The sequence below is a fragment of the Erigeron canadensis genome, chromosome 7 (assembly GCF_010389155.1).
Source record: "Erigeron canadensis isolate Cc75 chromosome 7, C_canadensis_v1, whole genome shotgun sequence".
Classification (NCBI taxonomy): Eukaryota; Viridiplantae; Streptophyta; class Magnoliopsida; order Asterales; family Asteraceae; genus Erigeron; species Erigeron canadensis.
Window position 1 is genome coordinate 557,476 of NC_057767.1, and position 56,082 is coordinate 613,557.

The window sequence follows — 56,082 nt, forward strand, 5'->3', positions numbered from 1 at the left end:
ACAGGGTACCTTGCCTTATACAGTATTTTAAAACGAGAAAATGATTCTCAATTCCGAGTTTATAATTAGATTGTCTGTAAGTACACGTCTATGTCAATAGCAGTCTAGATTGTTTGGGCTTATATTGTAATATGTCTTTGTCATTGTAATTGTCATTAATGAACTTCATATTATGCATAAAATACTAGATTAAGTTTGAGTATTGAATGTGTAATTAATCTGCTAAGTAAGAAATGCGACCTCGCAATTGCAGGGTCAATTGCAAAGTGACTTATAGGATTACGACTCCGTAATTGTTGGGTCAATTACGAGCCAATCAAGAATTACGACCTCGTAATTATGACGGGCTGGACTTGGATTTACGACCTCGAGTCGCTGAAGCCTTTGGGAGGTTTCCCTATAAATACCAGAACCCTAACAGAAATTAGGGTCGAAAATTTGTCGAATTATCAAGCATATTTGTGCAGGTTAATAGGTCAAAGGTCGTTCCGCTAGCCCGAAGAAGATCTGCGAGACAGCAAGTGATCTAGGGGCTTTCGTTGTGAATCACCACGTTATAGAGAGAGATTCCGCACCTCTGGATAACGGGATCAAACTATTAACGATCCGCGTCAAAGGGACTTACATTGTCATGATCCAATGGATATGGATTATTGATAAACCCCAAAAGAAAAAACTCTAACCTTAGAGACATACAAAGTACGATTACAACTATAGACAAGAAACTCCACGAGGACTTGAACACTTGAACCTCCCTCACACAAAGAAGGTGTAAACTATAAGGGTTGTCACCATTTTTTGTTTAAACTAACTACAACCCAACCCGTAAAATCTCACTTTCAACAGGTGAGTTGTTTTTTCATTAAAACTTTAAAAACTTTTGAATTACAATAACAAACCTTACTATGTGGATAATTTTTTTTATTTTTTAAACAACGAGTTAGTAGTTAGTAGTTAGCATTCGAGACACTACAGTGACATCCAATTGACAGTATGAGGTGTTCGAACCACGCATGTCTAGGATGAAACCCATGACTCTCGAAAACCCCCTAATAATCCACTTCTACAAATGTAGAATGTAAGATTCGAACCCTGGTAGATTTCCTCCTTACCAATGAAAATCTAAATTTAATAATCAATTTGTGGATGGTCAAAATGAAAATTGTAATATCTTTATTTTTGCATATGTGGATAATTGAATAATCAAGATTTGATTGTGCATAAAACTTAATAGAAAAGTGCCCACGTAATTCAACGGCGGTAACAGTGTGGTTATTAATGTAAAGCTAATTGATGTAAATGAGGACAATGTAGTTATATCAAAGGTTGAACGATGTATATTGTAAATAATTTCATTAAACGTATTATAATATAAGGTGAAAATAGTTAAATCTTTAATATATATTAAACTAAAACCCTTAATTCAAAATTGAAAAAATAAGAGTCATTGATTGAGTTTTAACTTTTAATTTCCACCATTAGATTATTTTGATGACATCATCATTGACTAAAGAATTAGTCAATAACATTTTTAGTCCTTATACTCTACTTTTATACAAACAAGTCATTTTAATAACATTATTAACATTTTTTTCTTAACAATGAATATGATATTTGTAATTTTGGTTCAAAAGTTTGTAGTATTTTTTTAGATGTTAATAGTTTTCCGATATTAAAATAATTTTAATGCAAAAAAATGTACAAATTCCGCGTGTTACGTGGGTAATAAGCTAGTTAATAAATAAATAAAGACATATAGTAGTTTGGGTAGATAAGGGTTAAAAAATATTTTAGGAGTATTTTAGGTAGATGTAATGTATAGATTGAAAATGGGTTAAAAGTTATTTTGGTTTTTTTTAACAATAGAAAGTTAAAAAGAAGGAAGAGGTAATTCCTTATAAACAAATGAAAGTTAAGGGTATTTTAAAAATATGCTTAATTATTTAAAAATGAGGTTCAATTTGCATTATAAAGAAGTATAAAAGTATAGATATATTGTGGTATAAATGTGACATATTATATGAAGTTTATCTTTACTACTATATGTATTATATTTATTTACTATAAAGTACAACTCTTATCTATACTATTTTATAATAGTTATTATACACTTTCTCATAAAAGTGTTATATGCAAAATTACTATTTTATCTTTAATAAATTAATTTATATTATCAATTTTTATTTTCTAAATTATTCCCACTATCCATCTACATTAATTACTTATATAGTTAAACCTATCACCACCACCACCACAACATACGTTAATACCAAATTGTAGTCGCATCGCGCGAGTACAATATTAATAATAAATTATACAGTACCATTTATTAAAAGTGTGTGGTAAATGTGTTGAATATTTAGAGATAGAGAAGTTTTAAGATTTTTTCATTCGAATACTTGTAACAGTCCATAATCAACATTTAATTTACTAAGATTAATGCAAAGATTCACATTTATATGGTACGGGTTGATTAAAAAAAATTAAATGTGTGGAATATACTTGTGTACAAATAACACTTACCTAAATATAAAGGTCTACTAAGTTTCAAAAGGGAAATCTGAATTGTGCGTTAAAGTGAGGCTACATTTCTATATTATCATCTCCTCCCTCAGACCAAACCCTTAAACTTCGGATCATGTCTTCCAAGCAAGGTATACACCACTCATCTTCTTCATATAACACGCTTCTGTTTTTTTTCTTTTTCTTTTAGCTTTTTAAAATAAATATCTTTTTTTTTTTTTGTAGGAGGAAAAGCAAAGCCATTGAAAGCCCCAAAAGCTGAGAAGAAAGAATACGATGAGGTATAATTCTCTACTATGTATTTAAAAAAAATCATTTGTGTTTATGTGTTTTTAGATCTTAAGTTTTTTGCTTTTTGTGTCAATAAAACATTCGTTTAACTGTAATGTGAATGTGAACTTAATAATGTAATTTTGTTTTATTGTTATGAGATTTAGACTATAGTCTATATATCTTTGATTTTGGTTATATGGAGCTACTGTACTTATGTTTAGGAAATTAAAAAGCATGACATATAAAGTTACTTTTTTATTTGTTTTATGCAAACCATTTTCTATTGTATCTTGTATGTGATATTCTTGGATTTCTAAAGATTGTTTTTTGATCTAATTTTTGAGTTATTATAGATTGTTTAAGCAATGGTTTGTAATTCGGTCAAATCTTTAAAATTGAAAATGGTTCACATGGGTGACTTTTATAACATATGTAGGCTAAGTAGATTAGGATAGAAGTTTCTGTGTTTCGGTCAAGGACCGGTATACGAAATATCGGAATTTCGGTGGTATGTCGGTTCTTTTCTGGTTCCGCAGGTTTGGTTGACTTGCACTTGCTATTGTTTAGGCCTTTAGGGTTGCAAAGTCAGTGGCTAAATGAGATGTAATAACTTGAAATATTGGATCGGAAAACAATCCTTGAGAATTACAGGAGTAACACGCAGTAGAACAGAGGGAAGATGGTTTTATTTGGAAGTTTTAATAAGTGTATATATAATGCATAAAACTTTTGCATCATTGACTTATATAGTATTTATGAGTAATCATATCTTAATTTTATTAGCAAACTTACTGAAGATGAGTTACCAACTTACCATAAGCTTTGGCCCATGTGGCAACATAAGAATAAAAAAGATATTGAGAGCAGAATGAGTTTTGTTATCGGGTTTCAAAGTAACCAACATATGCATCAGTACCTTTGTTTTGAAAGGATCTTTGTCTCAAAGGATTGATGGTGGGATACCATTTTGTTATAAGTTCAATAGGAAAATCAGACAGTCTGCTTACTTTTTTCAAGCTATCTTCTGTCTATCACTCTTTCTGGTCTTCTTTAAAGTCAGCTCGGTAATTGTTTTGTGAGGGGGGCAGGGGGCTAACTATTATGTTGAGTATGGATACATGCAGCGTGTGTATACGCTGATGTACAAGTCTTTGTAATAATTTGGTATGGGGCTATGGGCTATAGTATTTACCTGAGAACTGGTGGTTTCATCTTTGATTCCATTGACATTTGCTTGTAATGTTGAAGCCTCAACTGCACTCACTCACCCATTGTATACTCTCCTTTAGCCATCCACTTCATTCTATTATGGGCATAATGCAGATTGGTTCATGCCATAAGGAAGTCGACTTTCTCAGTCTCTATACAGTCTTTGCTCTACCCTTTGAAGTGTCATCAGTTCTTTCCAGAATCAGTCAATCAACTTACAAAATCTTATCTTTGTACGATACAGTACACTTTAGAAATCCATGTAGCTCTAATTTTTCTGTAAGTGACGTTGAATTATGCTGGTTTCTTTGAAGAGGTAAATTAGTTTTACAAAGTGAGCACTTTTACGAAGCATGTCTATAACTACTTAAATAACCTCCTTGCCATTATATCTGCTAAAATATTACAATCCTTTACTATCTTTGGCCGATAAAGCGATCTAGCAGCTTGATAAATTGTAGCTTGTATGCTTTACAGATATCACAGTGGGGAATTATGCAACCAGTGTAGTAAAAGTTGCTTTAACCGTCACTGTAATTTCATTGTTTTACTTCTTTCTATACTTTTGACACCTCACTGATATGTACGACAAGTAGACGGGTCTCAATAGTGTATAGTTCATTTTATCACACCCTGGAGTTGTAAGCTAATTATGCCACAACTACCTAGAGGCATTAGGTGAACATCAACTGTAATAGTGAGTAATGACATTGTTCATCGACATCCCTGAATAGCAGTGTCACTATATATCCAATATCCTCCATCAACAACTTTAACATTTGTATGTGGTTCTAAACAGAATAGCAATCTAACTTCTTAGCTAGCCTTCTCGTGGGGGCATGACTGGTAGCATGGAAATGGGATCAGTATATGCTTGCTTTGTCACTTCAATTCTGATTGACAAATTCTTACAAGTGGTTATGTATTTTGGCCTTTTCAGGTAGACAAGGCCAATATTCAAAAGAAGAAAGATGAAGAGAAGGTGAGTTTTTTTTTTTTATCTGTTTTGTTTTTTAATGGGAAGGGCATAAGGGACGGTAGCTGTGGATGTGCATTTGCTTGGGATGGTAAAAGTGCACTCTCTTTTGTCTATGTTACTGTTTCAAACAGTCTACACCCCTTTGGTCATAGGCACTTGTTTGTTATGTTTATAAAAGTCCAAACACGTCGAATTTAGTTGTATCTTTTGGCTGTAAATTCTGTATAGTTGGTTAAAAAGTTGAGCATGTTGGTCATTTTGATGTGAAGATGAATTTTTTTAAGTATACTAGCATTTTACCCGTGCAATGCGGCGGTGGTGATGGTAGCGGCAGTGTGGTGTTGGTGGCGGTGGTTGGTAGTGGTGGTATCGTGACGGGTGGTGGCGGTGTGGTTATTATTGTAAAAATATATAATGTAAAAAGGATAGTGTAGTTATTTTAGGAGTTGATGAGTTTAGGTTGTAAATTATTTCATTAAGGGTATTATAGTTATTTTGAGTAGGGATGTATAAATTAATAAATAAATGAGAGAATTAATTAATTCATTAAGGGTTGGATAGTCATTTTGTATGGGGAGAGTGTGATAACTTTTATAAAGTAGTAAGAGATGAATGCGTGGTTTGTTAGTGTGAAATCAGGTAGAAGACCTGTGCACAGCCAGCAGTTTGTACTTTGTGCCAAGTGCTTTCTTGGTCATTTTAAGAGTTGTGGAGCAAATGGTTGGGTCATGTATGTTTGTTTCACGATAAATACGCATAATTACAAGTATAGCGAATCGATTTTAAGAAATAAAAAAATAATAAGAGAAATTATCACAAATCGTCCTTGTGGTTTGCTCGATTCGCATTTTCGTCCCTGAACTTTTTTTTTATCACTAAGTGCCCCTGGGCTTTTCCATTTCATCGTTAGACGTCCCTTCTACAAACGGCCGTCCCTTTTTAGCGTTAAACCCCTCATGTGCTTGTCACGTGAGAGTAAAATCTTCCAACTACACTAAAACAAACCACAAGAACTATTTCTTCTAACCACAACCTACTATCCAACCCAGTTCTTGTTCTAAACATAAATTTTGATCAACATCCCACATCAAATCCACCAATAATCCATCCATAAAAATAGTTTGATTCCCTCTAAAATTCCATTGTAATCTCTTGACCTGAATCACGGACCGTTTATCTATATACACAACTAAAACCGGATACTTCAACCCATCATCCTCTCCGGTACACTGGATCAAATTATCATGAAATTTTCCGGTATCGGAAACTTTAGCCTTGGTGGCGTAAAGGGTATTGCCGGAAAAATGTTCTTTCCGGGAAAGCACCGATCTGTTTATGGGTTCTCATTTTCTTGAAGTGGGTTTCTTCCGGCAAGTCTCCGAACAACAAACCAACCTCAAAATCAACCATTACCAAAACATAGTACTACCCATTTGTTGGTTCAGCGCCGACGCCGTACACAGCTAAAGAAAGATCATAAAACACTTCAAATTTTGAGTCATTTATGTCAAATAATTTAGTCCCTTTTTTCTTGTGAAAAAGTCTTCAATCTGTGTTTAGCCGGAAAGCGGTGGTGGGGGGACTGCGGTCATCATCGGAGTTTTTGGTGTATAATTTGAACATGAAAATGATGAAGAGGATGTGGTTTCAGAAACTTGTAAAGAATATGGATTGTAACATGAAATTAAATCCATCATTCTTGTGTACGAGACAATTGATCACCGATTGGTGGTTTTGATGGTGAGAATCTTTTAGGGGGAAAAAGAGGCAGAGAGATGAGGATGAATTAGATCCAGAAGTTTATTTGGGAGTTATAGATTTAGATCTAATATGTATAAATGTATAGTTATTGATCGAATATAATAATGGAAATGGGAAGGTAAATGTAATTTATGAGGAAGGAGAAATAGTCCCTGTTGTTTGTGTTTATAAAAGCTGGACGATTTTACCTTCACGTGGCAAGCATGTGAGGGGCTTAACGGCTAAAAAGGGACGGCCGTTTATAGAAGGGACGTCTGGCAATGAATTGGAAAAGTCCAGAGACACTTAGTGTTAAAAAAAATTTAGGGACGAAAATGCGAATCGAGTAAAGCACAGGGACGATTTGTGATAATTTCTCAAATAATAATTTGGTGTATTTAGTTTTAACGTGTCGTAATTTAGCTGTAGGCAAGTAAATGTTGCTAATATTAGAATGTGCACTGTCGGCAGGCACTCAAGGAGCTTAGAGCAAAAGCTCAAAAGGGAGCTCTGGGAGGTGCTGGTCTGAAGAAAAGTGGGAAGAAATGAGGCTTGCTTGCAGAACTGAAGCTGCTGCACTTATTATGTTGTGATTATTGAATGTTGCCCTTAATATATCTGGTTTCATGTTCCCTAAATTGAGTAACTAGATGTTATACAGTTTGTTACATTGTATCTCCTGTAATAATTATTCTCTGATATTTGGTCTTAATGATGCTTCCTCTATGCTGATTTAGTTTTTGTGTTGTGCGTCTTTAGTTCCATCAATATGTAGAATGGGTGATTTATGTTTGGCGTTTTGGATGTGCGCCTTAAGTGTTATTGGACCTAGATGATTGCCATTATGATTTTGGCATTAGTCATAGCCTCATGGGCTTGTGGCTAACTAATTTCATTTAGTTCGATGAACTTATAAGAAATTGCTGTAGGTAAATAATTTTAGACATGAGTTGGAAAATGTTTGGCCAAACCATAGCCTAGTTCAAGTTCAAAGCCAGTTTAAGAGTACCTTAAAGGACAAGAATATTAGTTGTATGATAACACAACAATTGAAGAACAATAGCTTATCTGACACATGTTAGAAACACAATCCTTGGGCATGCAAGTTTCTTACCACTTGGCACTTGCTATTCAATAGGTGCCTGATCAATGACAAGTTGTCGACTAATCCTAATCGAGTAATCTACATGTTAAACCGCATACTTGACAGATCAAATAACTGCCAGTGATCATCAATGACGGATCCTTGAACCATTGCCTTGGCCGAGTTAGCATCCATCTTGACTGATTACTGTTTCCTTCTTTGGCTGGTTTTCATCACAAGTCATAACCCATTTCCTATTTGCACGGACAGGCTTTTATTTAGGAAACCACTATCCTGTTTTATTTTTATGTTACCGAAATTAAAGCAACCAAATGTCTCCAAAAATCATTTTCTTCTTTCATGTTTCATTGCATGTTTTGTTCCTTTCAACAAAAAAATCTGTCTCATTCTTGGTATTTTAATTTCTGTTATTCCTTAGACATGATAACAACTAAATCATAATTTCAAGGACTTGAAAAAACACATCAACACGAACGTTCACCATCTGCATTTATACACCCAGAAAAGGACAGAGCTAAAACGGTCTCTTCATTGCATATTCATCCCCCTTTTGTTATATGATGTAATATGAAAAGTTTGAGTATCTATTTGATACATATAGATATATAACGGATGGATTTCTGGCCGGAGTTTCTTGCAAGCAGTTGGGGAAGAGAATTTATCGCAGGAGGATTTGGAGAAATAGCAGGAATTATCGCAGGTCACCCACTTGATACCGTTAGAATCAAGCAACAAAGTGGCGGAGGTGGTTCTGCATACCACATTTTCAAGAATATCGCATCTAAAGAAGGACCACTTTCTCTGTATAGAGGCATGGGTACCCCTCTTGCCTCTGTTGCCTTTCAGGTTATAATCTCCTTTTTTTTCATTTTAGTCAAATTCTTTTATTTATCGCCATAAAAAGATCATATGATACCAATTTGTTAAGATGTTTAAAAGTTGAAGAAATTATAGGATGCTGACTATGACCTTGTTGAATGAAAATCTTTGGTTGCAGAACGCGTTAGTTTTTCAATGCAACGCCTCATTATCACGAGCATTTGACCCATACATTCCTGCCACAATACCTCCATCGTACGAAAGTGTTGCTCTAAGTGGCACCTTGACTGGTGCCGTACAAAGTCTCATGGTTACACCAATCGAACTTGTAAAGATTCGGCTACAATTGCAAAACCAAACTACACAAGAACAAACCAAAAAAGGCCCATCAGATGTCACAAAACAAATAATAAAAACCGAAGGTTTGAAAGGCATGTTTCGAGGGTTAACCATAACTACAATAAGAGATGCACCATCATACGGTGTCTACTTCTGGACATACGAATATGCTCGAGAGAAGCTTCACCCTGGCTGTCGTAAAGATGACCAAGAAAGCTTCACCACAATGCTCGTGGCCGGAGGACTCACTGGAGTCGCGAGTTGGGTTTGTTGTTATCCTGTGGATGTGGTCAAAACAAGACTTCAAGCTCAAACACCGAACTCAACGGTGAAGTATAATGGAATCTTGGATTGTTTCCGAAAGAGCATTACAAATGACGGTGCTAGTACGCTATTTCGGGGTCTAGGAAGTACAGTTTTTCGAGCTTTCATCGTGAATGGTGCCGTTTTTATGGCTTACGAATCGACTTTACGATGTTTTTTCAGTAACAATAGCTATTCCAGAAAAACCTAACTTTAAGTTTGAAAAAAGAAAAATTGTACATATTGTGTAACATAATTCGTAGAAAAGTGATAAATATGACTATAAACATGTCTAAAATACGTATTATATGTATCATCACTATTTTTTTCCTCTGTATGGTAGGTTTAGCGAATTACTTCTGATTATATATAGATTAGAGTATTGTAACCAATTTTAAGTTGAGGTAATACTTGTTATTTAACTTAATGGATGCAAGTGTTGTTAGATGAGAAAATTTTGAGCAATTTGGACAATTTGCCAAAAAAAAGAAAACTTCATCTTGTATTTATGTGTGAAATGTTAGAAAATGGTAAAGTTGTCGATATGTCCGAGTGGTTAAGGAGACAGACTCGAAATCTGTTGGGCTTTGCCTGCGCAGGTTCGAATCCTGCTGTCGACGATTTTATTATTTTACTAGTTGGATTTAAGTTTGATTAGTCATTATCTTTTGTCCAATTTTTTATTTCTTATTAATAACTTTTTGACTGTAACTAAAAGAATATCCATAGAAAATAACTTGATCATCTAATTTTTTTTGAAAGATGTTTCATTTTAACTAAAATTTCTTGAAATTTAATAAAATAACCAACATGGATACATTAACATGATGTATTTTGATTTAGTTTGCAATAAGTAGTTTTCAATTTATGTAATTTTATTAGATATAAATAGATTTTATGTTCTTAAATATTAAGGGCGCGTTGAGTTCAAGAAAATGTTTTTAAGTTTTCCATTTCTAGTTTTTTAGAAAATGAAAAGGTTTTCCATTTCTAAAAAACCCTTGAAAATTTTGAAAACGCGTTCAAAATAAAAGATGGAGTTTTCATTTTTCCATTTTAGAAAACTAGAAAACATGTTCAAATTCACTTGTTTTCTAATTTTAGGTTTATAAAAGGTTTGGAAAATAGAATAGTAAAAACAAAAACTGAAGAAAACAGTTTTCTAATTTTAGTGCAAAAGTTGGAAAATGAAATTTTCATTTTCTAGGAAAACTTTTCTAGAAAAATACAATTTGAATACGTTTCTTGTTTTCCATGTTTTCTTGGAAAATAAAAATAGAAAACAAGAGAGTTTTCTTGAACTAAATGCACCCAAATTTTAGAAAATAAGTCATATGTTGAATTCTATACGTCTCATTTCTATAATTCTATTGACCACATACATATTTGTATCAAAATAATCGTCTAGATTTACTTAATTATAATCATTTACTTTCTGGTGATTTTGTAAGTTAATTATCTCAAGAAGCAAGATCAAATTGAAATATGAGAAAACAAGGAGAATTGGTTGAATGATTATTTTTCATTAACCTTGAAAGTGATCCATAAAGTGACTTAAATACAAAAGATAATTAACTAACTATATTATTATCCTCTAACTATCAGCTAAGTACAAAATAAACCTTTAACAAATAATAACAAACATATACATATCTCTACACCCCCCTCCCCCTCAAGATGGAGGATGGGATTTTGACATCCCCAGGTTGGATAACAATTGTTGAAACTGATTTGAAGGCAGAATCTTAGTAAGAACATCAGCCAGTTGATTTTGTGTTGGTAGGTAGCTGAGCTCGATTAAATTCTTCCATGACTTTTTCTCTTGTAAAGTGACAATCAAGCTCAATGTGTTTCGTACGCTCATGAAAAACAGGATTCTTTGCAATATGAAGAGCGGACTGGTTATCACAATGAAGAGTGTCTGGTTTTAAATTGTTGACACCCAACTCTTCCAATAAATGAACCAACCATGTAAGTTCAATAGCAGCAACATTGGCCATGGCACGATATTCAGCCTCTGAAGAAGAACGAGAAATGGTAGACTATTTCTTGGACTTCCAACTAATTGGAGAACCTTCGAATAAAATATCATAGCCTGTGACGGAACGACGAGAAACGAGACATGACGCCCAATCGGAATCTGAGTAAGCATGAAGACTCAGGTTTGTTGAACCGTTGAGTAAAATACCTTGACCGCTGGTGCCTTTTAAGTATCTTAACAAATGATGAACACCGTCCAGGTGAATCTGTTGTGGATTTTGCATGAATTGACTTAAAGTCTGAACCGCAAAAGTCAAGTCTGGACGTGTGTGAGTCAAAAAATTAAGCTTACCTATCAATGATTGATAGGTAGACTGATCTTTTAGATAAGGGCTACAAGGATCAGAAAACTTCATATTTTGAGGGAGTGGAGTGACAACATGTTTAGCATCTAAGAAACCTGTTTCAGCGAGCAATTCTTGAGTAAACTTCCTTTGAGTCAGAATGATCCCATCATTAGGATAATGAACCTCCAACCCCGAAAAATAATTAAGAAAACCCAAGTCTTTAATAGTGAACTGCTGATGTAAAAAAGTCTTGAGTTGAGAAATAGAATTAGGATCTGAACCAGTAACCAAGATGTCATCAACATAAACTGCGACAATAGTCATTTGACCATCAACGGTCTTGAGAAAAAGACTATAATCATTTTTGGACTGTCTGAAACCTTGATCTTGAAGTGCAGCGGAAAGTTTCTGAAACCATTGTCGACTCGCTTGTTTGAGACCATAAAGAGACTTTCGAAGTCGACACACCTTGTTTTCAGGATTAGGAATACCAAGAGGCATCTTCATATAAACCTCTTCAGAAAAATCACCATGGAGAAAAACATTATTGACATCCATCTGATGTATTTTCCAATGCTTAGAAGCAGCAATAGCAAGAATACTACAAACAGTTGCCATTTTGACGACGGGAGAAAAAGTATCAAAATAATCAACACCCTCTCGTTGATGATTACCCTGAACAACCAATCTACCTTTGAAACGTTCCAATGAACCATCAGATTTAAGCTTAACCTTGTAAACCCAACGATTACCTAAAGCTTTCTTTCTGGGAGGAAGATCACACACTTCCCAAGTGCCATTAGCTTGAAGAGCATCAATTTCTTTATTCATTGCTTGTACCCAATCAGGGTTTTTGGAAGCCTCATTATAAGATCTAGGTTTAGTAAAAGTGCTAGCACGAACTGAAAAAGCTTGATGTGAAACTGTCAAACTGGAGAAAGAAACCAGATTACACCAGTGCTTGGGAGTTGTAGATTTGGGACAAACAAATTCTTTCAGATGAGCATGTTGCTTGGGAATTCGCTTAGAGCGACGAACAGGATCTGGCTCAGCATTAGTTTGGTTGATTGGTGCAGAAGTAACAGGTGCTGAAGCATTTGTGGAATCTGAAGTATTTGGAGCTAGAACATTTGGAAGCACAGGTGGAGAAGGTTCATTGTGTAAAGGAGTATCATTGGGAATCTGTGGTGAAACTGGTTCAAAAGGTGAAGTAGTGGTAGTATTTTTAGGGATAAATTTGTGAGAGGGGTCCTCAAGTGGTAAGGGAAATACGATTGTATCAGGATACTTTGGCAAATAGTGAAAAGGAAAATGTTGTTCATGAAAAACAACATCACAGCTATAAATGATTTGACGGGTCTGAAGGTTAAGACATTTATAGGCTTTCTTACCAAAAGAATATCCCAAGAATACACATGGTACAGAACGAGGCTCAAATTTTAGCCTGCCATGTTGAAGGGTAGAAACATAACATAGACAATCGAACAAACGAATATGATCGTATGAAGGAGCTTCATTGGTCAACATTTCATAAGGTGTCTTATTTTGAGGTATTGACAATGGAAATCTGTTTATCAAATATGAAGCAGTAAGAATGCAATCTCCCCAATATGAAATGGGAATATTAGCTTGAAAGGAAAGAGCTCGGGCAGTTTCGAGAAGGTGTTTATGCTTGCGCTCAACAACACCATTCTGTTGGGGTGTAGCATTGCAAGAAGTCTGATGGATGATGCCCTTCTGCGAATAGAATTCATTTGCTTTCGTATCTTTGAATTCAAATCCATTATCTGTGCGAATTATTTTAACAGTGATCTTAAAATGGTTCTCAATATAAGCAATGAAACCAATAAGAGTTTGAAAAGCAGCACTCTTAGTTGCAAGCATATGAGTCCAAGTGGACCGAGAAAAATCATCAACGATGGTTAGGAAATACCTAAATCCATTATGAGTAGGTCTAAAGTAAGGTCCCCATATATCAACATGAAGTAATTCAAATATTGCAGAGGCCTTGATAGAACTCGAAGGGAATGAAAGCCTAGTCATTCATGCTTTGGGGAAAGTGGTACAGATATCTGAAGGCATAGAAGAACACCGCAATGAATCAATACACTTGATTCGATCGAAAGGCAAATGCCCAAGAAGACAATGCCAAAGTTGTGCTGAACACTTGGTATTGGAAGCAGTAAGAGAAAGCACTGAAATGGAAGTGACATTTTTAGAGGGTGCAACAAAGTGTAATCCATGTTAAACATTTCCTAGAACAAGAGGTTGTTCCATTCTAGGAATATTGAGAACACAACAAGCAATAGTAAAAGTGATGGAAGCATTGTACTGATGCAAGACTTTGTACACAGACAAAAGATTAAACTGGAAATCCGGAACATGAAACACATTCTTGAGAATGACATGTTCATTTAGACGAACAGAACCAATGTGATGAACTCTTGCCTTTTGACCATTAGGCATCTCAATATAACATGGTTTAGCAAGAACAGTGTAGTCAAGAAACATGTGAAGATCCGGTGTCATATGATCTGTAGCACCACTATCAACAACCCAACTCTTTTCAAAACAAGATGAAACAAAACAGAATCGCTTACCAGCTATATCAGCAGCAGACAAATCTACTCCCGTGCCAGCTTGAGGAGTCAAGTTATGTTGTGACAACATATCAGTTAATTGACGCATTTGTTGTTGAGTAAATACTGAAGTAGCGGAAGGAACAATAGCAGTGGCAACTGGTGCAATAGCCTTAGAAATGAAAGCACATGATGTAAATTTCTTTTCATGATCATTAGTACGAGCTTTGAAACATCTATCTATGTTGTGTCCCCATATACAACAGTTTGTACAGAAAAACTTTGATCTCTTCCCATTAGGATCTATTACAAATACGACCCCTTCATTATTAACCAGAACTTTGTACCAATTATGAAGCCAATGTGCATTATCTGACATATTTGAAAGAAAGAAATCTTAACCCAAATGAAAGCTTTCAGAAAAATTGTAATGGAAATTGATATCACTAAATCGAATATTTGAATGACAGCAAACAACTGATAGAGAAGAATGGCAGAGGCATATAAAAGAATAATACGAAATCAGTCTGAACTATAGTCACGTATAGGAAGCCTCCTACAGGAAAAAGTGTTAAGCAAATAAGGTCGTATAGGAACCCTCGTACAAGAAATTAGCCACGTATAGGAACAGTAGTCACGTGTAGGAAGAAGCTCGTAAAGGAATTGTCGTGTATGGAAGGTCTGTTTAGTAGCTACAGATTTGACCACGCATACAAACTTAGGGTCTGTTTGGCAAGGGGTTTTAGGGGCTTTTAAGGGCTTAAAAGTCCTTAGTTTTTAAAAATAAGCTCCTTTGAAAATTATAGCCCTGTTTGGTAAAACATAAGAAATCAAAAGCCCCGGCTTCGAAAAACTCCTAAAACCCCAAAAGGTCTTTAAAATAAAAGCTCGTAGGAAGAGAGTTGAAAAAAAAGCCCCAGCCCCTAGCCCCAACCTTAAACTCCAGCCCCAAGCGCTTAACCATAGCCCCAGCTCCAAGCTTTTGTGCCAAACATATCCTTAGTCGTATATAGGGTTTCTTATTAGTGAATGGTTTTGTACGTAGCGGCGGAAGTCGATCGGAATGGATGGATATAATTTTTTGGAATAATAAAGATCTTAGATATTGAAAGAATGAATTCAAAAAAGCAATGGAATTATATCCTGATAGCAACCGACCAATAATTTGCTAATGAATTAATTAAGATCTTAGAAATTCACCGACCCGAAATCATTAGAAAAAAAAAAAGAAGCGGCATGCGAACAATATATCACTGAACGAATAATTGATGAACTAACGAAAATGAAGCTATTGATTGGATTGTGATTGAAATTGAAGTGAGTAGTATGACGAATAGACCAAAAATGGATCATGAAAATGATTGAAATTGGCTCTGATTCCATGAGAAAATAAGGAGAATTGGTTGAATGATTATTTTTCATTAGTGAATCATAAAGTGACTTAAATACAAATGATAATTAATTAACTACATTATTATCTTCTAACTATCAGCTAAATACAAAATAAATCTTTAACAAATAATAACAAACATATATGTAATTACTTATAATTTAAGTTATATTTGTTTTTTCAAAGTATATCAACTAACATTTAGTAACATTTCATTGATATATGTAATTACTCGTTTAGTTTATTAAAATAATCTATAATTTATAAAACAATTTTGATTTTAAAAATCTCAAAGATATCTACTAAAAAACAATAAAATCATAATTTAATGTACACATAAAGTAACATCTACATTGATTTTTTTGTTCTTTCTAAAAAATAATGTAGCAAATTATATATGTTATCTTCTATGCTATTAAACTACCTTCAAAAATCATTATAAAATATCGTGGAATGTTGCCTATAAAATTAATTTATTACCGCTGTATTGCATAGATTCTATGTTATCTTGGGTCAAAAATAATAGTATATATTTTCCTTTTTAATCATCTAACTTTCCATTTAAATTTTGATATCATCTTTTTTAAGTATGTTACTAACATGCACCCCACGTTCCCTCTTCTAACAAACATTTTTTCCCCATCTTTCCAAAAACACACAAAAACATCATCAATCTCTGTCTGTTTCACCATTTCTGTTATTTTTCCTAATTTTTTACATTCATTTCTCTTGCGTCATTTTTTTTATAAAAAAAGTCGAATTCATAATTTATTCAAGCACTTGAGCATTGAGATACCAATAAAATGGAGGACGACGATAAATCAGAGTTGGACCCTGAACTAGAAGCCATATACGCAGGTGGTTACATATTTACAATGTGCTGTTTTAATATTTCGACACGTTAAAATGTTGCATTTGTTGTATGTATGCATGGGTTTGATTTTGGTGTGATGGACCTTTTTTTTTATAGATATGGAAATGATGAAGGAGCGATTTGCCAAGTTGTTGTTAGGTGAAGATATGTCCGGTGGAGGAAAAGGTGTATCGTCTGCTTTGGCATTGTCGAATGCAATCACAAATCTTGCAGGTAATAGGTTAGATATTTGTGTTTGATCGTTTAGTTTCGTGTTTATCGTGTTTTGATAGTGGAAAAAGGTTTTTTTTTTCTGGCATGAATTACCAACGTACTTTTTTATTTGTATTGTAACGGTCATTGTACGTTTATTTTGGATAAAGATTATCTCAAGTTCTTCCAATTTGACTAGTCAAGGTATACACGTCAGAAGATGACCCTGTGAACGATTTGGGTTAGTTTGCAGCCGGTAATTCTAACGTTTCTATGTAAACACTTACCAATTTATAAAAAAATTTAAAATATTATTTTTGATAACAGGCTGATTTTCCTGATTACAAAATGACTAAAAAGGTCTAAAAACGGTACAGAAATCTATCTTTTGATGACAAGGGTGTAAAAGATTGTACAATGACTAATAAGGCGCGAACAAAAAAGTATGTTGGTATATTATAACCAAAAAGGCAAAAATCATCCATGGTGGAAATCGGGCGAAACAATGTTTTTTAAATGTGGAATAGTTGATTTACAGCTTCTGTGTTCGGAGAAATATCGCGATTGGAACCTATGCCACCGGATAGTAAAGCAAGGTGGCGAAAAGAAATCGATTGGATGTTATCTGTTACTGATCACATTGTTGAGTTTGTGCCCTCAAAGCAAAATACTAATGGAGTAACAATGGAGGTATCTATATAAATTTTTGTTTAGTTTTTGACATATTGATTAAAGGTGTTAACTTGTATACTTTGCGCTCAGATAATGGTAACAAGGCAACGAAGCGATGTTCATGTGAATATACCTGCCCTGAGGAAGCTTGATGGTATGCTCATGGTACGAAATGAGCTTTTTCCTTGTAGTATGCCTTTGTTAGAATCGATGATCACACATAGTAAAAGTTGCAGAAAATGATACTGCAGTTATGGAACACATAGTAGTCATGTATTGACCCTTGATAGGATCTTAGATATAAATATGTGAGTTCAAAATTAGTACATGTGTTGGATAATATTAGAAACTGGTTTCTGACCATAAATGATATAATTTGCATACAAAACTGGATCTGCAAATTCACGGACTAATTTGAAGTCCAAGACAAATCATATACCAGCGTTGGCAATACTTGAAGCGACCTGAAACAGAAACAGAAATAAACTGAGTTACTTTGTAAAATCCTGACTTGTCAACCACATTATATTCATGGCCGAATTACAGTTGTTATCTGGGTAAACAGGTTGACCCGCGATCCAATCTTGTTAAATTTTTTATTTTGTTAAATGTAAGCCCATTTGACCTGAAATCAACAGGTTTGTCCAAATCAACCCATCAGCCTGCTAACCCAGTTGACATGTAGCCAACCCGCCAACATACCAACCCATTTGACCTGAAACCGATCTGTTTGACTAGAAAATCAAACTGCCAACAGCCAACCTTTTTGACCCGTTTGTTGAATCAGTTCGCAGCTCGTGTCCAGGATAGCATGTCATGGGGGCTGAAATTTTCAACCAGAACATTTTCAAGGTTTATGTTCGGGTTGGGTAATATTGACTTGCCAACCCAAACCCAACCAGAGTACATGAGTGCTCCCCTAGTAATGGAGATATTAACTTGACATGGTTTGTCTTTCGTTTGAATCTAGGATTGTTTAGAAAATTTTAAGGACCAGAATGAATTCACGTACTTGTCTAAAGATGATGCTGAAGGTAACAAATCAAAGAAGAAAAGGGAAGAGGATAAATGGTGGTTACCGACTCCAAAAGTTCCTCCGAATGGTTTATCTGATATTACAAGAAAATGGTTGCTGTTCCAGAAAGACTCGGTGAACCAAGTACTAAAAGCAGCAATGGCTATGAACGCTCACATCCTTACAGAAATGGAAATCCCGGAAAGTTACATTGAAGGCCTCCCTAAGGTAAGCATATCAAATATTCATTATAAAGGTTATCTTATAGAATTGGTCATGATTGATGAATTTTGTGGCAGAATGGGCGGGCAAGCCTAGGAGACGCGATATATAAAAATATTACAGTTGATCATTTTGATCCAGATTATTTTCTTTCGGCTATGGACTTGTCTTCAGAGCATAAAATTCTTGATCTCAAGAATAGAATTGAGGCTTCTATCGTGATATGGAGGAGGAAGATGACAAATAAGGATGGAAAATCTGGATGGGGTTCAGGTGTGAGTATAGAGAAGAGAGAACAGTTTGAAGATAGAGCAGAGACGATATTACTTATATTGAAACATCGTTACCCTGGTACTTCTCAATCTGCACTAGACATCAGCAAAATCCAATACAATCGAGTAAGAAAATCTCACACCCCTATTCCTTAGCATTCTACTTGCTTTGTGTCAATAACAAATGAGTAAATAAAACAACTGCTAAAGTTATGACGGATTGAAAGTCGCCCAAAGCCATAAATGCATAAAAAAAACTACCTAAATTGCTTATTTACAGATTTTATATTACTCATGTAACAAGAATATAAGATTTTTCTATAATCAAGTTAGCCATTAGCATGTTACCTATCTATAAGTTTAGACCATGGACAAAATATCTTTGCGGGTCGAATGAACCAATCCAACCTGGTTGACCTCCATTTGAAAACTACCCAATATACCCGAACACGTTTGACATGCTACCCAAACTGACCACTCTACCCATTTTACCACCTCATAAAAGTGGAACCAATACCCTTTGACCTATACTGTAGTTGTCCGTTTGACCCGTTTCATAACTCCACCTGACTATTTGCTGCCTCTAGACAAGATCATCTAAATTGATACTTTCTTGATATTTCAGGATATAGGACATGCCATTCTTGAGAGCTATTCAAGAATACTAGAAAGTTTGGCGCATAAAGTAATGTCACGAATTGAAGATGTAATGCATGCAGATAATCTTGTCCAATGTCCATCGGGAGATCTGAAAAGAAACTCTCTTAAAGATTCAGCATCAAGGGCATCCGGGAAATTCCCCAACGCAAAAGAAGAGATGGAAAAGATAAATTTTTCTGATGCTCCAACTTCAATGACATTATCCGATTTCATAGGTTGGACTTCAGAACATGAAAAAGAATCAAAAGAAGAATTGTCAAATGGAAATGAACCCGGACCATTATCAAAACAACCCTCAGCTACAAACAGCAAGAAACTTTCATATCTAGAAAAGCTCGAAGCGTTAGGGGGGAGAAGTCCATCGGCACGCCAGTAATGGAAATTCAAGTTAGTATAGAATGAAGTTTCATGTGTAAATATTCAGACCTACATAGAGTCTGTAATTCCTTTATGTGTAGATATAGGTATGCCAAAGCACTTTACCAAGTGCTAATCTTGTGCAACATACTATATTAACTTTCACATTGGTAAACAAGTATTTGTAACCCTAAACATTCCTTTCAACTTTCATCTGAAAACGACTCAAACACAGGTAGCAAATTGGGCAGGTTGAATACCCAACAAAAATGGGTCGTTTCTGTGTTGACCCAAAATATGATATTCTACTCAAACTAAATCATAGATAAATATGAGCTAAAGAAGTATCCAAGTCAAAAAAATAAGAACAGATCAATTGAAATATAAATAGTTCTTGGAGCAGCATACATACTTACAAGTTGTAACACAAGTACATTTAAACCATATACTAACAAGAATAGAAGTCATTGATCAAACTAGATCTTGCCACGTGGACCAAGCTTCGTTTTTTGTTGTGGGCCCTTCACTATTGGTAGGACATCCCCAGTGGCAGTGGCGCTGAAATAAGCAAGAGTCGAACCACCTCCCAATATCAAGAATTTGAGCAACAATCCTCTCTTGGTAAAAGGCGCCACAAATGTTTCAAAGAACTTGCTCTAAAATCAAGACACATTTAAGTTAGACGCGGTCACTTATGTATTAGAGCCCATCACAGCGTTATATTTCAAACGGTTAAAAATATCTTAGCTAAAAAGAAAACGGGTCAAATGGGTTGAAATTATCTGGAGGGGATTGTAAGGTGATGGAGCATCAGAGCCATACACATCCCATTCACCAGTGGTATTACCCAAATCTTCCAAATCAAAATACACACTTTTGTCACCATATTTAGCTACCACAATCCCAGCTCTGCATGTCCAATAACATTCCCCACAATATTATCAAGTAATTTAAGAAATAATAGTAAATTTTCATCTACACATTTCAGTGACATTTCCATACAAGTTAAAATTGTACAATTCATATTTCATAATCACTTAATATTGTTGAGTTGTAACACTCTCAAGTTCCATATCTTTTCAAATTGGCACAAAGTATTTAGGGGGCATTAAGATTTTATTTTATTTTTTTATTGGAAAATAAAAGTAGTTGATCAGCTTCTAGAACTATTAGTTATGGCACATAAACTACTAGGATGGCTTTCCAGTGAGAACACTCAAAAACTCTATTTTGATACGTTATAAGTCCATAAAAGTAACATAATATGTGTAGATACAGAAGATACACAATAAAAGTACCTTTGAGAAGTGGGTCTGAAACTAAGTCTAGATGGCTTGAGAGTAAGTTTAGTGCCAGCTATAGAACTGCCACCAAGGCCCCTAACTGTGGTGGCTGCAGGTGCATATGCCATTATTTTCTTCACACAAAACAAATTAACCTCACAGCTTTGTTGTCTTAAAAGTCGTTACTCTGTATTATTGTCAAACACAGAGATGGCTCAACAGTACTATTGAACTAGGCGGTCGCTTTAGGCCCCCAAATTTTCGAGGCCTCAATATTTTGTATATTTGACTTAATGTTTGGATTTTGGACTAACTACGATATATAATTTGCATTATAGTAACGCCCTTATTGGTTTTGGTATCAATATCCATATCTTTTTTATTACTGGTAGTTTATGATAAAAATCAAGTTACTTTTTTTTTGCTTTTCTCTTTTACTTTAATTCATATGGTAATGAACTAGGCTTCAAAAATTGATATCGTTTGAGGCTTCAAAAAATTTTAAGCCGCCACTAGTCAAACACATATATGGATAATTATGGATAGTGTACAAACAATTACAGATGAAATATAGATATATCATGTGGCTTTTGATATATTTTTGCATAGATCTTGGGATGCCATGTGGCATATGTTTTTGGAAGGAGAAAGATATGGTGGTTTAAACAATCAGAAGTTGTCATATGGGATGGACTTGGATTGGCCTATCTCATATATGTAGTTTTTTTGTATATCAGATATATCTACAAAATATTGTTAAAGTTAATTACTTATTTGATTATTATTACTGTATTCGGATTCTTTAAAATTTAAATGAACTTTATAGGTAAAGTTACAGAATTTTAATTATTGTATTAAAATCAATTAATGGTCTAACATTAAAAAATCATCTTTAAATCTTAACCCTTGATTTTAATCCAAAGGTTAAGATTTCATTATCTTTACCTATAAAGTTACTTTAACTTTAATACCTAGGAAATTACATGATAATGTAGTGTATTGCTATTGCTATTTGCTATAATATGAAATATAGTGTTGAATTTCTATGGCTTTTATTTCTTTTTTATTTGTAACTTAAAAAAATGAAGATAATTTGTTTGCAAGTAGAATATTTCTAGAGTAGAGCACTTTAATTAGGCATAAATACTCACTGTACGACTAGTGCATTTACACTTATCGTATGGTGGGTGTTTAAACACCCACGAGAAGTATACATCGATACTTCCCGTATGGTATTTTGAATTTTCTAGTTAAAACGAGTATACTTATCGTATAAGAGCATACTCGCGTATAGTGGGTGTTTATGACGAATTGGTGAGTGGGTGTATAGACATTCCTTATTTCTATTTAGTTGATAAACCAGGGAAAAATTTATGTTGATTCCATTGAACAAGTTATGTTGATACCTTTACCTAAAAATGAAAATTATCTCTATATGTCAAAATATGCAAAATTGGGAGCAGATATAGGAGATGCGATTGTCTTGTTTGCAAGTTTTATGTCAAATTCAAGGGTGCTTCCCAAGTCCAAGATCAAGTTGTAAAAGATCTAGTGATTTAAGTTTCAAGTTGCAAAAAAAAAAAAAGTTTGAAATCATATCAAATACAATATTTATTTTGGACATGTAATAAGAAGTTAAGTTATTCACTTTAAGCAGAATTCAAAAACAAATGAAATGGAGATGCGGGGGATCGAACCCCGTGCCTCTCGCATGCAAAGCGAGCGCTCTACCATTTGAGCTACATCCCCTATCTTGCTTAACACTTTGATTAGTATATTCTTTATCATACTTAATCCAATAATAATGTAAGCCCATTTTTTTTTTAATATTTCATTCATGCATGGAATGATGCCTTATTTGCAGGGATGTTCATTATTCGGATTAACCAAATAATCCGTCCAATCCATCTGACATATGTACTATTTGGATTGGGTTAATCGGATTTGGTTTGGTGTTTGGGTGAAACTGAATAAGGAAGTCGTTAAATGGTTTGGTTTTGGTTTAGAAAATTTTCAATTGGGACCCAACCGAAACCCGATTAAACATTTAGTGTTTAGTAATAACTATAATAACCTAATTTAAATGGCATAAATACAATTCTAGTTATTTAAATACGTTAATCCTAAAAGTCTAAATGTACGTAGTTAATTGAATAACCTCAAATGAATAAATAAATTAGTGTAGATTGACATTCGGATTGCTTGATCATTCATATATACTAAATTAAAATTTGCCAAGCGGCTTTTATTTGGATAATTCAAAACCCGACCAAATAAACCGAACTTTAATTGGGTGGTTTGGATTGGGTGGTCACATATATGGATTGGGTATTAGGTGGTTTACTAATTGTTAAAAAACAGATTAATCCAAACCGAATAACTCTATTCCCCCAAAACCCGACCGAATGAACACCCCTACTAATTTGATCTCCCCTAAGATAAACCGTTTACCATTTTTGATGTGCGTAATAAATTTCCTGTTTTTCAAAAAAATTTAGGGTGATAATTAATCAGGTTTTATTGATAATTAAGTATTTTATTAAATAATTGGTTTTCTTGTTGACTCATGTAAACACATAGAGATTGTAACTAGGGGATATCTGAGCATAGAAAATAATCGATATGTCTATAATGTAGGCGTAAATTTATGTTTAATAAGGAAAAATTGACACATGGTAAAATAAATGATAAAGATTGAGAATTAAAAAAAAATATGAAATCAATGTGTTAAAATTTGAATGAATTAGACATATTTGTAAGCATATTTGTTTGGGAAAATCAATCATTACTCTATGATGGTTTATGATGGTTGAAACGTGAAAGAAATGATAAATGTCTTGATTATCCTCCCTTTTGTTTTTGCTTTGATAGTTTGATTTCAAGAAAATGTGATATCTCATTGATAAGGTATTTAATTTGACAATGAAAAGACCGATCTATGTTTGAGTTACATTTTTCATATTTGCATATGTGGATTAATTGGAGATTTTTTCGAATCATAGGTTTTATCCAAAACATTCGTGTAATTTAAATCAGATAATATGTCGTTTAAAAAAAAAAGTTTGATTGTAAGAATATCAATAAGTCAATATCTTAGGCAATGCGTTAATGATCTAAGGTTTTAAAAAACACTAGTATTAAACTTATCACATTGTAAAGTTATATTGTGAAGCATTATGGTCACAATTGAATTGTAATTTATTAGGCTCATCCATATAGCTATTTGACTCCGTATGTCTTTTCATTGACTTCATTACATTCATTATTAATTTGTTTTATTTTTTTGGTTTTTTTCGGTCCGCTTTATGTTGAAAAATAATTTTAATCCTCAATTTTGGCTTTGGTTATAATAGGAAGTATTCAATATTTAAAGTATATAACTAAGTCGAAAAATTTAAATGCTCGTAATGGGTTCATGGTTAACACGATACTTGGGCTTTCTTCTTAGTAGGCTGTTACTATGAGCTTGCTGTGATATATTGGGCTTAAGTGAAATCAGATATAACGCTCTTTCTATCTTAGAAGTATGAGGCTACAAATAAAAAATAAAGAAGAAAAAAGCGTGAGAAAAATAAAAAAGAACACCATTATGTAGCCGTTGTTTGTCTTCCTCAAATTCTTAATTCAATCTTATTATTATGAGTTTTCTATATTTGTTTACTTTAGGATTTATTTCACTTTTGGGTATTGAATCATGTATTGTTTATAACTTCTTTTTATCATCTATCTTAATCAAATTTAACTGGTTTGTTGTTAATTATTATATATCTTTTTATAGTTCTATATCTATTATCTGTATCTATTTCTCATATTTTATCACTTTAAATCATTTCCTTATACTCCAGTATTCTAAAGTATGTTTCTCCTTTTGTAGTTTTTCAAGTGCATTATTAATTGAGTTGGAAGGGAATGTGTCTTTCCCAATCGTTACCATGACTTGTCCTATCATCTCAAAGATTAAGATTCCCCTCTTGATCTTTTTTAGGGAGAAGTTGGAGAACTAATTTTGAAAGGTTCTTCACTTTTCTTGTTATTCAACTTTTTTAACTTGAGTTCGCGACCTTCACATATCATCAACAACTACTTATGATGGGCCCAAGGTAGATATGTATCATGTTGCAACCTGCAAATGGTCAGAAATAATAAAAGTTTTGGAATATCTATAACCTCTTATAATACATATTGACCTCTCTTATTTTAGAAATTCAACACTTTTTATATCCAAAATACCTTCATTTCTTAATCATAATTCCCCTATATACCTAATTTATAATTTTATACTATCTAATAAATATAACAACCATCTCTTTAAAAGTTATGGAAGAATTATCTAAAATACAATGATTAAATTAGAATATCAGTTATTTATCCAAAATATCTCCATTAACCTTTTACATCAATTACATTTACATCAATTATTTCCACCTGCCGTCGATGCCTCCACCACCAACAGTTGTCCCCACCACCACACAGTTGCCGCCTTAACCACCACCACATTGCGCTGGTACCGTACAAGTTATTTTATAAACGTTTCTAATTAACATGTCTTATTAGCTTTCCATATATGTTTACATTGTAGGTAGAAAAGAAATACATTGTGTTTGTTGAATATTTCTTCAAGAAAGAATGAAAGGTATTCTACAAACTTTGCTGAACCATTTTCAATAGTTTAAAATTTTGAGCCATAGTTTTCTTATTCAATATTTGATAATTCGATACTAACAAAATAAAAATGGATTAAGTGGTGAAAAATGGAGATGCGGGGGATCGAACCCCGTGCCTCTCGCATGCAAAGCGAGCGCTCTACCATTTGAGCTACATCCCCGTTTTTATCATTTCTTCTTTAAATAACATCTTTATTTTGGAACTATCTTTATCAAAATTCATGTATTTTCTGTTTAGGCTGATAATTTATGTGGTGATAAATCAATCTCCAATATTTGTTCACATCACTTCCCTCCCTCCTTTTTAATAATCTTTCTACTCTAAAATTTCATCAATCTGCACTTGATTTATATCTATAGTTTTCAAGATAGATATATACATATAATAAAAATAAGTAAAATGGCTAATTTGGTTTCAAGTTTGCCTTTTTCTCCTCTGTTTGCTTGTGAAAACAGACCCTTTTGCACACCAGTTCAGATACACACTGTTTTTTCACCCACTGGAGGTACATTATTTTAGTTTTATTTAATATCAGTCATTTACATTACATATTGTGGCTTTTTAATTTTTATTTCATAAGTTATCTAAAAGTTGCTATTTTCATTCCACTTAATTAATTTATATACTTTATTTTTAAAAGTAACTCCCAATGGTCTTTTACGGGTTTTGGGTCTCAATACCGTCTTTGATATTGTATTGGGGAGATTGAGAATTGAGATGTAGACATTCTTACCCTACCAAAGATAGAGTGGTTGCTTACGAGTTCTACAAAAGGTAGAAAAGGACCTCCGGCCTTGCTCGGCATGAGGATCGAACCCTTGACCGCTGTCTCCAGAGGAAAGGGCTCCAACCACTGATCCAACTCAGTCGACTTTAATATTTTTAGGTATAATAGATATGTTTCATTTTGTCTGTAACGAGTCATATGCCCGCGCGGTGACGATGGTGATAGTGGCGATGGTGATAGTGGCGTGGGGTGACGGGTGGCAATGGCGGTGGAGACAGGAGGTGGTGATGACGGGTGGTAGGGCGACAATGGTAGTGAATGCAAAAGTAATTGATGTTAAAGGAGGTAGTATAGTTATTTTATACACTTGGGGATTTATGTTGTAAATTATTTCATTAAGGGTATTATAAGTAAGTTCAGGTGGAGATGTTTAAATTAATGAATAAAGGAAAGGGTATTTTATGTAGTTCAATTCCTTATTTGAAGTTTTTGGGGGGTGGGTTCCCATTTTATAAGGTACTATAGATGTGGTTTTTCCACAGAGATTAATGGTGTATAAGTTTACTGCTTTTCCAAAAAAAAAAAACGAAACATCTAAAAACTACTGTTTTGTCAAACCTTATGATTCCATTACTGCAGGACGACAAGGTCGTGTTGCCGTAATTGCAAAGGCTAGCAGTGGAAGCTCTGAGTCCTCTACCTCCTTAGACATTGTTCAGTCTGTCCGAAGTTTTGTAAGTCTTCCACGAATGTGCGTCTTGTGCGTACAGGTTGCAAAGTGGGTGGGTTGGATAATGGGTCAAATGGGTACCCTTTGGCGATGGTCGAACGAAAACACTAATTATTCAAATTCTGATTTTATATAGACATATAAGTTAACTATGGTCAATGGTCGAACAAAAACACTAATTATTCAAATTCTGATTTTATATAGACATGTAAGTTAACTATGGTACAAAATGTTAAATTATTTCAATTATAATGTAATTGTTAAGAAAGAAAGATTCAGCAGGTCTTGTCATTTTTATATTACACAAAACAGTATCTGCAAATTTTGACCTGTGAAAGCTGCCAAACCACTTTCACCGGTTCCCTTTTTAGCTGAACTTTTTGAGTACGCATTTGACCTGTATGAGATAAAACATAATGAACTCCAAACTGATTCTAAGTAATAGGTCGAAATAACGACCTGGCTTTACTTGCGCTTGATAAAACTGATGCTTTTCCTGTATTTGGTTGGCAGTTTGTGTGTTCCCACGACAGGATTCTTTAATTCTTTAGAATCTTAATTCTTAAATGCTTGTCTATGTGTTTTGTGCAAACAGTGGGATACACCTGAAGATCGACTTGCTCTTTTTGGACTAGGATTTGCATCTGTTGTCGCTTTATGGGCTTCATTAACTGTAGTCACGGTAAACGCTGATTCTTTGTATTTTAATGAACTTTAATGATAACAATGAGATGTTGTGTCCGGAAAGGCTTTCCAAGTCGCTTTTGAGAGATAATAGATGTTGAGGGAAATTAACTTCTGACAACTTTTGTTCCCAAATTAGTCAGGGTGGAGAGAGGTGGCAATTTCAACAAATTTGTATGGAAACAAGATATATAAGGTTATATTAATGATAGGGGGTCTAATGTAGGATATTAGTCATATATGAGACATGTCAAACGGCCTGATTGGGTTAAATTGGACAGCAACAGGCCAATTAGCATAATGCTCCATATGTATTAAGATGCTTAAAATGTCGCAAGTCGTTTTCTATCAAAAAATTTTCTTAGGACTAAAAGTAAGTAGTTTTTGTCATCATATCTAACTCATTAGCTATTTACGAGATAGTCTTCCAATATGGCTGGTCTCTCAAGACATGGTTTTGACAGAGGTTTTAAAATTCTTACTTTGGTCGAGGTGTTCAAGCTTTCGATATAAATTAATACATTCATTAGCTTTTCCTTAAAAAAGAAAGAGTTAAACTCAGTTTTTATGATTCCGAGATAAACACACCACCCTTATGAACCCATTTTGTTGAAGTGCATTAATGTGTATATATATTCACAACTCAACATACCAATCTTGGCAGCCAATGAGATCTCATCTGTTGAGTGTTGATTCGGATCCTTAGTAGTCAAAAATCCTACTATGCGTGTATTTGAGCTGACCCAAACCAAAGCCTCAGCTTGTGAAATTGGTAAGGCCAGGCTTGGCTTGTGGCTTGAAAGCTAGAACAAATCGGCTCAAGCTCTTTTTGCAAATAATTTTGAGATTTTTTTTTCCTATGATCTCATTTAGGTTCTTATAAGCCAACTTGTCCATATGTTTGATTCGTTTGGGTTATATAAGTATGCATAACATCAACGTTATGAGCAAGTATATTACCATCACCAGTATTATCATCAAACTCACTTTTTTTTAGAGAATGTGTCCTGTGACACGCTTTATGTCATAACAACCTGCTTTTTAATATTAGATTATGAGTTTTATACCCACTTTAACAAAAATGATACTCTGAAAATAAAAATTTAACTAAACCCTCCTTTTAATCTGATTTGATGCACTTTAAATATCAATAAGGCCTTTCATTATTTCTTAAAAATGTGCTTATTGGTCATATTATCTTTTACTCCGTAATTCTTTAAACAATCTATATGTATATGCACCAGTTCACATTAATGAATATTCTAACTCTGTATCTCTCATGTAAGTAGGCTATCGACAAACTTCCTGTTGTCCCTAGCGTATTTGAACTCATTGGCATTTTGTTCACGACAGTAAGTAAACTTATGCAGCGCTAAGTTCATATTAGGATGTTATTGTTCTCAATGTTGATTACCATTTTCTTGACTTTCAGTGGTTCACATATCGCTATCTCTTATTCAAACCGGACAGGTAACAAATTCTATTTGTGAAGAAAAGATTTTGCCATGCAATATAGACATACTTTTTTGATTTTCTTGAATTGTACTATCTACTCATTTACGAGTTCGATAATTTTACATACATTTGAAATTATCATTTACAAATAATCTTTTTCAGAAACAAATGCTTATAAATGTAAGCATAAATTTTTGAAAAGAACTGAAAAGGATGATATAAAATAATAATAAAAATAGTCGTTTATTAGTGCTGGTTAGGACAATCTGACTTATGTATGTTGTATGAAGTAAAGGATCAGGCTTAACCCCATCCGGGCCTTGTCTACATCCACACATTGATTGTACACCTTTAACTTTCTTAGAGAAATATCAGTCCGCATAACTGTATGTTAATGTTTTACAGGAAAGAGCTGTTTCAGATCATTAACAAGTCGTTGGCTGATGTTCTCGGTAAATAATTTGCAATGAACGGAAATAAGAGCTAATACAGCAAATGTTGTAGTTTTGTACCATGGTTTTGTCTTGGATTCTGTTATGTTGTTGTGGTGATGGACCTTGGACATGAGAAATCTGTAAATTTATCAAGTTCAACTATAGGACATGATCTGTTTTAATTTGTAACAACAATAAATGCTTTGTGTTTAATGTGAATAAGTTTTAAGTTGTTTCTTACTAGTTTAGATTTTTTTTAACGACAAATTTAAGCTCAGTGGCATTCTCTCCGCATACCCAAGCCTTCAACTCGCAGCCTTTTGAGTTTGTGGTTACTGTATATAACTTAAAGTTATACTATATGTAAATACAGGTGATACATAGCCCTTTTAAAAGTGGTCTAAAAGGGTGTAATGTACGGACCTTCAAAAGCTTGATAGGAGCCTGGCAACCGAAGACTTGTCCGGTCTTCGTAGGCCCGATCTTTCTAGGCTGGACGACTTTGTCTAATTGATTTTCATATACATCTTATTACACATTTTTGTAACAAATATCTGATACATTTTTGTGAAGATATATAGGTAAACTATGGTTTAATAGAAGTCTATTATGTACAAAAGTCTTTGGTTTATGTCACATCAAGTTTTTTTTCTCACCAAAACATATTAGCAAATTATATCAAATTTACACTTCTAGTATGTTATTAACAAAATTGAAATGATGCTAATCCGAATTCAATATACATCAAGATTCAAGAAATATCATTTTTCACCAAATTATAGATACAAATGTGGATATATGTATCACTCACACACTCAAAAAACAGCCCATTTGACCAATCTTTCACACTTACAATACCGATCAATCCTTAAAACCTTCACTGCTCGGAGAGCCATACAACCCGGCAAGCAGCTTCATGCCCATTTGGCCGTTACCGGGTTAGCCCATGACACCATTTTAGCTACAAAACTTGTGGACTTGTATTGCTCATGTAACTTTTTGACCCTCGCACACCAACTGTTTGATAAAATTCCTAAGCAAAATGTTTTCCTTTGGAACGTTTTGATTCGTGGGTATGCTTGGAATGGACCGTATGAAGTCGCGCTTGAGTTGTTTTATCGAATGGTTGATCATGGGGTTGTGCCGGATAAATTTACGTTTCCTTTTGTGCTGAAAGCGTGTTCTAGTTTGAGTGCGGAGAGTGTGGGGCTAGACGTGCATGAGCATGTGTTGAGGACCGGGTGGGAGAAGGACGTGTTTATAGGGGCCGCGTTGGTTGATATGTATGCCAAGTGTGGAAATACGAGTAGGGCGAGAAATGTGTTTGATAAAATACCTGACAGGGATGTTGTGTTATGGAATTCTATGCTTGCGGGGTATGGTCAAAATGGATTTCCCGAGGAGTGTTTGGTTTTGTGCGGTGAGATGGCGTTGAATGGTGTGCGACCTACTGTCTCGACACTTGTAACTGCAATTTCGTCTGCTGCTGACATGTCGGCTCTTCCCCGAGGGAGAGAGCTTCATGGATATAGTTGGAGACTAGGGTTTAATATTCAAGATAAAGTGAAAACCGCACTTGTTGATATGTATGCTAAAAGTGGTCTGCTTAAAGTAGCTAGAACTGTTTTCAATAGCTTAATGGAAAAACCGGTTGTTTCTTGGAACGCTATGATAACCGGGTATGCAATGCACGGACATGCTATGGAAGCACTAGATTTATTTGAGAAAATGACCCGTGATACACGCCCTGATCATATAACGTTTGTGGGCGTTCTCTCTGCTTGTAATCATGGAGGTTTGTTAAACAAAGGTCGTGAGTTTTTCGATTTAATGATACACGAATATAAAATATGTCCCACTGTTCAACATTATTCGTCTATGATTGATCTAGTTGGTCATTATGGCCGTTTAGATGAGGCTTACGGTATGATCAATAAGATGCCTGTTACACCAGATTCTGGCGTTTGGGGTGCACTGCTAAATTCGTGCAAAATTCATGGTAATGTCGAGTTAGCTGAACTAGCATTAGAGAAGCTAATCGAGCTTGATCCAGAAGAACCAGGAAAATACGTGATCATGTCAAATATATACGCACAAGCAGGGAACTACAAAGGAGTTGAAAAAATTCGCAAATGGATGACCCATAAGGATATAAAAAAAGACGACGCGTATAGTTGGATAGAAGTGAATAATAAAATTCACTCATTTCTTACTAATGACACGTCTCATCCAATGTGCGATGAGATAAACGCAGAGTTAGAAAGGGTCGAGAAATTGATGTTAGAAGCCGGATATGTACCAAACACGACACCGGTGTTTCATGATGTAGATGATGATGAAAAGAGAACAAGTTTGTGTAGACATAGTGAAAGATTGGCAATTGCATTTGGGTTGATTAGTACACCTCCTAAGACCAAGCTTTTGATTAAGAAAAACCTTAATGTTTGTGAGGATTGCCATGTTGCAATCAAGTTTATGTCCAAGATTACTGAAAGAGAGATTGTGTTTAGAGATGTTAATCGATTTCATACTTTTAAAGATGGTGTGTGTTCTTGTGGGGATTATTGGTGAGTGTAATGGAGTTTGTTTTTGCTAGTATTCTGATTATTTTGAAATTAACCAGAATAGTACTAATTTTTATTGTTTGTATAAAGATATCATAGATAATTTTTGTTTTTAGAATTGTAATTCATACGAGTACACTGTCATAATTGATTGGTAATATTAGATTTAGAGTATGGAACAATGCATGATAGACTTCTCAATATTAAGGAGATAATACATGATGTCCGCATAATGCAGCGGCGGTAGCAGCAATGCTGTGGTAATGGGTGGCGGCGGTGATTGGTGGTGGTAACGACGAGTTGTGTAGACAATTGATGCATATGCAACTGATATAATGGTTTGTATATAGTTATTTTAAAAGTTGAGAGACTAATAGTGTATTTATTTTATTTTAAGGTGAGGTGTATTGTATTTAGAGTTTGTTGTTTTAATAGAGGTTATTTTTGACATTTTTCCCTTATAACTTGTGTTATATTTATAAGTTTTTAAGAAGAGTTTTAAATTAATATTTAAAAGAATTAATTAATTATATTCAAGAAAAAAAAAAGCTGGAAAAACCAGTAAAATAAAACTTATGCTTCATTCTTGAGTTTTCTTTGTAAGGGATAAGAAAGAAATGAGGAAGAAAATATATGTTTTGACATTTTTGAGTTTTTTTACTAGAAGAAAGGAAAGTGATAGAAAGGAAAAAAGAGAGATTTTGGAGCCAAATTCTTTCTTTCCATTTTTGGCTAAAAATGGAAGGATTTGTGTGAGAAAGTCTAATCTACCTTTTAAAAATACATAATGGGTTCTAATAATTATAAGAGTATAAATGTAAAATTATATGTTTTTATTCTTTCTTTTATTCTCTGTTAACTCAAAAATACATTCAAAATTATTTTATTTATTTTCCTTTTCTTTAATGATAAAACTCAAAAATAAATTTTTTAATATAACTTTTTATCCTTTCTTATCTTATCTAATTTATAATATGAAAAGTGAAATGATTCTAAAGTAACAATGGGAGGTAAAGAAAGATAACGGAGGATTTTTAAGGTATTTTTTTAAGAAAATCAATCATTTTCCATATAATTAAAAACGGTAAGCTGTACTTGTTACTTTTAACACAAAAGCTCAAAACCCATCTCAATTCGTTGAAATCATTTTAACGGATTTATAACTTAGCTGTAACACCTCAAAATTCCAAATTATAGATTCACCGCCTACTATAATCAAAGGTACATACATATACGTATCCATATGTATATATAGATTTTTATTTACAGTTCTCTGTTTATATGTATATATAGATACATATACAGCTTGCTATATTTATATGTATATATATAGATAGATCTATTTATATGGTTGTCTTTTAATATTAATTCTTCAATTGAATTCTAATTATGTTTTTTAGCTCTAGGTTTTCTGATTAAATTGCCTGATGCCCAAAATTAAGCTTAATAATTATGTAATTAAATGTTGAATTTGCTAATTGCTATGGACAAATTTGAGGTTAATTATGATAATTTTGCAATTCAATGTTATAATCCTCTTAAGTTATATAGGTTTTCGACTTTTCGTTTGAGTGTTAATTTGATTCGAACGGTGTAGTGCCTAAAGTCGAGTTTAGTACTTGTTGTGTCTGAAATCTAGGTTAGTAGCACAGCTGAATGCTAGTCGTATTATAGTTGCGTCGTTGATACGTCTAGTGCGTGTTGTGGCCTAATGCGTAAAGCGGAGTTTAGTTGTTGCAGTTGAATGCTCGTCGTGTTGAATTAGCGCCGTAACTTTGCTGATGTAATGGATTGAGTGTACTTTCTTGGACCTTATGTGCAATCGAATGTTGATATTTTTCAAAAAATTTATGCTTTCTGATGAGATTTAACCATGTAGCGTATACATTGCTTGCTGTGAAATAAAGTGCCATATAAATATGTTGATTTAGTGTTTGTGATTGAATGTTTAATCGTGTTGATATCTGTTTTGAATCTGTAGGTTTTTTGATGAGACTGATACGTGTATTCCGAGGGAGCTGAATATATTTGAAGATGGCTATGTTTAGTAGCAAGGTTTCGTTAGGGAACTTTCCGAATTTAGCCGGTGACACTACTACTTTCACTACAGAAGGTGCTTAGCTTAACCTTACTTTTGCTTAAAACTGTGTTTTATTTTCCATTTCTCAATTTAGTTCCGATTCCACAAAAACATCTACATTAGCATTATACAGTAAAACGCATGAAATGTGACTGTTGGGGCTTATATGTTTCTGAGAATGCACTGGACTAAGACAAGACTATCTGATATGATGATTGTATGGTCTGTGATTATTGGTCCGTGCTTATTTATATTGGTCGTGTGTTCCTCAAAATGGCCTTATATAACTTTGAACTAGTTTTTGGAATGTCCCGATTGCCCTTTGTTGAAATAAATCTCTAACGGAAGTTAGTTGACAACGTCCTTGTTGATGTCAGTTGAAAGCATTATACGAGATCTGTAATACCTGAGTTAAAACGATAAGTTGAGTTCTTAATGTTAGAAACATTTAATGTTCAGTATGGCGCTAACCTGGAAACAAATGCTGCAATTTCAGAGGATGCTGAGAATGGGCAGTTAAAGAAATCTGAATTAATAAAAGACGAGCCGACATATTTATCAGACCAAGTTATGTTTACCTCTGAGCTATATGATGTGGATGTGGATGGACTAAAGATACGATCAGAAAATACTTTGAGTGCAGATTCTGCAGCTGGAGTGGTGAAACCCTCATATCATGGTCAAGGTATAAAAGAGATGAGGCTAAATGGTACTCAGTCTCTCACACTTAAGGCAGCTAGAACTACCGAAGAAAGTCAGAGGCACTTATTACAAAGTTCAGATAACATCTCTATGATGTTTCATGATGTAGGTTCTAAGGAAGAAAATGCTAAGGCGGAAGTTCATATACTGAACCAGCTGGCTAGTGATAATCAAAGTGATATCAAGGAAGAACGATCAAGTTCAGAAAGCAATTCATCTGACAATACAGATTCAACTCCTGAACTCGAGATGAACATGATGGAGACCGTGATTTTAGGGGCTAAACCACTAACTCAAATTTGTCAACAACAATTTTCGAGTCATTTTCCACAACTACCACAACTACAATATCAACCACTACAATTTTCTCAATCACCACAACATTCTCAATCACCACAAAATGAACAAAGAAAGAAATCGACAAAGAAAATCCCTTGGAATAACGATGAAGAAATGCATTTGGCTGAATGTTGGCTTGCAGTTTCCGAGGATCCTAAAGTCGGCAAAGCCCAAACAATCAACTCTTTTTGGTATCGGGTATTGGACATATACAATGATGGTGTGACAATAAAACGGACAAAGGATCAATGCTCTTCAAAATGGAGAGATATGCATCTTCGCACCAAAAAATTCAATGAAATCTACTCCAGCTTGGTAGAGAAGCACAGTTCAGGTTTATCCGACTATGACATTTTGATTCGTGCGCATGAATTGTATGAAAGTGAAACTGGTCAAGCCTTTAAGTGCCTTCATATTTGGAATTTTGTGAAAGACAAACAAAAATGGTTGAGTCCTGATACAGTGGTCCTAGGAAGAAGAAACAAAAAACGAAACCAGGTTGAATCTTCTTCTTCCGTTCCACCTATATATATTGATCAAGACGAAGAAGATGATAAGGAGCTGTTCTACAAACATGATAAAAGTGAACTTCCACCCAACAAATCGACACAAACAAAAAGCCAACGTACTTCGTTAGATACAACTCCAGCTTCACAAAAAGCTTTACAAATAGCTGCTGAAGGTGATGAAATGCAACAAATATGTCGAATGAAACTTGAACTAGCCAAGGGGAAAAAAGAGCTTATCGATCACCAAAAATTTACGCTAGATATGGATTTTTTAAAATACGATACAACTGGGATGGAGGATGCAGATAAAGCATTTGTCGAGAAAAAGAAGTATGATATTAGGAAAAAATACGGAATTGTGTAGGTTTTCTAATGTGATCTCTTTTTTATCAATGTAATCTCTTTATCTTGTTAAAGATATTTCTTAAATATCAATTAAAAATATCATGTAAAAATTAAAAAGGAACGAGTAGTGTCATTGTTAAACTGAACAGGGTAGTAAGCTTTTTTTAGGTTAATTGTTCCTAAAGATATCAAACGTTTCTTAAGAAATGGGTAATGATAAATCCTCTTAATTAATAGGATTGTGACATGTGAAAAATCAGGAGGTGAGATTAGGAAAGAGAATTAGTGGATTACATGTGTTAACAAGTGGATATGTTAGGAGGATTGGTTAGGAGGATTTATCGTTTTCCTTAAGAAATCTTTTCCGTATACCCAACTTTGTTATGCTAAAATGAGGTCAGGAATGGAAAGACTTGTTCAATTCCATTAAAAAAAAATGATGTTTGTTTAAGGCCCATGAAAAGAAAGACCCATTACCCATGATAAAAATCCAACTTTTTCATTCAACCCATTACCTTCGTTTTTTTTCTATTCCGTGAGAGAATGAAGTGATGAAAGACCAATATACCCTCAATAATCCTGAGTTTAGCACGATAGTCCATTTATTTCTCATTAACAAGAATATAATGGACGTAATTCTTCAACAACAAAACTCACAAGAGAATTGTTCTAAGATATTTTTTTTTTCTTTCATGTTATTCTTTCTTTCATAGTTGATTGCTTTTTGTTTAATAGCTCTTTATATTAATGCATATGTGAACCAAAATTTTCTATGATTTACAGTAGCAATAATTTGTAGACCAGGTGTTTGATAAATTGTCACGATTAATTTTTCTTTTTTCTAAACAGATGAAATAATTTTCTTTATCATTATTCTTTTGCTTTTATAAAAGTTTGATGTTTTTGTACCTGTGTAAAACAATCGAAGGAATTGTACTTGTTTTAATTTGTTATATCCTTTTATGTACATATTCATAGTTTGTTCTCAGATTATATGATGAAATATATATTAGTATTTTAAAATTACAAGAAGTTTTTATATCTTGGTGATAATGTAATAGTTTGCATTCTTACTTAATATGAGTATATGTTAAATAAGTATGTATTTTAATGTTTTATAGCTAAAAACGAGTTCTAATTTCGATAGGCAAAGTTCATTTAACAAGGCTATTTATGTCAATTTCTACAATATGTTTTAATGATTCATTCCAATGGGGCAACCAAACATGTAGATTAGGAGTGAGCAAAAAAACCGTTGACCCGCACCCGACCCGGAACCGGCCCGAAGCCCTAACGGTTTGGGTCACGGGTCAAGCTTTTGGTGTTTTCGCGGGTCACGGGTTAGACAGGTCAGGTCGGGTGAAGACAAAAACTGAAAAAGTGTGAAGGAAAGCCGTGACCCGTCCGAACCCGAACCGACCTGTGTTTTCATGGGCCGGGTCACAGTTCACGTTTTCATGCTCTCGCGGGTCGGGCCGGGTTTCGACTCGTGCTCATCCCTAATGTAGATGGAATGGTAATTACCTATTACATTACCCTTCTCATTCCATTCCATCATACGTTCCATTTCGTTGTTATTCCATTCAATCCAACCAAACATACTCTTAATATTATGGGATTACTGGAATAGCACAACGATTCGAAATGATCACTCTCCCAAACAGATAAGAAAAAAGCTAAAATTCTTGCAACAATTGTTGGAGTATGGATTATTATTATTTATATTTTTTTTACACCTTCTCTCTCTCTATATATATATATGAAACCCGTTCATGGGTTTCCGTGCGGCCTCATTTTTCTGCAACATTAACCCCAGTCGTTAAATTTTTTGCAATAATGGTCCCCATCAACTAACGACTGTTAAGTTTTTTCTCAACATAGTCCCCGTCGTTAAAACTTTTGCAATATTGGTTCCCATTATTAACATTCATTTTTTCCCCTTCAATTATTCATAGATATTATCATTTAATGATTAATATAACTTATATTTGTACACAACAATATTACGTTTACATACAAAACAAACAAATGTATCTCCCACCTGTATAAACTTTTTGAAAGCAACGTTATGTCTTCCGGGGCAACGTTCAGGTTACATAAGTAGTTATATCTTGTTTTATCTGGTATTTATTGGAAAAAAATCATCAAAACCATCCTTTCATAATATATGTGTTTACCGTTTTGATTATCTCAAACATACATACCAAAATAATTATTTGGCTCACTACTTTAACTCGTGGATAACATTTAAAATTGATAAGTCTTATTTTTCCAAGTCTACAAAAAATTCATATCTGAAACTCGCACTGTAATTATCCGTGATACTAGTGATATGACTACCATGAACATGATAAATTTCTTCTTCATTCTATTATTCTACTTAAATGAAACCCACCCCAATTGAACCGTTTTCTTTCTTCTTTTTCTTGGTTAAATAACTTTCATATAACAAAAAAGAAATAAAATGAGATTAAGAGGGTGTTTGGTATTGTGTTTACAAAACAAATCTGCCTTTTCAAAATAGATTACGAGTTTTCAAAACTGCGTTTTGAAAAAGCATGTTGATACATGCTTCTCCAAAACTGCATTTTTATAGCCAATAATCACTTTTTCATACAAACACTTTTTTAAATTAATTGCGTTTTACAAACGTAATAATCAGATAATCATTTTATAACGCAATCTCAAACACCCTCTAAAATAATAATACAAAAACATTATTGAGGTGAGAAAAACAAAATTAACATTATGAGTTAAAAGTAAAGAGCAAGGTTTTAAAAACAGGATATAAACTAAACTAGTCTCACAAAATTTACTGATTCGATCGCAATCAAACCGGATTTTTGATAAAATATGCATTTATAAAATAATGCAAAAAAAAAAAAAATGTCTAACTTAAATACAACATAGATTCAATAATGATGTTAAGTTGTAACATCAATCATTTAAAATAACACCTTTTAGCACAAAAATTTACTAGCCAACACAAATATACCATAATTTAGACACATTTAAATAACATATTAACACTATACATAAAATGCAAATTCTAGACAAATAAGGTGAGCATGTAAATGTATATGGGTAAGTGTCTTCGTTACAAAAAATTCCATAAAATATTTATATCCAATGAATTGACATGTTAAGGAAATCATTTCTTTCACTGCCCAAAGTATACATTATATTGAAAGACTTAACACTTATATCTTACAAAAAAAAAAAATAATAATAATAATAACTTAGTGCTCCTTTCGTCATCATTTATAGTTAGAAAGAACATATAGAAAAAACTGGTACTTTTTTTCTTTCTTTGTGTATCAAACTTTAAAAAAAACACATAAACAAAAAAAGAAAAATGCATTTTTTGTTCTATTTCTCTTTCTAAAACGAGTAGAGAAAAAAAACAAATAAGGAACTCCGAAATTATTTTATTTCCATTGAATTGTTATGATAAAAATCTCTCCGAAAACTTCATCTTCGGAATTTGATGAACTATTTTTGCCAAATTTGAAACTTAGTAATTAACTTCCTAAAAGGCAGTTATTGGGCCTAATTGAAATACTCGTTCATTGTTGATGGTCGATATCTTCTTTTTTTCTTATTTTCTCTGGTTCACGCTCTTAAACAACAACACACAAAAAATTCTAAATTCTCTTAACTGTATTCGATTGAATAGTTTGGGTGAACCGACAAATTGATTCAAATCTGAAAGTGATTACACGTCTTTTAGAGTTGTGATATTGTCTGGTAATGTGTTCGTTATTGTGAATTTTCCCAACAAAGAATCAAAGTAAATTTTTTATAATTTCAAAATTCTTTTCTCAAATATTTTTGAACGTTCAAATGAACAGAGTATGTTCGTCTCATTTATCGGCTCTTTTGTCTTTAAGGCAGAATGCTATTCAAATTTTCAGGTAACTACAAAGGGAACAAAAAAACGTCTTATTAATCAGCCAAACTATACAATGATTAATAGTAATAAACTTTACACATCGAGATTTGAACGTGGGTCTCACTGATGAGATGACTAATTATTTTCTTAATTAGACTTTGGATGATTATTATTTTCTTCTTTCCATATAACACTTGTTTTTTTCTTTATTTCCTTTTCACTTGGTGTTGCAGAAAAAAAAAACAAAAACTCACCGACCGACCGTCAGGACAAAACACTGAATTCCGCTCAAAGTCATATTCCTTAAATCCATTTTTACATATATATCATCACATTACTATCTAGCTGTTCCAGATTTCGCGCCACATATTTGTGCTCATAGATTTTGCCGATTAAGGTATGTCTGTAATCATATCTTGTGTAATCATATAATACATATATGTATCGAGATCCATATATATAGCCGAAAATATGAAATAGATCACTTGCAGTTGAAAGCTTGTAACACAAATTATAGATTCACCGATTTACAATATATGTATATACGTATGGATTTAGAGATTCATATAACTGTAAATTTGAAATTATTTAACTGTAGATACTAGTATATCTATTTTGACCTAATGTTAAAAGTTTTGAGTTTATTAATTGTGCAATTGAATGTTAATTGTGTCTAAATCGAAACCTAATGTGTTAGAAATGAGTTTATTAATTAATTGTTGGTTATGCTTAATTGGAGGCATTGAATAATTGTGAGATCAAATGTTAATTATGTTAAATTTGAGACTTAATGTGTCAATTTGAGCTTAATTGGACATAAAAAGTAAAGTAACTCCCAATGCCGGGTTGTTTGGTCTCAAATACCGTCTTCGACGGTGTATAGGGAGGTTGAGATGTAGACAATCTTACCCCTACCAAAGGTAGAAAAGGACCTCCAGCCTTGCTGGGCATGAGGATCGAACCCTTGACCTCTGTCTCTTAAGGTAAGGGCTCCAACCACTGATCTAACCCAGTTGGTTTTAAGGGTGCAATTGAAACATGCTGATGATTATAATAAATTTTGTATATAAATCGGTAGGGGTTTTGATGAGTTTAATTTACGCAGTGCTTGCCAGTAAACCTATGAAATTGGGTCTCATTGGTTTAAGGTTTTGAAAACGAGGGTCATTAGCTTAACTACCATTTGATTTTAGATTATTCAATTTGGTTTTTCTAGTTTAGTTGATTGCTGCTGATCAAGTTGAATAATGCACTGAATCTGTCGTTTTACTGGTGGGATTGACCCGTGGAGTGCTTTGTGTGCCTTAATTGCCAAGATTGAGTTTAATCATTTCATATATAAAAAAACAAAATTTTCAATGTATTTGTAGGTTTTTTGATGAGATTGATCTGTGTATGTTCAAGGAATTGAATACAAGGTAGCAGAAGTTGCCAGCCGCTCCTAGGTCTGTCGACTAGGGAGTTGGGAGTACTCGGGTGTATACGGGGAATACTGGGGGGTCAAAGTGACCAAGGCGGGGAGTACTCGAAGTAATTGGTCAACTCGGGTCGACTCGGCGCTCTACCTTGTAGTGAGTAGTTGGGGAATACTCAGCTCGAATCAAATAGTTTTGCAACAGTGGTTGAATATATAAGTCATAGATTAGGAAATGGCTTGGTTTAGTAGCAAGGTTTCGTTAGGGAACTTTCCGGATTTAGCTGGAGCAGTTAACAAGTTCAGTGAGAGTGTTAAGAATATAGAAAAGAATTTCGACAGCGCTCTTGGACTTGAAGACAAGGCTGGTGGTACTACTACTTCCACTACAGAAGGTATTTTGCTTTAAGTTTGTAAGTTATCTTTCATTTCTCAATTCAGTTTTTGATTTTATAGTAATTAGTAAAACACATATTATTTAACTGTCAGGGCTTATATATATATATATACATGTGTGTGTGTGTGTGCACGACAAGACAAGGTTATACGATGATTGTAGTGTCCGCGGTTGTTTCTCCATGGCTATTTATATCGCTGGTCATTTTTATTTGTTGCAATAAATGAATAAATAGCATTATTTAACTTTGAACTATGGAATGACTTAATTTTCCTTCGTATGAAAAAAAGTTCTAACAAAAGTGGCTTTGGCAACTTCTATGTTGATGTCAAGTGAAACTGTGAAACCATCATACAAGATCTGGAACACTTAATTTGAAACCATAATCCATTGGGAATGGTGACTTTCGGCAAATATCTTACTATTTTTATAAGCTTCCTAACTATGGAACTTTCTGATTTGTATGGGGAATTACCATTATAAACAGTAATCGCAAGTTTCTTAATGCAACATACTAAACCAAATAAGAAGAAAAAATGACAAGTATAAACCAAGATCGAAATAATCAGAACAACGATAGCTAACTTGTTTCCAAGCAAAAGATTATTTTTCCTTGTGAAGGTTAAGGAAACATCCAGCCTTGAGCTATCTTTTGATGTAAGTGCAGCAAGGGATCTTTCTGCTTTACTTCTGTAGTTCTGTTTGGAATTTTGAGTAACTGACCATTGTCTGTTTAGAGACTGCAAAATTTGTTTGTGGTAAGCCACCTGCTTGGTTAATAAAAACCAACAAATCTTCTAGCATTAGAGGAGATTAAAGTTAACAGAACACTATTAAGTAAATATATCTTCATTCAGCATTTTGACTACTGGAAATCTTTCAGATGATTCCACTAAATGAATGGATATGTTATCATGTTATGATGACATTCTGTTCGTCAAATGACATGATGCCAACTTTCTTATATGTTATCTTATTCATACCCAATTTTATATGAATTGAGTGTTATGTAAATCAAGTTATGGGCTGGCCAACATGCACACTTCCATGGAAAGTTGAGTTTCGGTGGAATAAACAGGGCGTATGATGATTTAGCATTTATTTAATAGTTGTTTTGTTCATTGACTTTTCTTCTTTTATTTGTGATGATAGGTTATTTTGCATTCTTCTTGTTCAAGATTATGCCTTTTATTTAACATGGTCGTCTTGTTAATCCTTTTGGCAGTTTAGTGCTGACTGAAAATTTTTTAATATGTCACTTCAGAATAGAATTGTTATGATTGACTTCTATTATTTTGATTTGAAAATGTATGGTTTTTGCCAGTATTCTGACTCTTGTGAGTTTAGCACTATGCTTGTGCCACACACCTTGACTGCTATGGTGATGCAAAAAGCTTTTTGATACTGTCTGTTTTAGATATACCGTATACGGAACTCTCAAATACAAAAAGATTTGTCTACATATTTGTTATCATTCAAAGATTAGGTTAATTTTGAATTTGGAAAATTAATGATATTAAAAGAGGCGAGTATGCTGGTTTCTGTTTTATTCCTTTCACACTTTTAATTGTATCTATGTGATGATGATTGTAATTAGTTCTGGATAATTGTAAGTTAGTTTTCATGTTTAACTTACCGTATAGACAAATGTTGACACTGTTAACTGCCACCAGCTTCAGGGTCATGGTCTTCTGACTTGATGTCCTTCATGGGACAGAAAGCTGAAGATGGAATTGTTGAGTCCAAGGAAAAACATGAACCTTCAAGTCCTGAACCTTCATCTCTTTCAAAGGAAAAAGAAGGGGTACAGTATGATTCATCACCGGAATCTGTAGTTGAACACCGGGAATCTGTTAAAGAAGAAAATGTAGAGACTTTGAAGCCTGAAGAGCATAAGGAACACCATGTAGAAACAAATATTGAGGCCCTGGAACAGGGTAACGACTCTACTGAAATACCCGCAGGAACAATGAATGTTGAGCTTGAGAATTCAGATGTTGCTGGTAAACCCTTGGAAACAAATGTTGCAATTACAGAAGATGCAGAGAATGTTGCTGGAAAATATGCAGTAACAGATATTGTAATATCTGAACAGAAAATTACTCCCGTTGCTAACAATAGTGAAGCTGTAGCTGAAGCTGAAATTGATTCACAAGACCAATTAAGTTTGGGTCATAATGACCAATCAGAGTTTCTGGATCTTAACTCAGAAGGTGGCTCACTAAAGAAATCTGAATCAATACAAGACGAGCCTACAGATTTCCCCGACCAAGTTATAGGCACTTTTGAGCTGAATGAAGTGCACCATGTTCCTGATTTGCAGAAGGATGAGAATGCACTAAAGATAGAGTCTGAAGAGACTTCACATGAAATTTCTGCAGCTGAAGTGGTGAAACCCTCATATGATGGTCAAGATATAAAAGTGACAGTGTTAAATGGTGTTCAGTCTGTCACACTCGATGTAGCAAATGCTGCTGAAGAAGGCCAACTACACTTGTCAGAAAGCTCAAGGGGCATTTCTATGATGGTTCCTGAAGTAGGTTCAAAGGAAGAAAATGCAAATGCTGAAGCTCATATACCAGGCCAGCTAATCAGTGAAAATCAAAGTGATATCAATGAAGAACTTGCTAACTCAGAAAACAATTTATCTCACAGTGCAGATTCGGCTCGTGAACTAGAGAAAGTGACGAGGGAAATGAAGATGATGGAGACTGCCCTTTTAGGGGCTGCTAGACAAGCGCAGGTATTGAAAAGTCGAACAGTTGGTTTATGAAAACTGCTATTCTTGATTATTTTGTTGATTAGGATACATATGAAAGAATTTATGAATGGCACTCTGAAGGATGGATTATGTTAAGTATTGGTTGAAATTTTGGTATATCTGTATATTAGATGAGCATGGACGCAATACTTAAAGCCAATGATCTTTTATATAGAAAAACATTTTCTTTCAGTAGTCCTGGTGGCAATTTAAGCATTGTGCATACTGGAACTTTCATAATTCGTATGACGCAATACTTAAAGCCAATGATCTTTTATATAGAAAAACATTTTCTTTCAGTAGTCCTTGGTGGCAATTTAAGCATTGTGCATACTGGAACTTTCATAATTCGTATGATGTTCTTTTACATGGGAAGTATATGTAGGTTATTTTGTTTTTTTTATGTAAGTACTACTTTACTCGTTTCCCTGCAACCTCTAGGAACATTCACAAACACCCAATATCGTAATTGACTAATTGGTCAGAAGATCAAAATCGTGTGATTAATCTTTGTTTTTCCTTTCACAAAAGCTATATCTGTAATACTATAATCAAACTACTGGAAATATTGCATGGACCTTAGCACTTTGTTATGCTACAGACTAGATAAAAAATTGTTTCTTCTTTGACACAGCCAATAATTCTTGATAAGCTATTGAAATTATAACTTGCTCTCCTATGCAGATAAGCCATTTTTCAGAAATCATTTTTATTACCTTTTTTTTTTGTATACTTCGTAAAAACAACTTCTTAATTTTTAGATTTTTGAAATTGTTTATATAAATGTTGAAATGTTGATTAATTACTCCTATATCTTGTAGAACTGTTTTTCTTGGTAACAAATTTTAATTTTATGATAGTCATTGAACTTCACTTATTATTGTTGTTGCTATTATTATTATCATCTGTTAACAGGCAAAAGCTGATGAAATTGCAAAACTGATGAATGAGAATGAGCAACTGAAATCTGTAATTGAGGATCAGATGGTAAAATTCAAGTCCATGTTTGTCACTATGTTTAGTTTTCAGTGTTTCGTCTAGTTCCAAAGGAGCATGAATACCATTTTTAAATACACTTTGCACATGTCTGCCCCTACAGTTAAATCCAAATTTATTGGAGGTATTATTGTTACTGTTTTTAACTTGCTCTATTAATGCTTGTGTTTCCTCTTCTTTAAGATTGTGAAAGGCTTGTGCTTTATACCAACTATAATGTCATTTTTGTTTAAAGGTGGAAAAATGAGAGCCAGTTGCCTGGCTAACTGTCAAAATGGGTTTTTGCTATAACAGGATATTGTTTTAGTATACTTTTTTCAGTTTTTAAATGTTTAATGGCTAAAAACTATATTATTACGCTGGTAATCTGGTTTTTGAAATTAAATAATTTTGTAGCTTTTATGCCCGTCTAAGTCTAATACACTTTTGGAGACCAAGTGACTTTCGACATGTTCATCTTGTTTCTCTATATTTTCGTGAATTTTATAAATACTTAATGGGTGAAAAATCTTTACTATGGCAATGACAATCTAGTTTTTGTAATAAAACAATTGAGGAGGTCTATGCATCTTGAATACACTTTAGATAACTTTAGAATTGTTCAATTCGTTTTCATGCCAGTTTTCCAAAAATATACCCATATAAACATCTAGGCTTTAAATACAAAGTCAAAGACAAAATCGACCCGTCAACCCTAAAAGTCCAGCCTCTAATCTGCTGTCGCCTGGCTAATTTTTTAGGGTTTTGCATAAAATTTTTTGAAATCTGTTTTTTTTTTCCTTTTAATTTCTCCGTTATCAAACAGAGAAAACCAAATGAAGCAGATATTGAATCTCTACGAGAAGAGTATCACCAAAGGGTCTCAAGTCTAGAAAGAAAGGTTAGCAATTTATATATTTTATTTTTGTTTTGAATCAAGGATTTATATTTGTAGGAACATGAAGTATTTATAGTATCTTATTGATCATTAAAGTGTTTTGGTTCTTGAAGGGGAGGAAGAAGGTAGATAGTTCATCTTTGTAAATTTTTTCAAGATTACAAATTTTTATCTTTAAGCAACATAGCAAGTATCGGAATATTAGTTTTTTTGAGATGTATTATGAAGTTTGCAGACAAACCCTTTCTGACCACTCAACATGGAATTGGATTGAGCCTAGCGTTGGTTACCGTCCTTTTTAGAAATTCTGCTTCCATTTGCATCTACTTTTTAACAGTGTGCTTCATATACTTTTTTCATCTCGTTCTGTTTAGTATTACCGATTATATCTATTTGCACTTCCGAGGTCAATATATTCACCTGTTGGTACCATTAAATCTATCAGTGCAAATGAGATGTAGATGATGATATGCAATGTCAGCATACCTATGTTGGTGGCTATATTGTAATTCTAATTTTCACTACAGGTTTATGCCCTCACAAAAGAAAGAGATACATTACGCCGAGAGCAAAATAAGAAAAGTGATGCTGCCGCTCTCCTGAAAGAAAAGGATGAAATTATCACCCAAATTATGGCAGAAGGTAATAAGCTCACCTAAACATTTAATATGAGTAGCTTCAAGCTAGTTGTTAAAAGCATGCACCTAGGCGCAAGGCGATGGGATGCCCACCTCCAACGCCTGAAACCCTAAGCCAAGGTCCATAATGTGAAAGGTTAAACAAAACCGGTTTTAAGGATATAGAACCTTACAAAAGAAAGGAAACCGGTTTTAAAGGATATAGAAACCGGTTTTAAGGATATAGAAACCTGTTATGATTATGGGTTGTGAAAACCGGTTTCTATTCTTTTCAGGTCTATAGAAAAATATAAGAACAGGTTGGGGCTATGTAGTATATCTAATAGGTCAAATGGATAATAACAAAATTAGTTAAAAAAGTAGTGGCTTCTATTGGTCGAAAGGGGTGATAGCCGCTCAAAGTGTATTTTCAAGCATAGCTTTTAAGTTTTTTTATTATAAAAACTGGATATCTTTTTATTGCGGATTCGGAGGTTGGATGGTTAGACCATTACAGAATATGCTCACTAGCCTCTTTTGCCACTTTAAAAAGGATGTGTTGCATGATTCTTGTTGCATTTTTGTCATCCTGTTGCATTAAGGTGCTTGTTTGTTGGAGTTCGGAATATAACTGATTCAAATGTTTGCAGACTGAATCCAGAGTTGTGTTATTTCATTTGGTATTCTGACAATTCCTACTGTGAATCCTACTTCAACTTCTTTGTTGCCAATCTTCATCTTCTAACAGTTCCGTTCTTCATTTTTGAATTTAGGTGAAGGGCTTTCAAAGAAACAAGCAGCTCAAGAATCTCAAATTAGGAAACTGCGAGCACAGGTATGTTATATAAACATGTTATACGTGTAACTTTGAATGATGCTACTGTATGTTGCCTTAGAAGCTTAAACTGTTCCTCTCCACATATCCTAATATGGAATAGTTTGTGAAAGCTAGATCAGGGAGTTTGAAGAGGAGAAGAAAGGATTGATGGCCAAATTACAGGTAATGTACTTCTCCAGCTTATTGGGTAATATGTAGACATCAAATTAGTTACCTCTAGTGGTCTTGTCATAGGCAATGCATATGTCATCATATCATTATAATTTATATGATACAATGTACATATATATTATGACTATATAACTCTTTCAGCTCAAAAGCCATAAAGTACACTACTAAGTGTATACCTATGCAAGAACATGTGAATAACTGATTATTATGGCATCAATGGTTCCCTTAAAGTGTTTCAAACTCTCGACCATCACATTAAGGAACAGGGTATATAAACAACACATATGTGATTACGATAAAAGGTGGCAAAAAAATGAGTGGGTTGGGTAACAAGTAAAACTTTAAATCATCAAATAATAATAGATTGTGGGAAACCTGTAACCCATTAGACACATTTGAGTTATGGGCTGGTTATGATTATTTGCTCTCAATTTCACTGTCTGTGCATATTAAGGAGTATTATTCTTTTCCCAGACTGTTGTTAGAGGTACTTATCCTTTTTATGCATACCAGGTCGAAGAGAGTAAAGTAGAAAGTATAAGGAGGGATAAGGCAGCGACAGAAAAATTGCTTCAGTTAACGATAGAAAAAAACCAGGCTGAACTTACAACACAAAAAGAATACTATACAAATGCATTGGCTGCAGCCAAGGAAGCGGAAGCATTAGCAGAGGCACGTGCCAACAGTGAAGCCAAAACTGAGGTCGAGAGTCGCCTTAAAGAGGCCGAGGAACGTGAAGTTATGCTAGTCCAAACCCTAGAAGAATTGAGAGAAACTTTGAGCAGAACTGAACAGCAGGTTTCCATTTTTGGAACACTTTTTTGTATGTATATTCTTGATAAATATATCAAGTTATATATATTAAATTATCTAATTTGATATTTGCAGGCGGTGTTTAGAGAAGATATGCTTAAGAGAGATGTTGAGGACCTCCAAAAACGATACCAAGTACATACAACTGCTTCATAAATATTTTTATTGAGTCAATCTTACACTCTATATTAAATTGTTCATAAGTCATGCATGGTTAAAAGGTGGAAGTTTTAACCATTTTACATATAAATGGGTCTAGGTGGGTTGTGTGTTGTTCCTTATAGGTAAAGCCGTGGTAAAATATAAAATATTAGCATTAATTTGAAATGTGTCACATGGGTGGAGAGCTATCCAATGGGTATATTTAGTGCATAAAATATGCTAATTCTTGTCTCCAAAACGCTTGTTTATAGACAAAGTAATTTTGACTTTTCGAAGTATATTTGACACATTAATCAGTCATAAAAAGTTGGACACAAAGTATCTGAGGTCAACCCAATCCGACCTGTGCCTTCAACTATACCTCTTATTTAACTCACCCAATTTGCCACCTCTAATGATTCATCATCGTTTGGCTTCCTAAACCTCCTGTATAATGTCTCTAGGAAAGTGAGCGTAGATGCGAAGTGTTGGTCATGGAAATTCCTGATTCTACTAGACCTCTTTTGAGGCAGATAGAAGCTATGCAGGTTTGCCTTCTTTTATAAGCTGTTTCTGATTTTTATTTTATTAAGTTTTTTAATGATTACTCTTAATGTAACAGGAAACAACAGCTAGAAAAGCAGAAGCTTGGACTACAGTTGAGAGATTACTGAATTCACGGCTTCAGGTCCTATAGATACTATATACTTGTATATGATATGATTATTATTTATTTATTTCCAAGTTTTAATGTTTCTCCAACGTTTGATTTTAAAGGAAGCCGAAGCCAAAGCTGCAGCTGCAGAGGAAAAAGAACGCTCTGTAAATGAACGCCTATCTCAAACAATATCTCGAACAAGCGTTCTTGAAGCTCAGGTGCTTTTACTTATATTTGGTTTCTTTGTTTCAATTAGAGAAAAGTAGAAAACAAGATGTGTTGGTCGGTTAACGAGTTTGGTCAGCCCATAACACTTTATTTTATTCAGTTTTTTAATATTTTTTAAATACTTTTTTATTGAAGAGTTAATGCGATGATTACAATTCCAGAAACGATGTTATTAGATAAATAATATGAATATTTCAAAGAAAACAATTTAGGAGGTTGTATCATGTATGCATCAAAAGTACACTTTGGACGATTTTCAACTCGTGGGCACTTTGGTCCATTTGACCCAGTCCTTTTTAGATCATTTGTGTATTTAATCTGTTTGAAATTAGAAGTAACCCAAATAAGCCCATTTATAAGTAAGCAGGTCTAAATTGTCACCTCTAGACTTTCAACGATATAGCAGTCGTTGACCTACCCTTGTTATGTTGCAGATTTCAATTTTAAGATCCGAGCAAACACAACTTGTTAGGTCTCTTGAGAAGGAAAGACAGAAAGCATCTGAAAATCGTCGGGAGTATTTGGCACTGAAAGAGGAGGTAGATACTCGTGAAGATCATGTGAATCAACTAAAAGAAGAGATAAGGGAGCTCAAGAGGAAGCACAAGCAAGAGCTGCATGAAGCATTAACTAATCGGGAACTTCTCCTGCAGGTAGCATTTAGGATACCTTTACTTTACTTAACACTGGTGTAGGCTTATAAAGCCTTTCTTTCATTCATCAATTGGGCCCTGGTAGTTATATATACACACACACACACACACACACACACACACCTTATTGAACTGTTGAGCATAATTCAGCTAGGCCTTGTGATATTATTAGACTCCTCATAGCTGGAAATATGCGGACAGTTTTTGGTGCACTTCCACATGGGGTTGGGTTGACCAGAACCACTTTCGGTCCAAAAGATTCAAATTTTTATATGGGAGTAGTTGTGCATTTGATTACACTTTATGAGACTTTCTACCCTGGTGACTTGTTCCCATCACTCCATCAGTATTTTTCTTGCTTAGTTTATATTTTACCTACTTGCCCTTTTAGAGATAAATCATAACCCGAATCAACCTATCTTCCCATAAGTAAATTGGCTGAAGTTACCACAATTTATCATTGTACTTTTTTTAAGACGATAATTCTAATTTTTCTAATTTTAATGCTTTTCACTATAGGTTTTGCTTCTCTTGTATTTCAATTTCCAGGATATTTCGAGAAACATATTCATTGAAAACTTATTAAAACTTATCCTGATGATTGCAGGATATTGAACGTGAGAAAGCTGCACGTTTGGAATTAGAAACAACAATTCGTCTACAGCCTTCTATTCTGTCTGAACCAAGTCCCCTAGCTAGAACCAAGTCATCCTATGAAAACGGTAAGGAGTAGAGGTGACTACTTTAAGTTTTTGACCCATTTGTCCATGCATGGGTCGATTTGTGTTATGCTTGATCTCTAATGGGTAAATAAGAAATGGGTCAAACGGGTATAATGGCGTGTTAGCATTAACCCCCAGTTTTTTTTCTTTTCCTTCAAAAGACTGGAGTATTATTATTTTAAGTAAAATATAATTGGCATAGTTATACATGTCCCCTCATCTTCTTGTATATAAAAGACAACTTTTGTTGGCAAACTGATTAACCCACCCTTAACAAGTTATCAACATAGTTATACATGCTACCCTGTTTTGATTTGTCATCTCTCTACGCCTCTACTAAAGAAGATTGATCATCTCTATATGTGATCCATCATCCTCTTATTTTGCTTTTGATTTATGCATGATTCACAGGCCTATCTCATAGACTTTCAAATGCTAGCAGTCTGGGTAGCATGGAAGAAAGTTTTTATCTTCAGGCATCTTTGGACTCATCTGATACTTTCTCTGAAAGAAGAAATTCTGGAGAGCCGACCATGAGCTCGTATCATTTAAAAAGTATGACCCCAAATGTATTTGAAGCTGCACTGCGCCAAAAGGAGGGAGAACTTGCATCTTATATGAATAGATTGGTATGTATCAATCTGAATCTTTCATGAGGGTTAAAGGTGGCAAGATGGGTGGGTTGGAAAGTTGTACATCAGTATGGGTCTGAACAGTTGGATGGACCCAGAAACAACTTTCTCTCCATTTTTGTTGGGTTATAAATAGTTAGTATGTCAATATGATTACAAGAATCATACAACTAGAATATAATCTATGAATGAATTGATTAGGAGGTTCTTTGTATAAAAAGCAGAGTAACAGACTTTGGGCTAATAATACATCTTTTCCACCCAACTTTCTCCTGTTATCCAATTTAATCGAGTAGATAATGGTTCAATGTGAATTATAGGCATCTTTGGAATCCATTCGTGACTCTCTAGCCGAGGAGTTGGTTACGATGACTGAGGAGGTATAATTTTCTATCTTAGTACTTGTTCTTGTTTCTGTCAGTGTCACTGACATTCTTTTCCTGTTAGCAAATAGGAATAGTTTTCTATTGGCTTCATCTTTTTTATAAAGCTTTGATGTGTATTTGATGCAGTGTGAAAAATTGCGGTCTGAGGTGTCTCTACTCCCTGGCTTAAAAGCAGACATAGAAGCACTTAGACGGAGGCACTCTGCTGCATTGGAGCTGATGGGTGAACGAGATGAAGAGGTACATATTTCACATTGATCATGCTCCAACTTTTCTTTTGATTTCTGTTTCCCCTACCAAGTTTAATTGCTGTATACTACCATACTACCTCCTGAAAAATTATCTAGTATTAAACCATTGATAGATTGGTTAACGGGTCAACGGTTAAAAAAGAGTAGGTTGACCTAGAGGTGGCGAATTGGATGTTCGGACGGGGTGGGCAACAGGTAAAAGTAGGTTCAGGTCTATATGTGTAATTTCTAATTGGGGGTCTAAATGGGGTAGGTCCCGACAGGTATGTTTATTACCCCCTTTTACTCTTTTCTGATTCTCCTCGTTTGGCCGGAGGTCCTTATGGAAGCAGTCTCTCTATCTCACCTCCCCCATACCCCAACGCAGGGATTGGGTTTTGTTGTTGTTGAATTAAATCATAGGTCTTGATAGCTTCCTCCGAGTCCACATCAACCAAGGCTTGCAAAAATTAGTGTTTATAATGTTGTGTTTAAGACCTTAAGTTTGGGTCTTAACAAAAAATAAAAACCTGGAAACCTCTATTTTGACCGATATCGGTGGGTTATTGGTAAATATCACCGATCATAGCGGGACCCTTTTTTTGACCGTTATTTGGTCCGTTGTTCTAGCTGAGCACCGATAACCACTATTCCACCACTGTTGACTACACAGCAGATCCTATGTGCAACTGCTGTACCATTTGTTGTGACACACTGTGTGATCAATTTCTTAGAATAAGCTTCATCTTTATAATTGTTTTTCTGCTTTGATGAGCCCTCTTCTTGAAAATTAATTCCAGAATTAGGACATACTGCATTTTTGTTTAATTAACCATCCATAAAATAAGAATATGATGTTTTATATTGTAATTATGTACATTTTGTTTGCTTGTAGCTTGAAGAGCTTCGTGCTGATATCGTGGACCTGAAGGAAATGTATAGAGAACAAGTAAACATGCTTGTAAATAAGGTAAATATATAATGGGAAACAAGGCTAAACTCTAGAAGAGTAGATGTGGCAAAAGTGTAGGTGTGTAAATATGCGAGTTTGAGCTGAAATGGATAGTTTATTTAAGTAAACAGTCCAGGTTGTGTTGACTTGCAAACATATTTGTGTAGTTGTGTAAGTAAATATATTGTTAGAGTAACGATACATAAGCCTAAAATTTATAAGCCTGAGTACGACTAATCAACAGTTTTACACACGGATTCCGCTCATTTATTTTCACCTTCAATCTTGCCACATGTCTTAGATCCATTTCTTAGTCATTTAGGATTATGAGTAGTAGTCACATGCCTCATTTTCGATATCATTAATATGACTTTGAAAAGTATCTTATTCAAATGCCGATATATTTTGTTAATGGAATGAAGTGATTTAAGAGGTTGTAAGCAATTAAATCGGGTCACTTTCGACCCGATATCGTTCCAGCTGTTCTGAAAAAAAAATCGACCAGTTCCACATTAACCAAGTTATAAAGTTTATTTATTTTTTTGTTGAAAGGGGAAAATTTTACATCTTTATAGGATGTAAAAATATGTAAAATAATAGATTAAAAATGCCAAATTTTGCTATAATTTCTTTATAAATGTTTGTATTTGCAGATCCAGGTATTAAGTTCATCCATAACAGCTGCCTAAGAAAATAGCTTCTTGGGGTGGTTCCTAGCCGAAGTTGATAATAACGGTACATATTGTATTATATGTGGAAATACGTTATAGAATCAAGGTTTCTTTGTTTATTGTTTTGCTACACTTTCGTTTTCCATCTAGGATTGCTTTTTTTAAAACTCAATTGTATAAATAGCCAAAGCATTTTGTCTGCCATATTTATGTTTGCATACTGATACGTTTTTATGCATTGTGAAGTGACTTTGACTATATTTAATCCGAGAGCAATGGAAATTTTGTTTCGTTTTGTTTTCTTGCCTCTAATGTGTACTAGTTGAATTGAATTGAATGCACAAGTATTGTTTACAGCGATCTGTATTTAAGCATTTGGTACATATGCCTAAAGATTACATGTACTTAATCTACAAGAATAATACACGGCAAAGATAATAACTAATGAAGAATATTTTGATCCAGAGTCAAAAAAACAAAAACCTTTGTTTTATTTTTTCTTGTTCGACGCTCAAAACGAAAAGAGAGGACAAAAAATCTGGTTCTCTTTTGAATTTGGTGGTTTGGATGGAAATAGGGTTTTTGTGAGGTTTGAAATTAGGTTCGGAATGACCTTAAATAGGTTTCCTTAACTACTTTTTTTTTTTTTTGTTAAATATCTCTCTATATAACTTTATATAAAATCTATATCTATATCTATATCTATATATTTATATATATTTATCTATATAAACAAAAGTCAGAAAAATTACTTCATCTAGATTTTATTAAAAATCCTTTAGTTTTATTGTAAAATCCATAATCTAGTATATACATGTATACAAAGAGTACAGATTAATGGAGGATGTGTTACACTACACTGATACACACTAGTGCTGAAATAAACATGTACATGTATTGAATAGGATCCATCTATCACCACTTTTGTCATCAAAGATTGTCTAAATGTTCACCGTATGAGATATAAATGAATCCTACAATTGTCTTAAGTCTTAACATTAATCTATGCTTGTGTATAAACGTACCAATATCGTAGGTATCTTAGTCATGCTCGCATGAGATTGGCACTTACAGATCAAGGTTAGCAATTATGGGGGATGTATTGGTATTGGCATGTTTATGTGCTGAAAACTAAATCTTATTATGGTGTGGGTACGAGTGTATCGACCAAATGGAGAGCAAAAAATTACTACTTACATGTTGGAACAATTAGTTTATGCTGATTACTCGGCAAGGGATTTCCTCAAGTTAATTCCCCAACTTAAGTTAAGTTGGGAAAATCTTGACCCTTGAATGAAAATCAAGGGCCAAGATTCAAAGATAATCTTGGCCCTTGATCTTCATCTAAGGGTCAAGATTCTAAAAACTTGAGGGAGTCTTTTTTACACCCATATTAGAGGTGACAAAGAGATCAAGTTTTGATCTTTCACTTTCATAAACTTAAATCATGTCATGTGAAAATATCAAGTGTAGAATTTAGTGTGGAAAACCTGCATCTAAATCAAATTGTAGGCGAACTTGCTATCTTAAACAAGACTGATTTAACAGATATTGTTGTCTGTTGAAGACATCTTCAAAGTTGGTAAAACTGTTGGATCCAGTAGGTTGAACTGACACAAACTGCCGAATTGATGGGCGATGAATGTATACAAAAGACAATCTGTAG

General features: G+C 34.0%; 8 protein-coding genes, 3 non-coding genes and 1 pseudogene across 13 annotated transcripts; 8 read left to right on the forward strand and 4 right to left on the reverse strand.

Moving 5' to 3' along the window:
- The first annotated feature begins 2,539 nt into the window (after positions 1-2,539).
- On the forward strand, positions 2,540-7,460 carry LOC122608566 (translation machinery-associated protein 7). The gene is made up of 4 exons (XM_043781659.1): positions 2,540-2,654; positions 2,749-2,804; positions 4,946-4,987; positions 7,196-7,460. Exons 1-4 carry the CDS (start codon positions 2,639-2,641, stop codon positions 7,271-7,273), a joined length of 192 nt encoding a protein of 63 aa, XP_043637594.1. The 5' UTR covers positions 2,540-2,638; the 3' UTR covers positions 7,274-7,460.
- Positions 5,939-6,607, reverse strand: LOC122606647 (annotated as a pseudogene).
- Positions 7,461-8,378: 918 nt separating the features above from the next.
- On the forward strand, positions 8,379-9,627 carry LOC122608727 (mitochondrial arginine transporter BAC2-like). Its single transcript, XM_043781819.1, has 2 exons — positions 8,379-8,675; positions 8,827-9,627. Exons 1-2 carry the CDS (start codon positions 8,442-8,444, stop codon positions 9,499-9,501), a joined length of 909 nt encoding a protein of 302 aa, XP_043637754.1. The 5' UTR covers positions 8,379-8,441; the 3' UTR covers positions 9,502-9,627.
- A 201-nt stretch (positions 9,628-9,828) lies between these two features.
- Positions 9,829-9,910, forward strand: TRNAS-CGA. The gene has a single exon. It is a non-coding gene; the product is annotated as a tRNA-Ser (tRNA).
- A 6,475-nt stretch (positions 9,911-16,385) lies between these two features.
- Positions 16,386-19,913, forward strand: LOC122608466 (rop guanine nucleotide exchange factor 12-like). Its single transcript, XM_043781572.1, has 7 exons — positions 16,386-16,444; positions 16,557-16,673; positions 17,191-17,342; positions 17,415-17,489; positions 18,295-18,567; positions 18,639-18,959; positions 19,459-19,913. Exons 1-7 carry the CDS (start codon positions 16,390-16,392, stop codon positions 19,867-19,869), a joined length of 1,404 nt encoding a protein of 467 aa, XP_043637507.1. The 5' UTR covers positions 16,386-16,389; the 3' UTR covers positions 19,870-19,913.
- A 336-nt stretch (positions 19,914-20,249) lies between these two features.
- On the reverse strand, positions 20,250-21,311 carry LOC122608726 (photosystem I reaction center subunit VI, chloroplastic-like). 2 transcript variants are annotated; one of them, XM_043781818.1, is made up of 3 exons: positions 21,149-21,311; positions 20,635-20,759; positions 20,250-20,508 (listed from the first exon to the last, which is right to left on the reverse strand). In XM_043781818.1, exons 1-3 carry the CDS (start codon positions 21,259-21,261, stop codon positions 20,327-20,329), a joined length of 420 nt encoding a protein of 139 aa, XP_043637753.1. In that variant the 5' UTR covers positions 21,262-21,311; the 3' UTR covers positions 20,250-20,326. The 2 variants fall into 2 exon arrangements, 1 of the variants encoding a protein (XP_043637753.1); XR_006325310.1 differs by lacking the exon at positions 20,635-20,759 and having other exon boundaries at positions 20,250-20,506; positions 21,149-21,208.
- Positions 21,312-22,809: 1,498 nt separating this feature from the next.
- On the reverse strand, positions 22,810-22,882 carry TRNAA-UGC. The gene has a single exon. It is a non-coding gene; the product is annotated as a tRNA-Ala (tRNA).
- Positions 22,883-25,885: 3,003 nt separating this feature from the next.
- On the reverse strand, positions 25,886-25,958 carry TRNAA-UGC. Its single transcript has one exon. It is a non-coding gene; the product is annotated as a tRNA-Ala (tRNA).
- A 130-nt stretch (positions 25,959-26,088) lies between these two features.
- LOC122607202 (protein CURVATURE THYLAKOID 1C, chloroplastic) lies at positions 26,089-30,071 on the forward strand. Its single transcript, XM_043780128.1, has 6 exons — positions 26,089-26,303; positions 27,165-27,259; positions 27,851-27,937; positions 29,229-29,291; positions 29,372-29,409; positions 29,800-30,071. Exons 1-6 carry the CDS (start codon positions 26,198-26,200, stop codon positions 29,852-29,854), a joined length of 444 nt encoding a protein of 147 aa, XP_043636063.1. The 5' UTR covers positions 26,089-26,197; the 3' UTR covers positions 29,855-30,071.
- Positions 30,072-30,470: 399 nt separating this feature from the next.
- Positions 30,471-32,501, forward strand: LOC122608267 (pentatricopeptide repeat-containing protein At4g21065-like). The gene has a single exon (XM_043781351.1). The coding sequence runs from the start codon at positions 30,546-30,548 to the stop codon at positions 32,397-32,399; it is 1,854 nt and encodes a 617-aa protein (XP_043637286.1). The 5' UTR covers positions 30,471-30,545; the 3' UTR covers positions 32,400-32,501.
- Positions 32,502-33,484: 983 nt separating this feature from the next.
- Positions 33,485-36,488, forward strand: LOC122607422. 2 transcript variants are annotated; one of them, XM_043780394.1, is made up of 4 exons: positions 33,486-33,613; positions 34,374-34,505; positions 34,969-35,157; positions 35,284-36,488. In XM_043780394.1, exons 2-4 carry the CDS (start codon positions 34,427-34,429, stop codon positions 36,384-36,386), a joined length of 1,371 nt encoding a protein of 456 aa, XP_043636329.1. In that variant the 5' UTR covers positions 33,486-33,613; positions 34,374-34,426; the 3' UTR covers positions 36,387-36,488. The 2 variants fall into 2 exon arrangements, with proteins under 2 accessions (XP_043636328.1, XP_043636329.1); XM_043780393.1 differs by having other exon boundaries at positions 33,485-33,613; positions 34,969-36,488.
- Positions 36,489-40,497: 4,009 nt separating this feature from the next.
- LOC122606876 (golgin candidate 5-like) lies at positions 40,498-54,712 on the forward strand. The gene is made up of 20 exons (XM_043779758.1): positions 40,498-40,656; positions 41,630-42,068; positions 43,744-44,813; positions 45,747-45,818; positions 46,633-46,707; positions 47,232-47,346; positions 48,095-48,156; positions 48,274-48,321; positions 48,844-49,128; positions 49,219-49,278; positions 49,749-49,832; positions 49,907-49,972; positions 50,062-50,160; positions 50,605-50,823; positions 51,431-51,545; positions 51,957-52,174; positions 52,498-52,557; positions 52,690-52,803; positions 53,689-53,763; positions 54,399-54,712. The coding sequence occupies exons 2-20, from the start codon at positions 41,909-41,911 to the stop codon at positions 54,432-54,434; spliced, it is 3,033 nt and encodes a 1,010-aa protein (XP_043635693.1). The 5' UTR covers positions 40,498-40,656; positions 41,630-41,908; the 3' UTR covers positions 54,435-54,712.
- Positions 54,713-56,082: the final 1,370 nt, after the last annotated feature.

What these genes read in the sequence shown, in the direction of transcription:
- LOC122608727 (XM_043781819.1), top strand. Translation starts at nt 8,442, where the DNA reads ATGGATTTCTGGCCGGAGTTTCTTGCAAGCAGTTGGGGAAGAGAATTT. An exon ending in TTGCCTCTGTTGCCTTTCAG is followed by an intron (nt 8,676 to 8,826) that starts GTTATAATCTCC and finishes CTTTGGTTGCAG; the next exon opens with AACGCGTTAGTTTTTCAATG.
- LOC122608566 (XM_043781659.1), top strand. An exon ending in AGAAGAAAGAATACGATGAG is followed by an intron (nt 2,805 to 4,945) that starts GTATAATTCTCT and finishes TGGCCTTTTCAG; the next exon opens with GTAGACAAGGCCAATATTCA. An exon ending in AGAAGAAAGATGAAGAGAAG is followed by an intron (nt 4,988 to 7,195) that starts GTGAGTTTTTTT and finishes CACTGTCGGCAG; the next exon opens with GCACTCAAGGAGCTTAGAGC.
- LOC122608726 (XM_043781818.1), bottom strand. Translation starts at nt 21,261, where the DNA reads ATGGCATATGCACCTGCAGCCACCACAGTTAGGGGCCTTGGTGGCAGT. An exon ending in TTCAGACCCACTTCTCAAAG is followed by an intron (nt 20,760 to 21,148) that starts GTACTTTTATTG and finishes TTGGACATGCAG; the next exon opens with AGCTGGGATTGTGGTAGCTA. An exon ending in ATCACCTTACAATCCCCTCC is followed by an intron (nt 20,509 to 20,634) that starts AGATAATTTCAA and finishes TGTCTTGATTTT; the next exon opens with AGAGCAAGTTCTTTGAAACA.
- LOC122608267 (XM_043781351.1), top strand. Translation starts at nt 30,546, where the DNA reads ATGATGCTAATCCGAATTCAATATACATCAAGATTCAAGAAATATCAT.
- LOC122608466 (XM_043781572.1), top strand. Translation starts at nt 16,390, where the DNA reads ATGGAGGACGACGATAAATCAGAGTTGGACCCTGAACTAGAAGCCATA. An exon ending in ACTAGAAGCCATATACGCAG is followed by an intron (nt 16,445 to 16,556) that starts GTGGTTACATAT and finishes TTTTTTTTATAG; the next exon opens with ATATGGAAATGATGAAGGAG. An exon ending in GCAAAATCCAATACAATCGA is followed by an intron (nt 18,960 to 19,458) that starts GTAAGAAAATCT and finishes TTGATATTTCAG; the next exon opens with GATATAGGACATGCCATTCT.
- LOC122606876 (XM_043779758.1), top strand. Translation starts at nt 41,909, where the DNA reads ATGGCTTGGTTTAGTAGCAAGGTTTCGTTAGGGAACTTTCCGGATTTA. An exon ending in ACCTCCAAAAACGATACCAA is followed by an intron (nt 49,279 to 49,748) that starts GTACATACAACT and finishes TAATGTCTCTAG; the next exon opens with GAAAGTGAGCGTAGATGCGA. An exon ending in TACTGAATTCACGGCTTCAG is followed by an intron (nt 49,973 to 50,061) that starts GTCCTATAGATA and finishes TTGATTTTAAAG; the next exon opens with GAAGCCGAAGCCAAAGCTGC.
- LOC122607202 (XM_043780128.1), top strand. Translation starts at nt 26,198, where the DNA reads ATGGCTAATTTGGTTTCAAGTTTGCCTTTTTCTCCTCTGTTTGCTTGT. An exon ending in TTCAGTCTGTCCGAAGTTTT is followed by an intron (nt 27,260 to 27,850) that starts GTAAGTCTTCCA and finishes TTGTGCAAACAG; the next exon opens with TGGGATACACCTGAAGATCG. An exon ending in TTGGCATTTTGTTCACGACA is followed by an intron (nt 29,292 to 29,371) that starts GTAAGTAAACTT and finishes CTTGACTTTCAG; the next exon opens with TGGTTCACATATCGCTATCT.
- LOC122607422 (XM_043780393.1), top strand. Translation starts at nt 34,427, where the DNA reads ATGGCTATGTTTAGTAGCAAGGTTTCGTTAGGGAACTTTCCGAATTTA. An exon ending in TACTACTTTCACTACAGAAG is followed by an intron (nt 34,506 to 34,968) that starts GTGCTTAGCTTA and finishes CTGCAATTTCAG; the next exon opens with AGGATGCTGAGAATGGGCAG.